General features: G+C 39.2%; 1 protein-coding gene across 1 annotated transcript; it reads right to left on the bottom strand.

Moving 5' to 3' along the window:
- Nucleotides 1-2514: 2514 nt before the first annotated feature.
- Nucleotides 2515-32138, bottom strand: LOC124110410 (antiviral innate immune response receptor RIG-I-like). The gene is made up of 16 exons (XM_046469762.2): nt 31898-32138; nt 28673-28816; nt 28065-28217; nt 27585-27764; nt 27299-27382; nt 26578-26760; nt 23025-23257; nt 22631-22809; nt 21364-21553; nt 18378-18552; nt 16737-16832; nt 14458-14633; nt 6965-7100; nt 5834-6073; nt 5028-5195; nt 2515-4602 (listed from the first exon to the last, which is right to left on the bottom strand). The coding sequence occupies exons 1-16, from the start codon at nt 32043-32045 to the stop codon at nt 3986-3988; spliced, it is 3102 nt and encodes a 1033-aa protein (XP_046325718.2). The 5' UTR covers nt 32046-32138; the 3' UTR covers nt 2515-3985.
- Nucleotides 32139-60948: the final 28810 nt, after the last annotated feature.

The raw sequence follows: 60948 nt of genomic DNA, 5'->3' as shown, positions 1-60948 counted from the left end.
ATGTAGCTATTCGATTGTGTTGTGATACACAAGCAAGTGTTGCTTGAGTTGGGTAAGCCAGTCTGACTGCAGCCCCTTAAGCTGTTTAATAAACACTTGGTATTTTCATCTTACTGCTTCATATTCTCATTTTCATCTTTAATCAACACTAATATCCAATTTCTTTGTTTCACAATATTCATTACAAACAATAATTACGATATCTTCCGCACATAACACCATGCGTTTCTTACATACTTGAGATGGAGATATTAGATCATTATGAATATATGTTATTTGTGTCCTGCAATCAAGATGTCTGTGTTAACATACTTACACTGTAACAGTGGCTGTAACTATAGAGTTCCGTAGCCAGTGACAATGGTTTACACTACCGATTCTTCGTTTGCCAATCATCCTAGCAATAACTCACTGTGGTGTTTGCCCTTCTCTCTACAATGCTTATTGTGGTGCCTTCTGAAGCAGTCGGTTGCACATTGCAGGAACATTCGGGGTATATACATGTATACAGGCAGGTAGTGCTTTCAGCAGATATTTTCTACGTTTATGGACATTAATATCCAAATAATTTTTTTCTATATTCATTATAAACAGTACTTACGATAACATCCGAACACAACAACACTATGATATTGTTATCTCCAGTTCCTTATCCAGTTCAACATACACGTAGGAACAGACCAATATCTCAGCGAAATATTTAAGGTATATTAATGTTTGACGGAAAAATACAACATGTATTTGTCATCCCCCGAGTGTCAGAATAAAGGGAACTAACCTCTCCAGTCTCGTGTGAGGTCACTTCAACTATAGATCTAGACGTAATAACTGCTTTGTATGAAACGGAGACAATGTCATATCAGTAACTTACGCCTTGGGAGTAAACATGTTCTTCAACAGTTAATTAGTCAACATGCTCAGGCCTATTGACGCTTTTTGATATATGTTCATGTTAGACACCCTACATACCTAAATAATCCCTTCTAATAATGACGCTGTGTATACATTTAAGTGACAATCTTTCCATAATCATACGAAATCTCTGCTAAAACCAGAAATTGTACTGCTCTTGATACACATTTCCTTGAACCAGAGAGGTAAAAATATAAATTACAGATAGCTCCAAAGCACCATTTGTGAAGAATTATTCGTCAAGCACAAATGTCGACAAACGAGCATAATGGCATGGTCATGATATGTCGTAATTGCGATAGGTGGCATGGGTGGTCCAGTGGTCTGAGGCGACATAATTCGCTGTACACTTCTTGTGATGCTATGTAAGGTTGCTAACAATAAGATTCACAAATGGCTCAAATTGCCTCGGCTACAGGGTCTCTATATTATTCTTCAATAAACCCTTCGTGTAATTATTCATTACGGACAAATACTGAGATAATAAAGTATCTTAGCAGAATAATAGCGAAAACTTAATGTTTCGCAAATCTTGCTCCATTTTGTTGGCCGATTTCTAGGTCTTCTTTTCTTTAATGCATTTCTATCTTCCTTTTGTGTCGAATCATTACTTTTTCCTGTGAATATCAAAGTGCTGACTATCAAAGGGAAGCAACTCATTTGAGGCTATTGGAATTCTGAACTGTTTTAAAACCTCGTTCCATGAATATTTGCCCTTCTGATGTTTTGCTAAATTTGCGAGTGTTTGTGTGCCAGATGTTTCACAGATTTAACCAAGGAGTACAGGGAGCACGAAAAAAATACGGAACATGTAATCTTTCGTTTTTCAACGTAACGGCGTTGTGGCTTTTATCTTTGAAAAAAATATTCCTCGGAGCTTGAATGCTCGATGGAGCACATTCGTCTCTGTCACGTTGTTAAGCAATGATGGACGTTGAACGATTACGTATTCCGATATAGAACATTTATCTTGTATCTTGACGGATTTTACAACTGATAGGATATAGTCCATGGTCATGTCTATCACTGATTTACATATCAAAAAAGAAGAACAGGGACTGTATCAATCCTGGACGCTGTATTCATATCTCAAGATGACCTGATGTACTACCAGGGTTTCACTGTATCAATCCTGGACGCTGTATTCCTATCTCAAGATCACCTGATGTACTACCAGGGTTTCACTGAATCAATCCTGGACGCTGTATTCCATTCCCAAGATGACCTGATTTACTACCAGGGTGTCACTGAATCAATCCTGGACGCGGTATTCCATTCCCAAGATGACCTGATGTACTACCAGGGTTTCACTGTATCAATCCTGGACGCTGTATTCCATTCCCAAGATGACCTGATGTACTACCAGGGTTTCACTGTATCAATCCTGGACGCTATATTCCATTCCCAAGATGACCTGATGTACTACCAGGGTTTCACTGTATCAATCCTGGACGCTGTATTCCATTCTCAAGATGGCACCACCAGAATTTCACTGGATCAATCCCTGACCCCATAGATCCTCAAATATGTTACTATGCTTGCGATGTTGAAACTGAAACGGCCCTTTTTTGATATTTTACAGAATTAAATGAGAAAAGTGTCAACATTCTATAATTTCATTTATTGGTTAATGTTCCGTTCCGTACCGGAATTCCTAAAAATGATCATAAATCGTTCTCGTTGAGTGTCGTGGTGACAAATTCTTAGTTGTCTTGAAATAGGATGAAATGCAGCCATGAAATATAGTAACCTGCCATCATAACGGTACATTATCACAGCGCTCAGTAAGCAGTACCAGGTATGTTTATTTCAGTGAGTGAGTGAATATGGTTTTACGCCGCTTTTAGCAATATTCCAGCAATATCACGGCGGGGGACACCAGAAATGGGCTTCCACATTGTATATGTTTATTTCAATTCTTTGGTGTTAGATAAGAGAATGAGTATGACGCAATTGGCTGAATCAATTTATTTAGTCGGTTACCAGTCTGATTACAGAAAATGCCTAAAATCGCATTGAAACAAACTTATATATTGTTCCTAGATTGGTCAATAGCACTCTCATACATAAGAGGTATTGAAAATGTTCATGTGTACCACAGTTTCTTCGAGGCAAGCAAAGTGGATATCCCCAGACAAAATGACACGATAAATTCGTGTGTGTTGTCGCTAAAAAATGTGGTGTATCATGATTTCTATCCTGTTTACTGGCAACAATGTGTGGCTACGCTCACTTAACATATTGCAGCCCGTGTGTATTATGTAACCAGTATGTATCGTGGCAAATCAGTAACAACACAACATGTCATTGTCACAACATTACATTTACAAGTACGTAAATAAATAATTGAACATACTTTTCAGTTTATCGAACTGTCCATCAGGTTTGCAATATCTAAAATTGCTAATTGCCATCTACAGTCACTGTGTATAACAATATCACAATGCAATTTCCACTGCCAATATTACTCGGTATTCTGGTAACTATTCACTATTTTATGCAGCCATTTTTGATCATATCCACTTTCGTGCGGGCGGTTGGGTAGCCCGGAGGTTAAAGCATCAGCTCGTCAACTCGAAAACATTGGTACGATTTCTCACATGGGTGCGATCTGTGAAGCCCATTGGCTAAACGCGATGTCAAATCGTTATCACTCGTACATTTCGAGGTGTTCCCCTAACTGAAAGTAGTGATAATTGTGGGACGCTTCTTTTGATTGGTCGCCAAAACGCAAAGGACAGCTTTAATACTGAAGTCCTTTCACAAGCCTTTCTAAATTGTACCAAAACGTAGAATTAATGCAGAAAGAATCATTTGAAAACATGTACAAGACAAAATATATATCAGACAACAGATTATACGTTATCTAATTACACATCAACAATATTTTACAACTCCATCTACAATCCCTATTTTATGTAAGTTTAAGATTCAGAAATGCCTATTAATTGGAAGCTTAAAGTTTATGTGCGCCCTGCCGTTTTCGTCTTGAGCCCTGCCTTTTTCACGGGTGTGTACTGTTCTTATTTGCAATTCCCAAAGCATAGCATAATTTCTGCAAATATGGTATCACTCAAAAGGATTCCGTATAATTCAACATATCCCTTTCCGTCATTGCTGAACAGTCAAACGGCGCATCCTTCCAAGATTTGCGATGATGTTGGTTACCACGTCTGTCGTAAGCCATAACGCCTTTCATTGATAACACAACCAACTTGACATCCTTGTACACCATGCCAACACCCCAGTCGAGGTCACACTTTTTGCAGTGGATTTTGCAGTACTTCTTCAAGCCATCAAACTCAACAGGTTTCTTATTGTCTTTCACTGTAATTAACTTGCCAATGCTGGGGGCCATCACCATGTGATGTGCCGAGTTGACAACTCTAATATCAGAAGATTCACATATGTATACAGTGCATTTGTAGCAATGTAGTCGAAATGTCGCAAGGTTTTTCGGACGCTTTTTGGAACTTTGTTCATTTTGCTCTCTTTCCAGTTTTTGCTTCCTTTGAATCTCCTCAATCGACTGTCGGAAAGTGATGGGATCTTGGTCGAACTCGTTCTGTAATGCATCAACAGCTTCGTTCATGACGATCTCTAACTGGGCGTTGGTTTCTTCCCTAGTCGCCAATGTAGAGTTCCCGGTAATGAGACAATAGGTGCCGTCCTCGACTCGCGATGCTCGACCTTGACAACACAGAAGTTGTAATACGGTACCTACAAATGTGTCGCAGACAGCAGTCGAAGCGATATAATAAATGAATAAGTTGGATTTAACACCTGTCTTAGATACTGATATAATAGTGAGACGAGAAGTGAGTGCCACTTTGAACATAATTTCAGTTATATCATGGCGTGTCAGCTTGACGTGATGATGGTCTAAGACGTTTACCATTTTGGTGAAACCCCAAGCAAGGGTGTGGTGCTGACAAACCTAGATACCTAATTTGGGGGAAGCTTGGATTCGAACCCATTGTCATTACAAACGCAGCATAGTGAATTGCGGCACCTATGCAGACTGAGCTACTGGTTTAATAATGAAGATATTGTTGCCAGAAGTATCCATATTTATATAAACTACATATATTACACATATCAAGATCACATCTTACCTCTTGCTTGGATCATGCCTATCTCATTGGACACATACTCATATCTGATGACCAAGCTGCACGTGGTGATATCTATCCCCTCCTCTGCCACAGAAGTCGCAACTGCCACACGACTCGGGCCCCACTTGAAACTTTTAACAGCTTCAATCTGCCGAGGCCGGGTCATACCTGAAACAATTGCAATTCTTACAATTGCTTAACTGTTTAATAATATAAGGGGGAATCGAAAAACGATGGGATGTACGATTATTTTGGCCAAAAGGAGGTGCACATAGTATTTTTCAGAACATCAAGCAGTGAACAGCTAATGAAGCATGGAGACCTAGGTCTCCATCACGTTTTCACAGCAGTTTCGGGTACAGAATATTAATTTTCTTTAAGAAAATGAAATATTGCTGAATGCGCTGTTAAACAATAAACAACAAAGAAATAACAGGATATATATATGTATTGAGCATGTGGCGCAGGGACAAATCCAATAGCCTCCATCCTCTACCCCGTCACCCGGAACACATGTTTAATATTTAGTATTTAATTCTGAACAGACAGAACAATTTTTGTATTCTCTATAAATTAGGCTTGCATCTATCCTCATGATGACACGCTGTGATGTGATTGAAAGTATGTTGGAAGAAGGAAGCGTAAGGATAAATGTTTCAAAGAAATTGTAATGTCCTTTTCAAAGAATGATTGCAAGGTTATTAAGAATTGGAGATATATGAAACCTAATGACTTATTAGTGCTCCTGTATCTAATTCACTTGCCGACCCATCCCATTAAGTAGTACCTCACTCTTTCTCACCAACCTCCTTTATCACCCGGTGCTCCACACCCGGTCACAATCACTGGGTTCAGGTGTTTGGTCTCCGCCATCTCAGTCAACACTCGACAGAGGGCTCTAGCGAGAGTACGCAATTTCACAAGAATCAAAATCCTGGAAGTGGGTTTTTTACAGACTTGATTCAACACTTCCAACTTCAGTAAGATGAGTCGTGGGTTCAGGATGACATGGGTTCTCGATTCTGCTTCAAGCTTCTGCCAATTTTCTGCAATTATAAAAATGCAACCCAGAATGTCGCCAATATTTCCAGTTTGTGCATACACCACTTTCCCTCCATCATCCGCGAATTTACATGACCACTGGTCAGTGTCGTCGCTATTTTTATCCAACGAATCAAGCCGCTACCTGGTCGAAGCCAGAAGGAAAGCAGCAAATGCTCAGGAAAATGCTCAGGAACATTAGCGTTCAGATTACATGATGGTTACATCTCATGCAACAAGGGCCATATGCTTGCAGTTATAGCAACTGTAAGGTTCGCACACAATTTTGCTTGTTCGTTTGTTTAACGCCGCACGCAGCAATATTCCTGCTATCTGACGGCGGTCTGGAAATAATCGAGTCTGGATCAGACAATCCAGTGATTGACATCATAAGCATCGATCCGTGCAATTGGGAAGCGATGACATGCATCAACCACGTCCGCGAGCCTGACCACCCGATCCGGTAAGCCGCTTTAATTTCACTTCAGTGAGTAAAAACGGTCTCATTTAATCAGCTGACCAAATATAACATGGAACGTCAACGTCAGAGAATAGCCAATCTCGATTATCTGACAAAACCAATTCCTTCAGGCGTCAAAGGCAAGACAGGTGAGAATTATATGAAAAGCTACGCCTCATCGCTACACCACCAAGTGGTCGGGTGATGCGGGATCGCAGTGTACACAAACCCATGAAGGATTATGTTACTATTTTGCATTATTTATTTCGCACGTGATATTGCAGCAAAAGGTATTGTGATACAGGTCAGTTTGTTTGCAAGTTCTTGCCACTGTATCTTGTAATATAAAAATTACAATTACGACTGCTTCTACCTCATAGGAAATCGGTAAATATCAACGGGCAAATGAAAACTCTTAAAACTCTTATATCCGTACCAGTATAAAGTCTGTTAAGCCAAATCTCTGTGTTGCATCCGACATTTGGTAGAGGGTCACGAAAGGCCTTCTCAATGACAAGCATTCCATCGAGGGCTCGGCAATGTTCGTTGATGAATAACGCATTGTTATAGATCTGAGAATGGCAACAATACATATATTTATTAGCCAATAACAACATCTTCAGAAACCGAGGCAAGTTAGGATACGTGCCAAAAGACAGGAACTATTGGTAATTGTGCATCTTTAAAACTCATCAGTCGTATATTTTGTATACGCAGTCAAGTAAGACGCAGTACTATTCGTGTACCACGAAAGCTAAGAACATGGGCAGGGTTGTGAAATATATAGCAACATGCAATGTCGCGTGTGTGTCACATGATCAATTTACCAATCAGTAAGGAACACAAATAAAGCGTCCGGTCTTGGAACATCCATGACTTTTGTCAAAGATGAAGTGTATGAGATAAGCCGATATTTTTCAAGGCATTATGTATCGGTTCAAAATACCAGACCCTCTTTCCTTCGAATGAAATTTCATGGAGATTCTGGATACAGAAACCTCGGACGCATAGACGAGCCGACGAATGTCGCCATGTTGCTTCATTGTAGCGGTGACGAATCCATCGACGTTTATGACATCATCAAGTTCGACACCCTAGGGGATTAGGTAAGCTAGGGCCTTTCATTACGAATTTCGAACAGTATTGCAACCCCCCCAAAAACACTTATGAAGCGCTATCGATTATGGCTTGTGCAAGCAAAACCCAGAACTAAACACAGAACTAAAAAAAACCTGGTAAACATTGAATAATGTGATCGATCAGATTTTATGATTCGAGACAGGATAAGTTTAGTCAGATGAGAGGTCAAAGGAACGTTTATTATGGGAAGCTACGGCAGCTCAGATCACGTAGATTCAAAATGATCAAAGGGAAGCAACTCTTCATGCACACCAGAGAGGACGACGTCGTAAAACCTGTCGCTGGAAACTAACGAGCGGATATGAAAGCTCCGATTGCAAGCGTTGTGGAACCAAGCATCTGTTCAGACAGAGCCCAGCTCATGGCCCTATGTGTACTAAATCTGGGTATAGAGGACATAATATACTCCTCTGTTTTTCGAGTCAGGCACGCCCAAAGTGGCACATCAAAAACAATCCAAGTGTCATAGTGCAAACACTTGCTTAATAATTCATATCAAAATATAAACAAATATATTCAAATCATGTTGCAGAAATGTTTATTTGATCTGTTTGAGTTTACATTTGTGAGACATCATGGCATAAGTGTTCAAGACAAAGATATCAAGTTAACACTTGACACGGGAGCTGAAGCAAAGGTACTACTGCGTCAGTATTTTATGTGCTGCACAGTAAACAACTCATCAGACCAACAATTGTGATTTTAACATATTATGGAAATAACACTGAGAAACCGGATGGCAAATTATCACTTCAGTGACTACGCGATCAAGAGAACGTGACACTGGATGAGGAGGACAGCAACCGGCAAGTTTTCACAATGTGTATTTGTAACGCTCCATTTTGGCTCTTCCGCTTTAAGCGATTGCCATGGAGGATCATTTAGGCAGGTGTAATTTTTCAAAAGAAGAATGAAGAACTACAAAAAAGAGTCCTCGAAAGCCTTAAGAAGAGATAAGCAGTAGGGTCACTTTACGTCATCAGAAATATATATTAAATGTGAAATTAATACACACAAAACGACTCTTCTCTGGAATTTTTTTTAATGCACCAATTTAGTTTTGATAAGTATCTCTTAGATAAGCTTGCAAAGTTTCATTCAAATACACCACCACAGTAGGTTCTGGGAAAACGCGCCCCCATTTCTTGCAGTATGCACTATGTTGAAAAACATGGAACAAGGGCCACTTCTGTGTCAAAGATTAATCTAAGACACCAATTTTAACTCATTTGAAATCGGGACCAGTAACAAATCAGTGTGTATCATTGTCTAAAATTTCATTTTTCTTACTTAAATAGTTTTTGAGACAAATTTGTCTCCATTGAGAAGCGGACGGATGGACGAACTCCTCTATCCTCCGCCACACTTCGTGGCGGGGATAACGATACAACGTTCAACTGAAGGTCAAAGAAGTTAATTACCTTGGGAACATTATCACAGAAAATGACTTGAAACCGGAGACAACTGGGAACTATCAGTTTCTTATCTCAGTATATATCCCAAACATGTCAGACATTCTCAAAAAAGAAATCCTACCTAAACTGAAATCGGTTCTGACCAACAACCCAGTTCTCAAGTTCTTTGACGAAGAGAGTACGTACAAGCTGATGCTTCACAAAATGGCTTGGGAGTCATGCATCAGCGTATTCATCAAGAGCTCTCACAAAAGCGGTAAGAAATTATGCACAAAGTGAAAAAGAGCTTTTGGCTATTGTGTGCGCTTGTGAAAAGTTTAACCAGTACATTTATAACAAAATTGTTAAAGTTGAGAGCGAGCATAAACCACTCGAAACTTTTTTACGAAAGGACCTGTGCAAAGCATCACTGAGGCTGCAATGAATGATTATAAGGTTGCAGAAATATCAACTCGATGTGGCTTACGTACCAGGAAAGTACATGTTTGCTGCAGACACTCTGTCAAGGGCAAAGCTCCCAAAGTGTCTTACTGACGGCGCAGAATCAGGACTTATGATTCACTCATTGAAAACAAACTGGCGACCAAGGTCACCTAACAGAATGGACAGTACAATCAACAATACAACATAGGATATTGGCAGTGGTCCCAATTACAGAAAAGCACAAAATGACTCTTACAATGTTAACGATGGTAAATTCATAAATTTAGTGTACACAATATGTTCTTGGAATATCCATGGACTTTTATCAAAGTTGATGTATCCTGATTTTATTTCATTTTGTTCACAATTTGATGTGCTCTGCTTCACTGAAACTTGGTGTGTTGATGAAAATAAGCTATACTCATTATTTGATTCTCATGATTGTTTTGTAAGTCCCCCATCAAGATTATCGAGGTATGGGCGTTACTCAGGAGGTATAGCTGTATACATAAGTCATAACATCACTTCCCAATTTAGTAGGATATACACATACTGGACAAATTGTGTTTTCTTTAATATGCTTGATTCTGAGAGAAATTCCCCACTTATACTTGGTTTTGTGTATGTTCATCCAAATAAGTCACAATTGTATACTGACTCAGATGATAATGGCATTGATATAATCGAGAAACAATTATTACATATAAATTATGATTATGGTGATGAGTGTAAATACATATTATGTGGGGACTTCAATGCGAGAGTAGGACATGGAGAGGATTTTATTCGAGATGACAGTATAAATTACCTCCCTCTTCCTGAAGATTATACTAGCGACTCATTTAACCTTTCAAGGGATGTTTGTGATAAAGATGTAAATGCTTATGGAATCTGTCTACTTGAATTATGCAAGTTATTTGGTATTCATATTGTTAATGGTAGAATGAAGTCTGACATTCCAAGCAATTTCACGTTTGTCTCGCATCTAGGCACAAGTGTTGTAGACTATTTCCTTGTGTCAACAGACATATTCCCCAAACTAGTAGATCTCAAAGTGTGTTCAAGAACAGAATCAGACCACATGCCTCTGATCTGTACTATATCTCACATGTTTGATAATGTGATTACTAATACTGACCATATAACAACAGTATCACCCATTCCTAGATATGAATTAACCGATCAACATGCTCTGAAATATAAACAATTACTACAGTCTACTGATATATTTAAAGAATTTTACACAGCTTTACAAACAGATGTAAATACTGCAGTCAAGACTTTGGGAGATATACTGATCCACATTGCTTGTTCTTCTGGAGGTTTTTGTACACTATTCAACAATAAATCCAGAAATCAACCAATTTGGTTTGACCATGAATGTACTCAACTGAAAAAGGAAAAATATAGGTATCTTAATTTATTTAAGCAGTTCAAATGTAATGAAAATTTGCAAAAATATGTTGCAGCCAAAAGAAAATTCAAAATATGCTGTGGTCAGAAAAAGAAACAATTTGATGGTAAAATAGTTGAAGATTTGAAAGATGCTGCAAAACATGGTAATTGTAAAACATTTTGGAACACCCTTAAACGGGTTTTATGTAGCAAACACTCTAAATGTGCAATATCTCCTGATGCTCTTCAGTTATATTTTAAAGATTGGTTAAACTCTAACAAAACAGAAGTGAATGAAGATTTTAATGTACTTGTAAATGAATTCATTGACAGTCACTCTTGTGATAATTGTGATAGCTTACCCCTTACAGATGAGTTGTTATCAGATATTATTACTGATGAAGAAGTAGCTGAAGCGTTAAAAAGATTAAAACTCGGGAAATCTCCTGGTGAAGATGGAATCCCTCCAGAATTTTTTAAACTTTCAGAAACAATTCTTATTAAATACTTGAGACCTTTATTTAATAAGATATAAGATACCGGTATATTCCCTGAAGCATGGAACATTGGACTTATAATACCTATACATAAATCTGGTGTTACCTCTGACCCAAACAATTATAGAGGAATATCCCTGCTAAATGCAACTGGGAAATTATTCACGTCAATACTTGAAAAAAGACTACGATCATGGATGGATATAAACGATTTAATACATGAAGCACAAGCTGGATTCAGATCCAACTATTCAGTAACAGACAACATTTTCACACTCCAGGCTCTTTGTACTAAATATTTATCAAAGCGAGGGGGGCGATTTTATTGTGCTTTCATTGATTTCAAGAAAGCCTTTGACTTTGTGGAAAGGAAAAAAATATTATATATGCTCTTACAAAAAGGTTGCCATGGCAAGTTGTAAAATGTCTTAGCTAGTATGTATTCTGCTGTTAAGGCTTGTGTAAAAACAGACAAAGGCAGAACAGATTTGTTTACAACTAGCTCCGGTGTAAGACAAGGCTGTATCTTAAGCCCGCTTCTGTTTATCTTCTTTATTAATGAGCTTGTAACTGACATTTATAAAACGTGCTCTCATGGTGTGTTTGTTTCAGAAAGTATTGAAGATATTATGCTACTACTTTTTGCCGACGATGTGACTATGTTCTCATATACAGTTATTGGTCTACAAAGACAATTAGATATCTTAAGAAAAGTTTGCATTACCTGGGGCCTAAGTGTGAATCTTGATAAAACAAAAACAATTGTTTTCCGAAACGGTGGCATTATACGAAAAAATGAAAAATGGTTCTATGGTTCTATAAATGTAAAACTTGTCACTTACTACAAGTATCTTGGAGTATTTTTCTCCTCAAGGCTAATCTGGTCAATGGCCTGTAAAAGCCTAGCATCACAGGCTTCTAAAGCCACTAGAGCCATTTATCATGTTTTCAAAAGAAATAGCTATATAACATTCGAAACAGCTTGTACAATGTTTGATTGTAAGATTGCTCCTATATTACTTTATGGGGCTGAAATCTGGGGGGCAAAATATTATGAATGTATAGAAAAAGTACATACGTCCTATTTTAAAAATTATCTTTGTATCGGAAAATATGCCTCTAATAAAGCTATTCTTGGTGAAACTGGACGATTAAATATGTTCGTGTTTAGCAAAATAAGGGTACTTAAATACTGGTTGAGATTGCTACGTATGAATCAATGTCGATATCCAAAACAATGTTACAATCTACTTAAACAGTTAGATGATAATGATAAACACACCTGGGTGTCTGATGTAAGATATATTTTGTTTTCTTCAGGCTTTTCATTTGTATGGATCTCTCAACATATTTGCGATGAAAATCTCTTTTTGCTAAAAATAAAACAAAGGCTGAGGGATATGTATACTCAAGAGTGGCATGACTCTATTTCTTCATCAAAATATCTGTCACATTATGCAAATTTGAAATCACTTTTACAGCCAGAATTTTACATCAGTAATCTCACGAATAAATCACTCAGGAGAGCATATTGTAAATTCAGAATATCGCTACACGGTTTTAAGATTAACATGCTACGAAAGTCAAAACATACAAATGAAGACTTGAGTTTATATCTATGTACCCACTGTACAGGGAGACAATTAGAGGATGAATTTCATGTTTTGTTTATATGTTCAAAATATTCTTCTGTCAGAAACCACTATTTGCCTTGGTTATCCAATGTCCATCATGATAATCACAGTTTATGTAATCTACTCAACTCCAAAAATATCAACATTGTAAAGGCTTTGGCCTTATACTTAAATCGTGTATTTAATGTGAAATAAGACTACATGTATTTATTTTCCTGACATCACGTGACGCAGCAATTATTGTTATTGTAATTGTACTCTAGGCCACATGGCCCAAAATACTGAATAAAGAATCTTGAATCTTGAATCTTGAATCATTGAAAACAAACTTTCTTATGAGTGCCGAGAAACTCAACCAGTTTGAAAACGCTTCAAAAGAAGACAAGGGATTCAGGTGCATTTTGAGTTTAATCAGAAGTGGATGGTCAGTTCAGAAATGGGAAGGTCCCACACCATTTCGTCCAATTTTCGGGATACAGCCATACAAACCCGCACATGCACGTAGCCATATAAGTACAAAAATCTTGGACGCGACGTTAAACCCAATTTCACCTCACCTCACCTATGATCGATGTTCTAGCGAATTACCTCCCCTTGCACTGAATTCCCCTGTCAGTGTACGGCTCAATATGCCATCTGATCCAACATTGCCATCTCCAGTACCAGTTCATCGTCAGAGCAGGAGCCAAAGGGGCTCCTGATATTGAACAAGACGGGCCAACAATATGCACACGTATAGCAGGCCTGGTAGACTGAACAACTATGACTGTGATAAATTTCATCGGTGAATCATGTGCTAGCAACCACCGGCTCCATCAGTGATTGTTATCTCTAATTTTAGCTGTGTTCTCAAACAATCTGTAGATTACAGTGTTCTAAGGATATGTTAGAATTACAGTTGATGTAAGTTAAACTTTAACAATACTGAACTATTTGACCAGTGGGACCTGGAAGTGAAATAAATCAACCAGAACCTTCACTAACAACACCAACATGTCACTCATCGATACTGTCTAGCAAACGTATATAACTTTGTACGTGTTTGATATTTCACCCATGTGAAGCAACTCAGTAAAGACAGATGTGACATACAGGGTATAATGCTATATCGCGTGTGTCACTTGACCAACTGACTAATAACGAATAAAGCATGTGGTCTTGGAACATTTATGAGTTTTGTTATGTTACACGGGTGCTGTCAAACTAGGTATAATACTGAATGTTAACATATATCTTTTATACGAACGGACAATCAGCAGTTATCAGTACGAATCGCAGCACCTAAATTTGTCAACTAGGCCATCCATGAATTTCATGAAGTTAAATTCTTCATGAACATGAAAGCCCTAGTCTTGTGTGTCGTTATGTACATATGATTTTAAAGTCAATTAATATTGACCTTATTTATTGTGATTATATACTCACGACCAGATGCTGCACACACGTGATATACGAGCGACGGAAGTCGATATTTCTTATGCTGGGAATAACTGTGTAGTACAGCTTATAGAGCCACTGGTGATACTGCATTGTCCCTCTGACTGCGTATGGCTTGAACTTGCCACCAAGAGGTTCATCCTCTGTTTCAATTCCAAGCTCGGCTGGGAACAAAACACAGAAAAAGGCTGAGAGGGCATATTGGAACACGTGCCATTCAGGATGGGACATTAAAGTCTGTCCGATATACAGTGTGTAATATAAGTTATTTATTAGGGCCTGACTTCCAACCTGCACAGCAGATCAGTATTGCTACACATATTTAATAAGTAGATCTCATTTCCCTGGTGAGTATACAACACAAGCTGCAAGATTCATGCGTTGTTCGAAAACGACGATCACCAAGCTGATGCAGCATTACAGGGTGACTGGTAGAACTGCAGACAGGCTACGATATGGAAGACCAAAACAGTTGGGCAAATTCGGAATTGGTAATGTGTGCTATTTTCTGATGAGAGCAGGTTCCAGCTGCTCAAAGCCGACGGGAGAACCCTGATGTACCGACCTTCTGGTTGTCAGTGATGGAAGTAATTGCCTAATTGCCTTCTATTGCCTTTAATGGCTAGAGACTAACAAGAGTCATCAGAAAGATGACATATCCCCCGGCAGCTGTCTGTCAAGAAACCACAAGTAAATGTGCAGTTCTGTATGTAATGAGTCAAGAGTTGAATGTTCTTGAAGAAGCATACATTGTTTACCCACAAAAGATCCACCATGGTCGCATCCATATGAAATAGAAAGTAAAACGTGTGTTTCTGTGTTTTTTTTTATGCAAACAACTGACAAATTACAAGAAACAATAACTAAACAAGCGTATAGTCAACGAAGTTATCGATATACCCCGCCCATTTTAACACGTTATGGGACCAAACCAGGTAACTGACCCAACATTTCTCTCAGCCCATATCAAAATAGCTGCAATGGAAATTATAAAATAAACATTTCTAAAACTCCTTAATATCAAATGGCATCAGTTCAGTATGTGCTTTATATCTAGACATACAATGTTTGGCAAGGAAATATTTAACAGTTTATTTGTTATACTCCATAAGTGGACCCACCCTATATTATAACTTAAATCCAACTTGTTGCCATGGAAACGTAAAAAATAAAAAATTCTAAAATTCCTAAATAGCAAAAGGCACCAGTTCAGTATGTGCCTGGGTTTTTGAGTTACGCTCCGGAAATGAACACCACCCTTACAGAACCAAAGTCCAAATTGTTGCCATCGAAACGTAAAAAATAAAGATTTCTAAAATTCTTAATATCAAAAGGCACCACTTCAGTATGTGACTGATAGATTTGCCAAGTTTCGATCAAATACACTGAATTGTTTTCGAGTTCTGCCCCGGAAAAGGAAATGATTACGGACGGACAGACGGACGGACCGACCGACAGACAGACTGGCTGGTCGCTATATCTCCCCGCTTTGTATGCCAGGGGGATAATAAACCTCTAGACTAAAACCTTAAACATGCGCAATCCGATCGACATAAACAGCAGCAGGGGTTGAAAGGTTTTCCTAATTTAGCTTTGACACTTCTATTATATCCGATGATGATTCCTGTGGGACAAACACATCTACGATTAATATTTAAGCAGTTGCAGACCTTTGCAATCACTTCAAATCACTAAAATCAACAGCTACTACGGTGCATGTGTCCACGTGCCGCGCGTCACACTCCAATACAGTGTCCTGTTTAGTGGCAATAGAGTCTTCTGTTCCAAAACACGTATTTGGTTGTGCAATTAGGCAGCAAGGTCTTAAACAACCCTTTTCAAACAGAGGTGAAGTGAAATGTGTTTAACGTCACATTCAAGGTGGTTGCACTTATGAGATGCCGCAGTTTAACATGTATACCCCACCCAGACACATATGCTGACTTCTAGCCGACCAATCCTTGTGTTAATCCCTTGATACCGAGCGCCAGACAGTGTAACAACAAGTACCATCAATTAACCTATTTTTGTATGACGCGGCCGGGGATCGAACCCACGGCCTTCCGTTCTCCGGGCAGACGCTCTATCCACTAAACCACGGAGCCATCAGAGTTGATTAGTGTGGTTCATAGTGAAACTATACTTAATTGTTATATACTGCTGCCTCGTCATCTAGAAGGGGCAACGATATATATAAGGTTACAATGATTTGTACATTTTGCATTATTGAGCAATAAATATGGAGCGTTTTATTAAACTTTACTTACACTCATGACTTGACATTCTTTCTTCAATCTTCATCATGATGCCAACTACGCATTGCTTAAAGGGGTCGGATGATCGTTCATTTGTTTTCTTGATAGCTAAATTACAAGAAACATAATGGGATAAACATGTATGAGTGAGTGAGTGAGTTGGGTTTAACGCCGCTTTTAACAGTATTCCAGTTATATCGCGGCGTCAGCTAAATGTGGGAGGAAAGCCCGAAGTGATGCAGGTCTCAGACGTTTACCACTTCGGTGAAACCCACGAGCACGGGTATGGTGCTGACAAACCTAGAAACATAATCGGGGCGAACCGAGATTCGAACCCACATTCATGGGTTTCTGGCGTGACCAAGGGACGCAACTCTGCACAGCGAATCGCGGTGCCTTAGACAACTGGGCCCCCCGTGCCCCCCGTAAACATATAGTCTTGCCAGTGCAAGACCTCGTACCATGTCGAAACGTCTGGCATTTGCAATACTAGAGTGGATTTGGAACATATATCTTCCACTTTCTAACGTGAAAAGGTAAGTGTTTGTTTATATAATGGTTGAATCATGTTTCCTGGTGTAACGCTTTACATATGTAACATCGAGTGTCAACAACCACGAAGTTACAGTGGAACCCAGGGCTATAAGGATGTTATACTTCAGAAATACAGACATAAATAGTTCAGAATTCTAAAAGAAATGCCAGGCTGGTTCGCCCCATGACATGTTTCTAAAGAAACCCAGAATTCAGATCTCCATATCACGGGAGTCGCCTTCTTCACAAAACTCTAGGCAAAAAATTATACTAATTTTGGTAATATGTTCATGGCATTTGGCATCACTTCAATTATAGAAGTTATCCATTCACAGGGCATGCCATGGCCAGACGTTTGCAAGAATCGGGACTGATCTACCTGGTCTCAGACGTTTACCACTTCGGTGAAACCAACGAGCACGGGTATTGTGCTGACAAACCTAGAAACATAATCGGGGCGAACCGAGATTCGAACCCACAATCATAGGTTTCTGGCGTGCCCAAGGGACGCAACTCTGCACAGCGAATCGCGGCGCAGCGAATCGCGGCGCCTTAGACGACTGGGCCACCCGTGCCCCCTAAACATGTATGAATAATTCTCTGTATAACTACTATTTCACATACAGGTTAATTATGTAAATAAATGAGTAAAACATGTTTTATGTTCACCTTTAAGTCTTAAATGTAATTCATTTGCACAACCTTCTAAAACACTATTGATATTTCATTTTTGGGGGGGACAATAGAAGGATGAATGTTGCCCAATTTTAAACATGCATATACCATGGTGAGTTAAGTATCATCATCTAAGTACCCTGGCCAGACCTATACTCGTTTTACAGATGGCCAAGCTCTGTATACCGTTGGGAGAGACACAACTTCCTGGGTTTCCTGGTTCAATAATACTGACACAGTTCTTTGAAAAGGTGCCTTTTTGCTATTTATTACCCTATTTTGAAAACAAATCGTGTAAAATCGAACATGTGATATTAATAATTAATTTGTGACATCATAAAATAAGGAATGAATAGTAAGAAGTCGGCTTATATAACCTTTAACAATGCAGAAAGGACATATCATTACTACTGTGGTTCAGGATAAGTGTTTTGTACGAATTACCTGTCTCCACGAAATAGGTGTGTTCATCAAGATTCTCCTTGTTCTTCCTGACTGTCACCAAGCCTCCTGTCGCATCCATGGTAGAACATAAGGTTTTGATGTGAGTAGTAGCCCCTCTCTTTAAGGTGGCTTCTTTCTTCTTCCCTACTCCGACGGATGCTGTCAGTCCCACCACCTGTAAAGTTGGTCAATGTTGTTTAACGCCGCAAATTTCAATATTCACACTTCCTCGAGATTGTTACATTTTGGTTGTGTGTTCTACATGTGACGACAACTACGCGACGATGTCCCTTCTTGGAGTCCATACATTCCAGCGAAATCACGTCGGTCTGTAAATAATCGAATCTGGCATCGAAACAGAGCAATGTCCTACCTACGATGACACGCAATCAAGCCACCGAGGCTGACTATCCGATCCCATTAAGTCGCCTTTTAGGACTAGCATAGCAATCCTAGGGTCCATAAGATAAGTTTAGCTCGACAAAAGAATATCGAGATATAAATGTATTCAAATATTGTGAACTGGTTTGTTGATCCTAAAGATTAATATAATAAATAGATAAAACTTTGTTCCATATATGGAAAAAACGTTAGTTATCAGAGCAACAGTAAAATTATTGATAGATTTAGTGATCTACATGTATATAAAATTCGGGTTTGTTTTGTTTTTCGCTTTTTTTGGTTATAGCTTCCGTGCGTTATGCCCGAGTCCCGGATTCGGTTTGTTGATGTGGGGGCAATATGTGAATATTATAGAATAGAAATATACTTGCCCTTAAAATAAATGCATCTGTGGTATTTGACAAATTATTCTCTGACTTAAACAAGGCTTACAAGCGATGCATGGGACATGTGTGTTTGGCAGATTACACAGTGAAACATAATTCACCAAACGTTAATGGAGACGTCTTTACACGTAGCGGTTAAGCCACAATCTCAAGCACGACAGTCATAAGGCCAAGTACCGCGTGTGCCCACCACTGGCCTGAATAACTGCAGGGCACCTCCTGTCCATGGAACCAAAAATCCTGCGGATCACATCTTGTAGAATGTCATCACATTCTTCCCGAAGAGTCCTGCTTATCGCTGCAGATACAGTGGCCCTGTTTAACGTTGACGTCGTTCTAGCTCATTCCACATATGCTCATTGTGGGTGACGTTGACGGCCACGGTATTACGTGTATGTTCTGAGCTCAAAGGAAATCATTTGTGTGTGTGGACGATCATTGTCATACTGAAAAACGACCTTCTTGTCTACATCCAGTTTAAAGCTCCTCCCATAGCGGATACACATACATACTCTCTCTTTTGAAGAAGGAAACAGGATTCGTTACTTTATCTAACATTGGGGAAGCCACTGCAGCCTCTGAAGTCAATGTCCTTGAGAAAAAATAATGCACACAAAGGGCCTTCTTGCACGGATTCCGCAGGTCGTAAACGGTTATTGTGCAGATATATATTTATGGGGCGTCAAACAATCATTTGTTTTGCTGTGTTCGTCGCAGGCTAGGGTGTGTCCTGTTTCGAACTATTGGCTGCTTTGGTGATGTGTGGTCTCCCTGAGTGTCCACGATCTGTGGTAGTTGTCAGGTTGCCGACATCGTGCCCAAAGGCAGAAAATTGTATTCTTGGCATTGTTGAAATTGACTTGCATTGACACCGATGCTTGTGATGTGCCAACTTCAGGTTTACCAATGGAGTTATTTCTCGCATAAGCCATGGCAATGCTGGGTCTTAAATCAAAGCTGACACTGGCAATTTAAACTGAACATACAACTCGAATGCCTTGCTTGATCTTGTCAAGTGTTTTGATGAAACTGTAGTTGTTGCCATGGAAACAAATTGGATATTGACATTTATTTCTAAGCTAGAGACCCGACCCTATCTTCACTACATACACACCCAACACACGCACTACATCCATGCCACACACACACACACGCACGCGCGCACACACACACACACCACGCCCAACAGATACACATATCTGCCACAACATGCACTGCACACCAAACTTACACCCAAAACCCAACACACACACATACCATCCTAAAACACACAGCCCCACTCCCAACACACACACACACACCACCCCCAAACACCTACAAAACACAAACACCCACCCCATTATACACACATACACACCACTCACAACACACAGTGCAAACACACACAAAACCACTACCTCAACACCCACACCAGCCTCAACACACCCTACCCTAAATACACACGCAACCACCAGGACATACGCACAACACCAACACACGCAATCCCCAACGCACACAGACACACACTCATATAAACACTCCACCCCAAACACACACACTACCCTCAATACGCATACCCAACCCTCAACATACACACAACACCAACATATGCAATCCACAACCCATCCCAAACCCGAACACACAGATACACATGCACACTCCAATCCCAACGCAACCCCAACCACTCAAACACACAAGCCCCGACATACACATCCTATCCCCAACACACACACACACCCTATCCCCAACACACAACCCTCAATACAAACACACACACTACCCCAAAATACAAACATACACACACGACCCCCAATACTCATACCTACACATCACCCTAACAACACTCACACACCACTCCCAACAACACACATACAGACACACCGACCCCTAAACACACACATCGCACATCACAGAAGTGTGTGAAGATAGGCGTCTTTCCAGGATACTTAATGTCAAAGAAGATTTACAGTTGGAGATGACAAGACACACAACCCCACTCCCAACACGCACGCACGCAGGCACGCACGCACGCAAACAACACACTCACAACCACTACCTCCCCCCACATCACACAAGTGTTTGAAATCTTGTTCATAAATGAAATCGAGATGCTGGTGATGTTGAACTGGCTCAAAGTAAACCCGAGAAACTCTGAAGATTGTGATGTCTTTCTAGAATACTTAATGTCAACGGGCTTTACCGTTTCAGGTGTCACATACCTGAGGCAGACGTGTCACTCCTTCCAGTTTCCGGTCGATGTAGATAGCCATGATCTTGCTGGTAGGGTGTTTGGACAGCACGTGGTGACATTCGTCAAACACAAGCAATGTGAATATCGACAAGGAGTCGATGGCTTTGTCTGCTATGGCATCTACAATGATCTGAGGCGTCATGAACAGGATGTCAGTTCTGAAGAGTGGAAGACAGGGTGAGTGAAGGCATTTGATGTTTTCTTCACTTTCAATGAGGCCTAGGTAATGCATTTAGTACAATGAGACAGGGTAATTAGGAAAATCATATACTAGTAGATTAAAATACGTTTGTTTGTTCGTTCGTCGTTTTACGCCGCACTATTTCAGCTATATGACAACGGTCTGTAAATAATCGAATCACGTCCAGACAAACTAGTGACAGGCTTCATTAGCATCTATCTACGCAATTGGGATACGATGGCATGCTTCAACCAAGTCACTGAGACTGAAGGGGCGGTCGGGTAGCCTAGTGGTTAAAGCGTTCGCTCGTCACGCATAAGACCAGGGTTTGATTCCCGAGGCGGGTACAATGTGTGAAGCCCATTTCTGGTGTCTCCCACTGTGATATTGCTGGCATAGTTTGTATCATAAACTGATATAGATTGATAATAAATTGACTTAACACTACAAATCTTTCAGTTATATCACGGCGTGTCAGCTTGATTTTGTGGAGTGAGTGAGTGAGTATGGTTTACGCCGCTTTTTTAGCAATATTCCAGCAATATAACAACTTCTCACATTGTACCTATGTGGGGATTTTGGAGGAGAGCTCAAAGTGAGGCAGACGTTTAGTAATACCCTTTTGCTTAACCAACGAGCACGGGTTGAGGCTGATCGATAAGCACTGTGATCTACACTTTGATGGTTTGTGTGGTATATACAATTTGTGTCTTTCAGGATAATGGACCATAAAGATACAGATAATGCAAATTAAGCACACATCTCCATATTGGTTTGAATTTTCAGCTTGATTAAGCAGGGTTCCGCCACATATAATATTGGTACATTAAGAAGATCCAGCCTTTTCTCTCTAAATTAAATCACGGTTTTTTTTATTCCTGAGATGCATGTTCCTGGTTTTGTATTTCCCTTTACGAATTCCACTCACTCTTTTAGATACTTCCATGACAACCAGTACTGCTATCGTCAATAGAAATGATGACACTGATCTTCAAAGACCTACTGGTATAGGTCTAGTGTTTACAAACTGCGATAAAACTCTGTCTGCACTCACTGTCTGATTAAATCCCCAAGGGGTATTTTGCTCTTATCCTTCGTCTCTCCAACAATCATCCCTGTCTTGACTGACTCTTCAATGTGTCCCTTACACATGTCATGCTGTTGGTCTACCAGTGTCACCTCATTGGCAAAAAAAGCAACTTTCCCGCGACCTTGCATCTTCTGAAGGTGCTCCTGTTCAGAGAGAATACGGTTATCATTTTCAGATTACCAATCATGAGCGCACTGTATTGTCTATATGGTGACCTTTCATCATATGTATACGCCGCCACCTCAGTAACGACTGAATATTATAATGATATTCGACCATTCTTCCACGCGAGTCTGCGCACATCATTGTGTACAGATAACTTAAAATTGTAAAATATTTGCTTTCATTGTGTAACTACCTGCATGATTCTGAGAGCCACCACTGTCTTTCCGCATCCTGTAGGCGCTATAATGATGGCATTGCTCCCGTCAGCGACCGCATTGACCAACTCGTCTTGGTATGGTCGGTTTTCGAGAGGTTTGAAGACGTTAGCTCGTGTCTCCATTAGTTCATGTGAAACAAAGTCATGATCATTAAGGTCTTGTAGTGCGTTTTCCTCAATACTTGATACCAAACTCACATCGTCAATGTCTGAAAGAACATGTATCAACACCTAGTCATTACATTAAGAAATAAACCAAATTTTATATCTAAGTAAAATGTCACAAATAATCATATTTTTTACCAGTGAGTGAGTGAGTGAGTTAAGTTTTAAGTCACATCGGCAATATTTCAGCCATATCGTGACTATCAAGATTAAAGATTATAAATACTTTGAAACGTATAAAAACCTGCCAACGACGGGCAGTAAAACTACTAGACATATCACAGAGAAATATTTAAAACTAGTATTGAATCATAAAATGGATACTACGATACATAACAATACATTATAAAATCAGGCTATTGATCTCCAACAACTGAAGGAAGATCACCATACTGGGGTCCATGGGGACTTACAGTACTTTTGCTACCTGCATGGACCCCAGCCGGATTTACATCAGCCCTTCAGCTGTTGGCGATTATTGGGAAATTTAGCCAAATTAAAAGAACACATATGCTACGATTAAAACTATAGTAGGAATAACATACTTTGAATATTTTGGACTTACGATACCCTCTCAGGGGGACAATAATATTACACTACGTTAACCACCTTCGAGGATACAGCCACAAACATTCATAGATATCAATGTATTCTACTTATGGTAAAATATCATTTATTTTTATACAAAACAAATTATCATTTGTGTAACGAGAATGGCCAATACGACATCGTCTTAATACGACCTCTTCAATTCTGGACTGACAACCCAAGTAGGTGTAACCGATTTTTGGCTTAATGTCATGTAATTTATTTATACCTACCTGGGTGTCCCACTTCTTTTGCATCAAGTCTCGTATGTAACATCTAATTACAGATTTGATATCGCTATAAGAGACAAGAAGTGGCGTCACAGATTTGTTGAGTGCTGCCTTCGCAGCAGCATTGGCCATTGTGTTCTCAGTGATTCCGACATGGCTGGGCAACCAACAGAAAACGATGTCGTATTGGCCAGTAGCAAGATGATTAAACAATTCAATAATTTCTTTTAAAATTGGATGTGTGGAAGACATGTTTTTTATAGCCTGAAGGCAAGAAAGAGAGTCTGAAAAAATGATGAATTCTTTATGTTTAGTTTGATTGTTGATATAATTTAGTGCTGTTAGAATAGCATTTGCTTCTGCTGTGAAAATAGAACAGTTATCTGGTAACCGGGAATAGATAGTCCTGGATCCAATGACGGTGGCGCTGGCAACAGCGTCACCATCCTTGGATCCATCTGTAAATATAGATTTATAAGTATCATATGTGCCTCGTAATTCATTATATTGCTGTTGATAAATTAGTTGATTCGTGTCGGATTTCATGAGATGAGATAATGTTAAGTCCACCTCTGGCTTCACTAACTGCCATGGTGGAGAAGAGAAAAGCTGAGTTTGGGCAATGTTTCCCAGATTGATTTGCGCAGCAGAAATATCAGATTGTAATCTTATTCCAAGTGGTGGAATAAGAGAAGATTTTTTATTACAGAGATTTTCGTAAAGTGGATTAAATCCCCAGTCATACGCTGGATTAGATTTAGTAGAACGTTATTTAGAGATATACTGTAAAGATAATTTAATGCGTCGGTGTTTAAGGGATGGCTCATCAGCCTCCACATACAAACTGTGAATAGGTGAAGTTCGGAAGGCTCCAAGACAAAGCCTCAGGCCTTGGTGATGAATAGTGTCTAATAATCTTAAATTGCTCTTACAAGCCCCACCATAGATGATGGAGCCTTAATCAAGTTTAGAGCGTATAAGAGCTCTGTATAGTTGGAGTAGGGTTTTCTGATCCCCTCCCCACTTGGTATTAGAGACAACTTTTAACAAGTCTAGGGCTTTCAGACATTTATTCTTTAAGTATTTTATATATGTGGTAAAAAGGTTAAATGATGATCAAAAATTATACCCAAAAATTTCGCTTCTTTTACAACTTTAATGGGGGAGTTATCTAATATTAGTTCTGGGTCTTTGTGAGGTTTATATTTTCTGCAAAAATGAATACAGTTAGTTTTAGATTTGGAAAATTTAAAGCCATTTTCTAAACACCATTTTTGGATTTTATTTAAACACAATTGCATTTGCCTCTCAATTGTATGCATGTTCCTACAACGGCAAGAAACATTAAAGTCATCCACAAACAACGATCCATCAATTGAATCGTTTAAAACCTTTGCTAAACTGTTGATTTTGATGCTAAACAAAGTGACAGACAAAATACTGCCTTGTGGGACACCCTGATCCTGATTATAATGATCAGACAGGGTTGAACCCACGCGGACTTGAAATTGCCTGTCAGTTAAAAACTTGGATATAAATTGAGGCAAACGGCCTCGCAATCCAAAGTCATGTAAATCTTTTAAAATTCCGTGCTTCCATGTAGTGTCATATGCTTTTTCTAGATCGAAAAAGATAGACACTGCATGTTGCTTATTTACAATGGCATTCTTAACGAATGACTCCAGTCGAACTAAGTGGTCAATGGTACTGCGATTTTTACGGAATCCACATTGGATATTTGTGATTAAGTTATTGGATTCTAAGTACCAGGTTTATCTGTTACTGACCATGCGTTCCATGGTTTTGCAAACGCAACTAGTCAATGAAATTGGTCGATAATTGGAAAGATCAGTATGATCACGTCCAGGTTTAGGTACGGGAACAATGATAGCTTCACGCCATGAAGAAGGAAATTCTCCTGACGTCCATATTTTATCAAATATCATCAAGAGGGTTTCTAAACAGGATTGCGGTAAATGTTTTAAGAGTTGATAATGCATATTATCAGACCCTGCAGCAATGTCATGAGCTTGCCCAAGGGCAGTATTGAGTTCATGAATGGAAAAGATTTCATTGTAATCCTCCCCATTATCTGAATTAAAATTTATAGGTTTCTTTTCTTGCTGCTTTTGATATTTTTGAAATTTATTTTTGACCAGAGCAGGGATGAATTTCTCATGCCACAATCAACACGGATACGTTTCATATCTATTATTCCTGAGATGACATCACAGGTAAGTTGAGGTGAAATGGGGTTTAACGTTGTGTTCAATATTATTGCACTTGTAAAACCGTTTGTGTGTGTTTGTACTACTCTGGACTAACGGCAAATTTATTGTGCTAGCCCACTGAGATACCATGCCACGGTTTAACATGAATACCCCACTCAGACACAGTGAACTGACTCCGAGCCGATTAGTCCTTGTTTCAGCCCCTTAATACTGAGCGCCATGCATTTAACGTTTTTTTCGTATGACGCGGCCGGGGATCGAACCCACGACCCTCCCCTCTCCGGGCAGGCGGTCTGATGGCATCATAACACATACCTCTTGGAATGTCTAAAGTCTTCTCCACCCACTTGTCAACCATGCGTAGGTCCTTAAGAGGCAGTCCTAAAACGTCACCACGTCTAGGCCCTGTCTTTTCAAGATATGTAAATGGACGTTTTGTTTCATCTTCATCTGGGATTAGATCCAAATTATTTTTCAAGCTGTAAGCGGCACCTGAAGCTTAACAAACACACATCGGTAAAGCACAGTGTAAATCAAGTATGTATTTGCGGGCTGTTTAAAATACAGTAAGCTTTAAGATTTAACTGAGGGAAGTGTAAAATAAAAAGCACCAGTTAAAAATAAACATATGTTTCCACTGTTTTAGAAGATGACATTGCACATGACATGGACCTGTTAAATGAAAAAAAACTGTATACAATTTGTTTACAATTATCAGGCATTAAGATACGACGTTCTAGTGTATCCTTGTAATAATAAAACTATGCTGATGGTTGGTGATGTTTCTCGATTGAGAAAAGTGAGTGAATGTTAATTTCATTACGTACGTTGACACACATGTAGCCATGTTATATATTAAGACCATCTGATTCTCATTCTAGTCGTTTGTATTGCAACCATGGGCACCGAGGAACTATTATGACCCGAAAATTAAAAAAATCCGAATTTAAGGAGATCATATAAATGATGATGAGTGTAAACATTTGGAGATTTGGTCAGAATTAATAAACATGATATCATTTATGTTGTTACAAACCTGACAAGTTATTCATTGACACTGTGTCATCACTTCTTGTTTCGTATTCAGATGAATCGCAACCGTCAGCGGAACCTGGATAACCTGGTACGAAGTTATATAGATAACAACATTCAAGACACATTCTTATATGCTTACGACAAGTACCTGAATACAAAAAGGAATGGTTTGAATTCATTATCCTTTAAGGATTTGGAGCTATACATTATGGTTCCTGCTGTCTCCACTGACATGAAGTGGTTAAGTGACCACTAGCACGTTCTATGCAGAAGTAGCATCCACTCACTGACATCTCCTTCGATCCATTCAACCAGTTCGTCAAAACCATTATCCCGAAGAAGCTGCAGAAATTGCTTGAGCCAGTTCTTCTTCCGGCGAGGAAGAATCATCAGAACCAGCCACCTGGCAGCAGGGATCCTGCCTGTTGTTGTCGCTATGTTTCTCAGGCGCTGTCCGTCTTCTTTATCTGGTACAATAAAGGACATAGTAAGGACTCATTTTGACCCACACGACTTTGATGATGTGATACGTTGGCATACCCTCCATCAGTTGTGTTCACATATTTTCAACACGTGCATATTTTGGAAATGAAGAACAAGGAATTAACCATTGTAAATGCGAACTTGCAATAAAAAAACATTTTACGTTGTCAATTGATTAAGATATAAGTGTATCTTTCAACCTATTGCAACTTGTTCCTAAAAAGTGAAAAGCGAAGATAATTAGTCATCACTAGAAGCGGTCTTCGGAAGTGATGAGAACCTACCCAACCAGTTGCCCTGAACGAGACATGGATAGAGAGCTTCTACATCAATTCTATTACTGATGTCCTCAACAAAGAATTTCATCAGTCTCATGTGTTCTCCGTCTTTATGAAGATCCGTTTCCCCCTTCAGGAATTCTGCTAAAGCATCATAACCTGAAATCATAAGTATCAAATATGCTTGTCTTCTTTAGTTATGTAAAATTCGGCGAAATATATGAAAATTTATATTTTATTGAAACCCAATCTAATATGATGAATCCACATGTTTTGAGTAAGAATATATACTTATATCCACAATTGTGTTCTAAACTAGATTTGATCATGTTCAAGCTGTTGTGACCAAGTTCTTGTGCAGTCTGATAATGTTCTAATATCGAACGTAGACAGTTCTAATCGGCAAATACAAATATGCATCGATATGTAGACTATCGATATGTCAATGCATTCACGCGCAAGTATTCCTGTTTAAAGGGTTGTTTATTTTGCGGTATCTAATGGTATTTTGACCAATCAGAATCAAGCATTCGTCAGTGTCATTGTAGAATTACTACTCGACTAATGATAAACAGAAATGCATTAAAAACATTTAAATGTGGACGGGTTCCTACCATTCTGTTCCAGCAGTTGCATGAACAGCACATAGTCCCGGGGATCTCTCCGTTCCTTGAGGTAGTCCAGGAATATTGTCGTAGCTTTCATCTGTTGATCCTGATTTTCATTTTCCAGTATGTCTCGGATTGTCTTCTGAAAACCTGTGGTGAGTCATTAGTCATCAATAGACGATTTATTAAAGAAAAGCTAAATAAAAGCGACAAAAGCCTTTCCATAATTATAAGACATATCTGCCAATGCATCGTACAATTATGACTATATCATAAACATGTGTACATGAATCAATATCACACAGAGATGATCCCTTGGGGTTCGCGAACAGGTGAGCGTTTCCTGCTCCAACGGGATCCCGTCACAAAAACACGCAAAGGCAAGTCACTTGTTTATCAGAAAACACGTCGGTTGTACACCTGAATAAAAAAAGCTAATTAGAACCTATCAAGTTTGTTGCAATTGTACTAGCTTAGTTACACATTGAGTCGGAATCCTATTTTTCAATTTTGCATGGATTTACAATGGCAGGCAAAAACGTCCTAAGCCTGACCACCTTACAACCATGGGCCATAATTAAGTGAACTAGTCATGTAGTACATTGTTTGAGTACTTCAAGTGTATTTGGTCTGTTGAGGCCGTTTGTATATTTTTGTGACAGCCAGTTGAACGCGATAGGGGTCCAAATGGACACAGAAATGGAAAAGAACGAGAACCAAGCAGTCAAAGTTTTTGTATGGGGATGAGTGCCTTAGCTATTCCACTTTCAATCGTTGGGCAGCTATGTTTAAGGCTGGGAGAACAAGCCTTGATGATGACCCTAGGTCTGGACGTCCCTCAACGTCCATCGATGAAGATTCAATCAGGTAGATAGAAAAAACTCCTATTTTCAGATAGACGTATTACCATTGCTGAAACTTGAGGAAGACACAGGTCTAAGCCACTGAAACAGTTATTCGTGAACATTTACAGATGAATAAGATACTGCTCGTTGGGTGACAAAGTTTCTAAATTCTGATCTTAATGAAAAAAAGAACTGACATTGCCAGATAGAGTTTAGTGCTAATTAAGAAAGATTTCGTCAAATTCAAAAAGAGACTTGTAACGGATGATGAAAAATGGGTCTACCACTATGATCTCGAGTCAAAACGTCGATCCATGGAATGGCATGTCTTCAAGTTCAGTGAAGAAGGTTATGGCCACTGTATTCTGTGATGCAAAGGGTGTGATCCTTGGTGATTACTTAGAAAGTCTGAAGACGATTAGGTGGCACCCTTTGATTGTGGGTTCGAATCCTGGTTCGCCCCGATTATGTTTCTAGGTTTGTCAGCAACATACGTGGGTTTCACCGAAGTGGTAAACGTCTGAGACCTGCATCACTTTGGGCTTTCCTCCCACATTAAGCTGACACACCGTGATATAACTGGAATACTGTTAAAAGCGGCGTTAAACCCAACTCACTCACTCAGATGCCTACAATGCTGATTTGCTCCATCGCCTGAGAGATTCTATCAAGGAAAAGCGGCGAGGAATGCTGACTGCCGCTACTTTTTCGTGATAATGCCTCTTCTCACACCTCTCGACTTGCAAAGGCTGTTGTGCGACAATGTTGGTACGAGGAGCTTCTTCACCCTTCGTACTCGCCAGGCCTGGCACCAAATAATTTCCTAAACTGAAAGAAGATCTCCGTGGAAAGCGCTATGACGACTACGATGACATCAAAGCTGCCGTGAAACGTTTTCAAAGAAATTTTACTTTGGAATACTGTTTGTGTTCATTATTTCGTGTCCGAGAAAATAACATAACAACTAATTTGTGAACTGCTGCGTTGGTGCCCATTTCTTCCATTCCCTCTGAATGTCTGTGCTTCCAAAAGCAAAAAAAAACGTGTAATGAGCGTCATTACTTGTATTCATTACAGTTGGGAATGGGGGTTTGGGGGTTTACGAAATCAAAATATAACGACTATATATTATTCTACATACCTATCGATTTTTGGTTTAATTGATACGAAACAATGATATGTCGATGTGGCCATATTATTTGAACTATCGTGTACTCTGGGCCACGATACCATCAACAATGAATAAACTCTTTTATCATACCTCCATGTTAGAGTGATGATATCTGATTGGTCCATGTGATCTTGATAAAATACTGTGTAACACGCCTTGGAGGGTTATACATTTCTCACCGGGGAATTAAATCTCTTATACCCCGCCACGAGCAATACAGGCTTAACGTTGATTTCTCAGATTCAGAATAAATCCCTTATACCCCGCTTCAAAGCAAAAAGCCGCTTTTTTCAGAATCAGTGGACGTCACGTGACACAGCACAAGTTAACTTCAGCTAAATCTAACAGCTGTTTCCTATCAATTTTGAATTCGTGTTAATTCTTTTACAATGTCACATTTAAACGTGTCGGTAAAATGAAATTCGTTGTAGCAGGATTACTCGGGGTACATGGGGTTTTATGCGTCCCGCGTTGGGTTTTATACCACGATCCGGAGGAGGCTCGTGGTAAAGAACCTAACGCGGGACGCATGAAACCCCATGTACCCCTAGTAATCCTGCTAGAACTTATAATGTTGCAATTTAGATGGGAGGCCTACGTCTGACAGCAACAGCCATAGGCTCACTTGGACCTTTATGGGATGACAAAGGGGTTTGAACACTAACAAGTGTTTGTTCAAGCCTTAGGCCTTACATGCACAGTAAGAACCCGAATCGATTAGCTGCTTGCTGACATTGAAAACGAACTGCATTTCTATGAAACGAAACCGAAATTAGGCCCAACGTTGCCAAAGTTGTCAACTGTCAGATCCAGCAATGTCGTAGATCGATAGCTACGAGTCACGCGTTCATAAACAACCTACAAAAGTCCTATCCTGGCTATGCACCGGCCTTGAGTAGCTCCGTCAGAGTGTCAATTAAGAGATATTGTTGACATCTTATACCCTTTTTCTCCAAACTATGGTACAACTTTATGAAGGCGTGTATCGTAAAGCTATGTATTAGCGATCAGTGGGTGTCAAATAGTAAACGAATTCGCATCTTGCCACGTCGGCGAGAACAATACGTACATTGTTAGACCAAAAGGGGAGCAACCATTTGATTTCAGGAGGGGCGGGCGGGATTTTGGTTTTAGATCAGCATTAAAATAGGGTCTTTATTATTATTTCACACACCTCCTACTGAAAATCAAATGGCTGCACCTGAAGGCACTTACTTGCAGGAAAACACATATGTCCGATGAATGAACCACATCGAACCTTCCTTATGATCATTTCCCGATATATATCAACACTCTCCACCAGAAAGGCTGTGTTGTTTACACTGGCACTACGTACAGGGACCTCCAATGCCGCTTCTGCCATAATGGCAGGGTGTTTAGAAGGTGAGCTGCGGTCCAAAAAGGTCTGGTCACAAGCAGGGGTATGTGCCTCGGCCCTTGGCCTTTCACGACTGTCGATCGAAAACGACTATCTAATTTTAGCATACTGGGAAATCCACTACATTTCCCGGCCTATGGTTGGATAGTGATTGGTTGTTGTCGCATGTCAAAGTGACATAGTGGTACACAGCGCGAGTAATGGGCGAGGTGTAGTGTTTAAAATGTTGGATTTTAATGAAAGGAGGTATTCATTACGTTTTTGCCAGTGTACATCGCTGATTGTCAAACGTATCTTTTGAACAGTGCCTGAACCATTACGTAAAACATTTCTACAAATTATGTTGAAATTAAATGAATTTTAAAATGCTGGAGGTCCCTTTGCAGAGTCCCTAAGCTGCGTCTGGTTATATGGGTTTGAATATAGACGATTATGATCTCGGACTAATCCTAATCTCTACCCGATGACTTGTGCTTGGTGGGCTGGGTGAGCTGGGATTTAAACAAAATATAAATATTTTGTTCGCTCGTAGTATCTTTTTTCCATCTGGGCCCATTTTTATTCTAATTCGGTATAAAGGCCATAGCCCCCGCACTCAGTAGGATTCATTTTACAGTGACAAACAGGTACAGTAATTTTACACATGGACATTGGCGCTTGTTGTTTAACGCCGCACTCAACATTATTCCAGCCATATGACGGCGGTCTGTAAATAATCGAGTCACGACCAGTCAATCCAGTGATTGACACCATGAGCATCGAACTACACAATTTGGATACCATGATATGTGTCAACCAAGTCAGCCAGTCCGTTAGTCGCCTCTTTCGACAAGCTTGGGTTATTGAAGACCAATTTCAACACGGATCTTCACGGGCCACATTGCAAATTACTTAATAGGAACATTCATTAAAATATTCTTCCCGTTACAAGATATTAACATTTTGAACTTACCCAAGTAAGGGGCATTCCATTAAAACTTCAGTATTTCTTGAAGCAGTGAAATATGGGCGTTCCAAAAAATATGGTTCCCTTCTTCAATTATTTCCAGCGTAGACAATTTACAGAGTTGATTACAACGAGCAATACTACGCCATCCAACATATATCATTAGTGAGTGAGTGAGTGAATATGGTTTTACGCCGCTTTTAGCAATATTCCAGCAATATCACGGCGGGAAACGCCAGAAATGGGCTTCACACATTATACCCATGTCGGGCATCGAACCCGGGTCTTCGGCGTGACGAGCGAACGCTTTAACTACAAGGCTACCCGACCGCCCCACATTTATCATTAATGTAATGTCCCCAATTCTTAATGTGACATAAAACGCGTCTTTATTCACGAACCGTGAATGTACTTAAATAAACCCAACTGCAACAAGTGATACTTATTCTTGATGCAGACCAAATTTACTCGATTCACAAATACCAATTTTGGTATTCAGGAATAAATTCCTATCAACAAATTCTTGTGTGATTCATACAAGACCAAACCGTCAGTGAATAATAATGCTTGTACAGTTTATGCTCATATTACACGATTACATTAATCTAAAGACTGACATAAATGATGACATTGGTTATGATATAAAACATATTTATTTCCATAAAGTGGAGGTATTGGCAAACAAGAAGATTTTGCTCATTTGAATGTCTCTCCCAAACATGATACACATACAAAATACAATGTATTGAAAATGACAGGAGAATAGCATACATTATATAACTGACATTAAAGCTAATTAGTGAGTGAGTGAGTTAAGATTTATAGTCACGTCGGCAGTATTTCAACCAAATCGTGCCTAAATCAAGCTGTACAAGAATAATATATCAATATAGACTATAAAATCTGTCGACAAAGGACAGTAAAATCACTAGACTATCACAGATATAGGTTAAAAACTAGCATGTTTCCATAAAAATGTGATTATTCTCAACAATACAATATAATATATATACTTGGGACCATGGGGACTTTCTTCACGGTTCCCCAGCAGGGTTTAAACCATCGCTTCAGCTGCTGGTGATTGTAGTCATTTTTAGCCACTAATTAAATTATTCTACGATTAAAAATTACGGTAGGAATTACAAACTGAATGATTTGGTCTTATTGTACCCTCTCAGGAGGACAATTTTACGGTACTTCAACCTCCTTCGAGGGCACAGCCTCAAACAATCTAGGTTAATAATTAAACACTACCATTTCATAAAAAGCAACTATATACATCAACATTTATCAATTAATTCTACTTCTTTAAAACTTATTGTTAAATGAGAACTGAGATTAAAAATATCCTTTATGGATGAAACTTTGAAATATTGATCACTTGTAATGGCAAAATCAATACAGTCAAGCAGAACGTGCTTGACTGTGATTCTCGGAGGATCCTCAGCTTTTAATAAATACTCGTGTGTATATCTTGAATGGCAAATACGACAGACAGACATACAGACTGTTTTTGAATGTATACCAAGGCTGTGAGGATAGATTTGACCTCAGCAGTGAATATAGAGCTGTTGTCTGGTATTCTAGAGGATAAATGTTTTGATCCAATGACGGTTGCAGATGCTACTTTTCCACCATCCTTGGATCTATCAGTAAAGATTGAACGGTGACTTAACTGTAAATATTCTTGTTGATATATGGGTGGATTAGTCTCAGATGTTATAAAACGTGTGAGGGAAATGTCTACTTCTGTCCTCACCAACCTCCAGGGAGGAGAAGACAAAAGGCGGTAAGGAGAGATGAGATCTAAATCTATATCAGCAGCAATAACATGTGATTTAATCGGAATTCCCAGCGGGGGAACCAGCTTTGGTTTTCTCTGAAACACTTCTTCATATAGGGGATGAAAAACGGAGTCATATGCAGGATTATAAGGGTCGGAGTGTAATTTAGTGATATATTGAAGAGACAATTTACGCAATGCACGAGCGATGGCATTCAAATGAGAGATATATGAAGTCGGTAAAATCACCATTCACACATGTGACACTTCGCCGTACTGCCATACACCAGGTGTGCGTATGGCTTAAAGTATGCTAAAGAGTGACAGTGTCCAAGAGAAAATTGTTTCCAAGAAGGCATTCCTGCTGGACCTTTTGCATCATGGAAAATGTGACGTAACTTGAAAGAAAATTAAACACTTAATAAATAATTAATTCGATGGTCAAGTGTTTGGACCTTAAGTTTGCAGTGTTTCGTAGACCAGTTTTCAGCTTGTAACATTCGTTTGTATACTTTCTTTTGTCCGGCAGTTTATATAAAAACTAACTTCATGTTAACTTTGAAGAATATTTGATTGTCACTGGACAGGCGAAATTGTTTCAAATTGCATTCATATTCATTAACATGACTGGTCGTTACTTTGTGCAGAGACCCGTGGGGAACATGGTTTGTATAGGTATGCAGTGCTCTATTCTGGAAAAAGGCGATTAAAATAGTCCATCCCACACCTACAGGAACATCGATGTATCTGCAGACTTCACGCAGTCATCAACAGCTGATTTTAGAGTTTATTTGTTTTCAAAGGAACAATTAAACCTACTTAGTATTCATAGCCATCAAGTCAGTACCTTTAAATTTGTGATGCTCCATTATTCGTTGGACGCAAAATACTGATATAAGCTGATAGAGTTAAATAATAATAATTCATTTTGGTAACAGATACATGGTGGCAGTGATGATATATGCGAGATACCCCTTGTTCTCAACATGAAATTGATGATCAAATTCTCGCAACGTATGTCCGGTGATGTAGATGTATTCCACCATGCCATTGATTAAAGACGAGTTTAAATATAATCAGGTTTTCAGAAACAATTAAGCAAGATCAGGGTGGTGCATCCGCCTCGATCTATATTGTAGCAAACCATGTACTTTTATACGCTGCATGCTCTACTTTCAGAGTTAAAGATAGCAACACACGCTTGAGAGGTAGCAAACTGGACAACCGTGCAAAAAGCCCTGGTTCGGAAAAAATGTACAACTATGAGAAAACATTTTAGAAAAACAAAATATTTCTAAAATCTGAAAGATTTGCGAATAAAGATAAAAACACTGCGGGTACAAAACTCAAAAGCAATTGTTGCTTGACGTTATTTTTAAATTATATGTCCAACGCTCCATTGTGACAGCCTCAATTATCTGTCGAAACAGATTCCATTGGGCGTAAAAGGCAAAATTGTAACGAAAATTTGTTGATATGAGTGGATCATTAAAAATTAGTGATGACACCAGCAAGAAGTTTTCATTAAAGGTTTAAATCCCTCATGACGTCATCAATTGTTGTTGGGAGTGATATATTCGCATACTGATGGGTTGGTGGTTCCATTATGCCCCTTGCCCTTCCTGGGTTTATTCCTCCGCGAAATATAATAATCGTTGTCTTCTTTTTGCAAACCATGGATTGACTCTCGATTCTGGGATTCGAACCCGTATACTGAATGGCACTTCGTCATTGATTGCAAACTCGATGAGGCCCGTGTATGGAAGGACAGGGTTTTGAACTTTAAGAAATATTAGAACTAGAGCTAGAGAGTATGTATTAAAATATGTTGTGTTTTTTTTAATTGTTTGTTCTTGTAAACTGGGGGGCGCTCGGGTAGCCTAGTGGTTAAAGCGTTCGCTCGTCACGCCGAAGACCCGCGTTCGATTCCCGACATGGGTACAATGTGTGAAGCCCATTTCTGGTGTCCCCCGCCGTGATATTGCTGGAATAATGCTAAAAGCGGCGTAAAATCAAACTCACTCACTCACTCACTCTTGTTAACTGATCATAAAGTGAAATGTGACATGGTTTCATTAACATACATACATGCTAAGACAGTCAATTAGCTGGGGCTTAATCCATTGTTAAGCATGTCATATTTATACAAAAGTAACAAACCCCTTTCCATATTCATAAGAAATCTCTCCTAAAAGCAGAGCCGGTTGTACGATTCCGACTATATCGTGAGCATGTGTTTAGGAATCACTATCAAATAGCGATGATATCGAGTGTTCGCGAGAAGGTGAGCTATGGTATACAATAACAATGTTTCCCTACGTTCAAAGGCTGACACGTGGACTTTAGTGAGTTACGAGATTGAAGTCTGGATATTATGATGCGTCATGTTGCCAAATATTTCTCAGTTCACAATCAGCTGTTGACAGCTGTTCTGAACATTAATTATTTCACTTTTTGAAAGTACTTTTGTAATTCTGTGAAAAATATATTTTTGAAAGGAACTTTTGTGCGCAGGAACCTTCGTTTTCGCAACATGTGACTGTTACCTTGGATATAATTCAAGCGTGTATATATCACGTAGATATCAGCATATTATTTTATTTGCGTTAAATAAAATCAGTAATGCAACATATTCTCTGAATAGCCTGCCACGTAACCACTCACTAGATTCAATATTCAAGTTATTTGTTGGCTCACTGCAACAGAGTGAAGGCAGTGGTGCATAACTAATAGTAATAGTAATGAACCTTGGAGTTTATAAACATGTAGTTATGGTTATCAAAATGTCGATACAGAAGGATATTTTACAATGCGGCAATTTTACACATTGACAGGTAACAGAACCACTAAATTAAGTTGTCGTTCCGTCCAAATTTGAATCTGTTGATGCTTGTCATTCAAACTTTTGAAATTTCCTATTACAATCTGATCGATGTCTTTCAGAACTCAATGCAAAACATGTTAACTCTGTCCTTGTAAAATCGGAGTCCTTCACCTGTCACAGTTTGGGACTGTAACGATTAATTGAAATGCATGTACATATAAACTGCGCAACATTTACTAGCGGGCATCGTCGGGTCGCCTGTTAATCATGAGGTAAGTTGACATCGAATACTCTTGTACGTCTTCGCTAAGAATCTTTTCATTTCACTTACGTTTGTTACTTTGGAAATTTGTCATTCACATTTAGAGTTATCTTAACTAACATAGCAGCATTAAGTTTAGGTTCGTCATATGAGGTTATTCGTTACATCTGATTTCTATATATCCGGTGTTTGCTGGCTTCTTCTCGTGATGTACTTTACGTTGATTACGTTATTGTGTGGTAACACGGAAATAAACATGTTGTATGCTTTCTATGGTATACTGTATGAGACATTCTCGCGTTCTCTTGGTCTCGACCTTTGGACACATTCTTAGAATTTCAAAAGTCCGAAAAGGCGAGATCGAAAGAACGCGATACTTGTCCAAAGGTTCGCGTTCTCCCGATATTTGGCCAAATACTCGCGTTCTCGCGATCTCGCTGAATCTTTATGTACTCCCCCAATCATTTCGTTATTAAGCCAAGGCTATTGAAAGTTGTCTCATTATTCAAAACGCAAAAAGATCTATTTTCAGAAATCAATTTTGCCTGGTCAAAGACCAATGTTTAAACGTAGCGTTATAACATCATGACGTAGTGGCGGCTATCTTAAGTGTGCTCATTTTCGTCGGCTGTTCGTGGTAATTATATGGACCTATTTTGCGTCAGATTCCCAATGAGGGAGATAAAGTATGGCCTGTTGTCATCTCTCCGTGTGTGTGCATGCTAATCTTTTGTACAAACAAGAAACTACTGGCAATAGGGTCCCATATGACGTTTGTCTCATACAGTTAAAAAGTTGCGATACAGCATCAATGATTTGTCGTTTAGTTAGAGATATTATATCCCACAGTTTTGATTGAAACCCTTCGGGGATGCTGTAGATGTTCTGCTGGCGTCTTCTAGTCTACAGAATTACCGTGCAAAGAAATAAACAATTTTTAGAATTACAAGTCATATATTTCTTTTTAGGATTTGGCAGCTGACCGTCGTCTTGGGGCTTTTCCACCTCGGGAAGGCCTCCACCAAGCTGGGTATGTTGACACTTCTCACTACTTCAATTCACTCACAACTTCAGTTTAATCCTTGTTTTGAAAGGCTAAGATTATGATCGTTGGTCTGTCAACAGCATACAGTTCCTAGAATTCACCAAAATGGTGAACGTCTCCTACATTGTACCTACCTCATTTTGACCCTTTCTGGTACCTTAAGTTGACAAGCCGTGATGTATTTCAATTACTGAAAACTCAATGACGTGGTTTTGAGAAATGACGAAAAGGTAGCGTTGGCTTGGCAAATATTTGTTTCTTATTTTATTCATGTGAACCTTGGCAATTAAATTACATGGTATGATAGTTACGTAGTAGATAAAATGATAACGACGGACAGACGTCCCAAACCCGTATGTCCCGCCACGTTTCTGCTTCTGGTTGAGGAATATATTTAGTTTACACCTTTGGCAAGTGAGGTGTTACTTTCCATATTTCTTTAAGGCAAGTAAAGTATAAAAAAAAATTGCGATTTTTGGGGAATATCAATTATCCTTGTATATGTATTAAGTCAATTGCCGAGGAGAGATAATCATTCCATTAGTAGAAAGTATATAAATGGTCAAGTGAAAGTGCTGAAATCACACGCTCCGAAATCGACTTTCAAAGCAAAACTCTTCGGTAGGCGTGGCCTAAATTTAGCGGTGCGTGACAAAGCTTTTCATTGGCTGATGTGTGATTCTTAGCAACTATAGAGAAGAAGTAGTAGTAGTAGTAGTAGTAGTAGTAGTTATAGTAAACTGTGTATCAAAGTATCACACGCACAACATGTGCAATATAAAATTGATCCACATGAAACAAAAGGTGTATGAAGTGCGCCTAGCCAGAAATAGGCTTATGAGTCACGGTATACAATAAAAAAACAATAGATACACTATTTCTCATATTTATGTTAATCCTACACAAATAACAACACTGTATACATTGTTTAATGTGTGCAACGTCTCATCTGATCTTGATATTGTGAATAATTAAAATATCAAGTAACAATCTGTAACTAGCATTTTATTAATAGAATCCTATTGGGTACCATGAACGGTGACATCTTGCTTGTCCAGAAGCTGGCCAAGTGATAATCCCTATAGCTGTGGCATCATATCAAACACTGCACGGGACCGGCAGATGCTTATTACGCATTGATAACTATTTGTGACACAAAAGTACACAATACATGTAGATACGTTGTTCCTTCACATCTCAAATTTACATTTTTCACAGTCCAACTAAAAGTAAAACGTCATTGTAATAATCGTCAATTGGCGCTTGGTTGGCGGAAAGATGTTCTTCTCCCTCCTGGAGGAATTATCTCGTGTGGCGTCATACTAACTCTTGTGATAGAAGCATCACCCTCCTGAACCTGCAGTATCTCAATGAATTTGTACAGATTTGGATACCAGCCCTTGAGGTGACTTGTTTGCGATGACCCACTGCTCAGTGACATATTATTTTGCTTCCTGACAAAGTCATCTCAGGTGTTAATGGTGGTCGGGCATCCTCCTTGGGAACATTTCCAGTGATTGGAAGTTTGACGTCCAGTCTAAATCAAGAACTTGTATTCGAATATATGACATTTTATTATGGAAAGCAACTTCTTATATTCTTTACACAACGTTTCAGAGCTACTTCTTGTTCCTTCATCAGGTGGTTGCTTAGTAAGTTGTTGTTTGCTTTAGGGGTTGAAGAAGTCGCATTCTGTCTTAGCAATTTCGGCTGACCTGTCCCTCTTTGGAAGAAGGGTACACATATCTAATGCGAGTTTTAGTTTTCATTGAATTTGTTTTTGTATTGATATGATTTCTTTATTATGTTTGGCTGCTCTGTTTATGCGTTCGAGTAGCTCTTCATCTCTCAGAAATAGAGTTCGTTTGGCATTCGCTATTGCATCTGTTGGCTTCAGGAGATCTACGACAGATTGCGGATCTAACTGCAATTCTTGTTTTAACCGACCCCAGGCTGGGGCATGGTCTGTGCAGAGAGTATGCTTAGTAAGTGCATAGAGTACTATATATGTATATCATGGTGGGATGAATGTACAAAGATAACAATATAATGACGAAGCCGATGGGATAGGATTAAGATAGCATATAATGACGAAGCCAATGAGATTAACAGGAGAGTATTAATTAAGTACGCTGGAGGTGTAGCGGTAACAAGGAATAAGGTGATCAAGATGTCCATTGTGGTAGATGATGTGGTTATAGCACAGTGGAGTCCACACTGGGTAGGTAGATACCCTGGTCTCTGTTCATGGCTGACGTCTTTCTATTGATTTCGATGCTTTCTTGAAGTTTCCTCTTTTTCCAATGACTGATGCTGGTATGAGGTGTCTTTGTTTAGTGGCCAGGATATTTGATGGTCAGGAGTTTTGATAAGATGTTTCGAAAGGGCAGATTTCATGTCAGATTTTGTCTTGTGTTCTTTTATTCTGGTGGCTATGTGGCGTGAAGTCTCTCCACTGACTTGTGTCCACAGTTGTAAGATATCTCATATATCACATCCTCTGGGGTATGGGTTGGACTGGGTGGGACCTTCACTGTTGGCGAGTAACATGTTTTTCAGTGTCCTGTCGGAAGTGAAGGTAACGTCTATGTTGGCTGTTTTGGTGAGCAGTCTGCCGATCTGGTGACTTGTAGGGCATTGGCATGGGATGCTGACGAGGATTGGTGATGGGGCTGGTTTGGACTTGGAAATGGGATCGTTTTGCTTGGTTTCTTGGGCTTGCCGTATGTTTGTTTTCACCAGATGTTTGGGATATCCATTGAGGGCGATGAAAGTGTTTTTTTATATGCTGAATTTCTTTGCTGAGACTGTCCGGATTTCAGATGGCTATGACTCGTCAGGTGAGGTTAGCAATTACGGTGTGTTTGATCTGAGGTTTGACATGTAGTGATGAATGTACTGTTCCGTGTGAGTGGGGTAGACAGCAGTGTGGATATGGCCATGACTGTTGTCGAGTTGTACATCGAAGAATAATTGGTGGTGGGTTTCTATTTCCATTGGCGGAATATTTCGTTTGGGGGACGATTTCATCTGTCTTTTCTTTATCGTCTGTTTTACGCTATTTCCGATTTTCTAATTTAATTTTGGTGAAGCATTTGTGATTAATATATGGCCTAACGAATTAAAATCTGCAATGTTGCTAAGTTGACATTACTTGCCCTTTAAAAATTCACATCAAGGCAATCCATGTCCATCAGATACCGTCTTCTGTCGTGCGGATCTGGGGTAGAATATGCCCCCATCACCCCATTGCTTGTCGTTAAAGGGCAACTGGTGGTTGAGGGCACTGGCGCCAGCAACAGGTGATCCTTTCGCCCCAAACACCACTTCGAACCTTACTTCACCTAGACGGGTGGTAGATCAGTCCCGATTCTTGCAAACGTCTGGCCATGGCATGCCCTGTGAATGGATAACTTCTATTATTGAAGTGATGCCAAATGCCATGAACATATTACCAAAATTAGTATAATTTTTTGCCTAGAGTTTTGTGAAGAAGGCGACTCCCGTGATATGGAGATCTGAATTCTGGGTTTCTTTAGAAACATGTCATGGGGCGAACCAGCCTGGCATTTCTTTTAGAATTCTGAACTATTTATGTCTGTATTTCTGAAGTATAACATCCTTATAGCCCTGGGTTCCACTGTAACTTCGTGGTTGTTGACACTCGATGTTACATATGTAAAGCGTTACACCAGGAAACATGATTCAACCATTATATAAACAAACACTTACCTTTTCACGTTAGAAAGTGGAAGATATATGTTCCAAATCCACTCTAGTATTGCAAATGCCAGACGTTTCGACATGGTACGAGGTCTTGCACTGGCAAGACTATATGTTTACGGGGGGCACGGGGGGCACGGGGGGCACGGGGGGGCCCAGTTGTCTAAGGCACCGCGATTCGCTGTGCATAGTTGCGTCCCTTGGTCACGCCAGAAACCCATGAATGTGGGTTCGAATCCCGGTTCGCCCCGATTATGTTTCTAGGTTTGTCAGCACCATAACCCGTGCTCGTGGGTTTCACCGAAGTGGTAAACGTCTGAGACCTACAGGGTCCACTTTCACAGAACAATGCTAGTCACAGTCGATGTTAGGCGGCTACAATCAACTTTACAATCACCATGCAATTCAATTGAACTGAATTGAAGATCGCGATCTTAGCTAAGATTAAAATCTTCAACGATGGAGGTACGGATATCTTTAATTCGACTCCAGTCTACACCTGTCTGCAAACGCACAAAGCTTGCTGCGCATAAAATAAGTGGAACTTTGCACAGTTTTAAGAAAGGTTCCAATTATTTGAAGGAAGCGATTACTGGCATATATATGTTCGGGATTGATACTGTCGTGATTTATTGAATTGTTTCATATTGCAACGAGAGAAATATTTAAACAAATTTGGCTGAAGGTTTAGTGGCATAATTATTATGAAAATAATAATAATGATGATAATAATAATAATAATAATAATAATAATAATAATAATAATAATAGACAAGATTGAGGAAAAACATGGCAAATATGTGGACCAAGGGAAAAGTTCTGGATGGGTTGGACTAGGCAGCGCTTCCTGGGAGAAGTCCCATTCGCTGTCTGGGCTGCGTGTAGAGGGGGCATGGGCCCTGAGCTGATGATGAGCCTAACCAGTCTGACTGTGCCAGGATCACCCAAACCCTCTTTGCTGCATTTTTTATTTTAAAATAATAATTAATGATAATAAATGTACGATCGTCATCTATTTGGGGGAGCTTTTAATAAAATCCTTAACATATCCTTCATGTTTTCGTTTCTCAGCTATAAAAAACGATGTTATGAATACTTTTTCAAAACAGAAATACGGGGGATTTCAAGAATGCATGAATGGAAAATAAGAATTTATAAATAATGTTTCGACTGTTTAATATATGTTTACTGGGTATTAATTATATTGATAATTATTTTTAAAAAGTTACTTTTGCTATTTATGGGCTATTTTACACAAATTTCAAATGTCTCATCATGTGTATTTGCTTGTTTGATGAATGCTGATGTTTGTTTTCTTTTAAATTCATATCTTAAAACCGCCCGTCTCTGCCCAAATCGATTATATATTTAAACAGGTATGAATTTGCATTTGTATGTATTTATAGATTGAATTAATGATAAACTCAAGACAAAATAACTGACACGAATGTGACCAAAAAGAAATACAGGTGGAGCTCAGCGATTCTACACCATTAAAACACTGGGCGAAGTTGATTCTACGCTACGGGCTTGTACAAAGGGAAACCACTCCCATCTAAAGTATAAACTAAGATTATCCTCTTGAGTTATTCCACGGGCATTACTAATCATGTGCAGAAAACTTAGGTTTTTCTCCTGCCTGGGTTTTGTTCTTTCACACTTCTGTCAGCATTGAGTCGTGTGAGAATAGTACTTTTGCTATCAACTCGATAGTAATGTGGTTCACTTTACCAATAAACGATATTTCTGACGTTAAATCTGTGGTGCATTCTTCGTGTTGTTGAAGTGTCGATTCGATTAATTAAGTTAACAATATAAATGGTCAATGTTTGAACGTACAACAGATTGTTTATGTGAAACATACCCTGTCTTGCAGTTATTTCACGGACGATTTTAGCTACTTAAGATTGGTCCAGACCAATTGTAAGTTTCGATTGTAGCTTACAATGATCTTAGCCTTCCATCACTTTGTGTATTGTGCAAGTGGATGGCGATTGTAGCCGAAGCCTAAGATCGCGATCTTAAGGATTTTCAATAATTAGTAGCGCTGAGATTGTTCTTTGCAAGTGGATCCAGGTGATGAAGCCTCTGACGGCGCTTCTATTTTGTCCCTTTAAAATGCAACCTCCCAGCTGTTGCAGTTCGACTTTCTTTTATACATAACCTTCACAATTTGCTCTTTGTACATTTCCACGTCTTTCACATATTTACATCCTGCTACGGGAACGTATGCTGCACTTGGTCTATCACTCACAGATGCAAGTATTTATAACGACTTCGAATTAATGGTCGGTCTACTGTGACGTATGTGGAAGTGACCAATTTCCCCACAATACTTGCAGCTTTTAACCTGACTAAAGTAGAATTGTAACACTTCGTACTGACAAATTGAAATCTGACAGATTTGTCAATGTCCCTGGCCCTATTCAGTTGTCAGCCGAATAATATAGATGATGACACTATTCCTAAGTCCTCTGCTTTCCCCCAAATTCGTAAACTAATGATTGCAAATAGGCTAGGAAATGTAGAACGAAGGCAGAAAAATAATTATACAGTTCATCATTTAAATTGAGTGTAAATATATTGTGCCAATCCTTGGCGTACAATTAAACAAGATTGATGACAGTTTGGAAGACATTTGTATTAAAGATACATTTACGTACACCCATGACAAAGAAGTGGAACATGATGCCAACAATCAAGGTTAAAGGTTCACATTCTGGTGGTTTATCATCTTGAAGATGGCCATGATATATTAACTGATAAATATGACATTGCAAAGACTCTTGATGAAACTTCAGTCTCATTAAAATCAGATCTTAGTTCTGGCTATCGCTAAACAAAGATCTGAGGACATCCCTTTACGGGTCACGTCAGAACGACCTTTATCTGACTAATCAAACCGTCGCTTAAATGAGTTTAGAAATGTGGTCAGTAGAAACGCCGTAGGGTCGTCGTAGCAGCGCAGTAAGGTCTCCTACAGCTCCGTATGAGCTCTGTGGGCGCGCACCAAGGACGCACATGATCGCAGTACGGACGCATTGGTAGTCGGCGTCGCTTGCACGGAGACCTCAAGGAGTCCTTAGCGATGTCACTAATGGTCCTTATGGCGCGTCTATGGCGCTTACATGGAGTGTTATTTATTTTACTGCGCTCTCAGAGCGACTACATGGAGCTGCCACGGCTATTTCACTATGACTAATGGTCCTTATGGCGCGTCTATGGCGCTTACATGGAGTGTTATTTATTTTACTGCGCTCTCAGAGCGACTACATGGAGCTGCCACGGCTATTTCACTATGACTGATGTACGCCAGCAAGTCGGGCTACTCCTTGCACGCAATGCGAACATTTTTTGGCACGCCGTCAGCGCAGTGTACGCGCCGTGGAAGCGCAGTGACAACACCTAGCACTCCGTGAGCACTCTTTGACAGCGCAGTCAATCGCCAAGTATAACTCAGTGGGAACGCGGTAGCAGGCCATGGGCGCTGCGTAGAAACGCCTCAGTCGACGTAAGGACGCCGTGACATCTCCATCTTATGAAAAACATTAAATAAAAGTGCAACGTTTTTAAGAATATTCCTCCGATCCCACGGCGCTCTGAGAAATTACACAACGCCGTGCCAACTCCGTGGAAACACGATAGTGTGTGACAGAGGTTAAAGGGGGCACGGGTGGCCCAGTCGTCTAAGGCGACACGATTCGCTGTGCAGAGTTGCGTCCCTTGGGCACGCCAGAAACCTATTATTGTGTGTTCGAATCCCGGTTCGCACCGATTATGGTTCTAGGTTTGTCAGCACCATACCCGTGCTCGTGGGTTTCTTTGAAATGGTAAACGTCTGACACCTGCATCACTTCGGGCTTTCCTCCCACATTAAGCTGACACGCCGCGATACAACTGGAATACAATTAAAGCGGCGTTAAACCCAACTCACTCACTCACTCACTAATATTGCTTTATGCATTTTACACGAATGTCCTATATGAAGTTACGAACTTTTCAGTAAGAGTGAGTGAGTGAGTGAGTTAAGATTTATAGTCACATCGGCAATATTTCAGCCATATCGTGACTAAATCAAGTTGTACAGTATTAATACATAACTATAAACTATAAACTATAAAATCTGTCGGCAAAGGACAGTAAAATAACTAGAATATCACAGCTATAAATATAAAACTAGTAAGTAACTATAAAATTTGGACTAATCAATACAATACAATATAAGAGTTGGCTAGAGATCACCAGCAACCAAAGTTAGGCCACCACACAAGGGACCATGGGGACTTACGGTGAATCTGCTTCCTGCATGGTACCCCTGCAGGATTTACACCATCCCTCTGGTCACTGGTGATTAGTAGTAAGTTTAAGCCAAAGCATTTAAAAACAAACAAGTATTCTGCGATTAAAACCAAGGAAAATGAAAAATACTTTGAATGAAATAGGACTTATGTACCCTCTCAGGGGGACAATTACGATGTCGCATTGGCCAGTAGCAAGGTCATTATATAATTCTAAAATATCTAAAATAAATGGATGATGTGAAGAGCCAGACTTGATCGCCTGTAGACATGACAATGAATCTGAAAAGATGATGAACCGTCTACAACTGGACTGTTGTTGGATATATTCCAAAGCAGTTAATATGGCTTTGGCTTCAGCGGTGAAAATTGAGCTATGGTCTGGTAAGCGGGATGATACGGTTTTTGATCCAATGACAGCAGCACTGGAGACTGTGCTACCGTCCTTGGATCCATCTGTAAAAATGGAACGGTGGGTTTCATATCTGGTTCTAACCTGAATATACTCTTGCTGATATATTAATTGATTTGTGTCTTGTTTTTTAAATTGTGTGAGAGTCAAGTCCACCTCTGGTCTGATAAGTTGCCAAGGAGGAGAAGACAGAAGCCTGAAAGGAGAAATGTTATCTAACTCAATATGTGCAGCTGTAATGTGAGGTTTAATCCGAATGCCTAGTGGTGGGACTAACTTAGACTTACGGGGAAAAAGCTGTTCGTAAAGTGGTTGAAAAACACATTTGTATGCGGGGTTTAATGGACTAGAATGTAATTTAGTAATATATTGTAGTGATAATTTGATACGACGTTGCTTCAACGATGGTTCATCAGCTTCTACATATAGGCTGTCAACAGGAGATGTTCGAAAAGCGCCTAGACAAAGTCGTAGGCCCTGATGGTGAATGGAATCTAACTTTTGTAAATTGCTCTTACAGGCTCCACCATAAACGATGGAGCCATAATCTAATTTAGAGCGGATCAGAGACCTATACAAGTGTAGGAGGGTTGTCTGATCACCTCCCCACTTTGTATTAGCAACTACTTTCAACAAATCTAGAGCCTTCAGACATTTAGTTTTAAGATAATTAATATGGGGCTTAAAAGTCAAATGATGATCGAAAATGAGACCCAGGAACTTGGCTTCTTCTACAACCTTGATAGGAGTGCCATGTAAAAATAGCTCTGGATCTTTGTGGTGTTTGTATTTCCGACAAAAGTGTATACAATTGGTCTTAGCTTTTGAAAACCTAAAACCATTTTCAAGACACCATTTTTCGATTTTATTGAGACATAGCTGCAACTGTCTCTCAATGGTACGCATATTTTTACCACGACATGAAACATTAAAATCGTCCACAAAAAGTGAACCATCAATGGAATCATTTAAAACCTTTGACAAACTATCAATCTTTACACTAAACAGAGTTACAGACAAAATACTGCCTTGTGGGACACCCTGATCCTGATTATAATGGTCAGACAGGGTGGAACCAACACGAACCTGAAATTGTCGGTCTGTTAAAAATTGAGATATAAATTGAGGCAAACGGCCTCTTAACCCCAAATTATGTAGATCTTTTAAAATACCATACTTCCAAGTGGTATCGTACGCTTTTTCTAAATCAAAAAAGATTGAAACTGCATGCTGATTATTGACAATTGCATTTTTGACAAAGGATTCTAAACGTACCAGATGGTCAATGGTACTTCTATTCTTACGGAAACCACATTGTATGTTACTAATAAGATTATTAGTTTCTAAGTACCACACCAGTCGATTGTTTACCATTCGCTCCATGGTTTTGCACACACAGCTGGTTAGTGATATTGGCCGATAATTGGATGCCTCAGTATGGTCCCTACCAGGTTTAGGTATAGGAACAACTATTGCATTACGCCATGAAGGCGGAAAATTTCCTGACGTCCAGATCTGATCAAATATATTAAGAAGTGTCTCTAAACATGAATCAGGCAAATGCTTCAAGAGCTGATAGTGAATATTATCAGCTCCCGTTGCAGTATCACGCGCTTGACCTAGGGCAGTATTTAGCTCATGGAGTGAAAATACCTCATTATAATCTTCTCCATTTTGAGAAGTAAAATCAACCCTCTTCTTTTCCTGTTGTTTCTGATATGTTTGAAACTTGGGATCATAATTTGTCGATGAAGAGTGTTGGGCCAGCGTCTCGCCCAATTTATTGGCAATGTCCACTTTATCAGTTAATAAATGGTCACCTTCCTTTAGATGGTGGACAGTCGATTTAGAGCCTTTACCTTTAATTTTGGCAATCATGTTCCACACCTTGGATATCGGCGTGCGAGAATTAATTTTAGAGACATAATGTCTCCAAGACTTACGCTTATTCTGTTTGAATGTACGGCGTGCCTTGGCATTTGTGATTTTAACACGATCCAAATTATGTACAGTTGGATGTCGGCGGAAATATTTCTCCGCTTTTTTCCTGCACTTCCTAGCCTGTTTGCATTCTTTATCAAACCATGGTTTTCGAATGTGTGGATTTGCAGAGGACCTTGGAATAGTTATGTTGGCAATTTCTTTTAAAATATCAGAAAACAGCTGAATAGGATCAGTGATATTCCTGAACACATCAGGCTTCAACCTATCAGTACAGAGTTCCTGAAAGGAAGGCCAGTTGGCTTTGGTAAAGTTCCACCTTGATGTGGGTGGAACATCAGATGGATTATTTGCTGTTAGGATGGAAGGGAAATGATCGCTTCCACACAAGTCATTGTGAACCGACCACGTAAATTCGTTCAAGAGATTGGAATCTGTAAGTGACAAATCTAAAGCAGAATAGGTACCAGTAGCAGGATGCAAGTATGTACTTGATCCATCATTGAAAATGCATAAGTTGTTATCGGAAATAAAATCTTCAAGGACCTTACCTTTAGGATTAACGGTAACACTTCCCCATAATGGGTTATGGCCGTTTAAATCACCCATGATCACGCATGGCTTAGGGAGCTTGTCATATAAAGATTGAAGATCCGAACGCTGAAGCACAGAAGAAGGTGAAATGTATATAGAACACAGTGTAAACGTTATGTGCAAAGTCAGTCGGACTGCAACAGCTTGTAGATTGGTTTGAAGCGCTACAGGGCTGTGGATCACTCCCTGCTTCACCAAAACAGAAGATCCCCCAGTAGCCTTAACACCTGGAGGAGAAAATGAGTTGTAGGAGCTATACCGACGTAAATCAAAGTTGTCAGTCTGTTTGAGATATGTCTCTTGGAGACAGATTGCCGATGGGTTAAAATCTTGTATTAATAAATGTAATTCATTAAAATTGGTCCTAAGACCTCTGCAATTCCATTGAATCAGTGGATTCATAATATTCAAGTTACCGGTGGATGAACAGGAGATCTACGTCTCCCATTTCTAGGCGACTTACTTCTGTTGCGCCCATTAGGATGAGGAGAAACATCCATGTCCTCCAAGTTTTGAAACCTATTGTAAATTTGGATAGGGTCACGTTGACCCTTTGACACACGATCAGAATTTCTGGAGTAGTCTACTTTTTTACTGGCATTTGTCACGGTCGGTGATGGATTTGGTGTTGATGCCAGTGATAATGTCGGCGCTGCTGTCATAGGTGATGACAAACATGGTGATGGAGATGTAGATGTATCTTCTGTTTGAGAAGAAGAGCTTGACTGGACCAAAGAAAAGTTGTCGGAGTTAACCCAAGTAACATCCGTCTGGCATTCAACAGAGGCAAATGATTTAGAAGATTTTGGAGGTGTACGAGTGACAACTGCAGAATATGACAGAGCTGCAGTAGGAGTGGTGGACGTCATTACTAAACGTTTGGCATCAGAAAAAGAAACATTCTTGTCATGCTTCATTTTTATTATCTGGTGTTGGAGTTGCCAGACAGGACAAGATTTGGATGATGCAACGTGATTCCCAGAACAGTTTGCACATTTTGGATCATTAGAGCATTCTATGGTCTCATGAGCAGGTTCTCCACAGCGATGGCATTTCTTTCTGTTTCTACACGATTGGGCTCCATGCCCAAACTGTTGACAGGAGTAGCACCGTAGTGGATTCGGTATGTACTTATCCACACCAATATTACAGTAGCCTGCTTTGATAGAATGTGGTGGAGCAGGAAGAGAAAATGTGAAAAGGTAGGTATTCAGCTTTTCAATTTGACCATTCTGTCGCTTTGTAAAACGTTTTACACCTGTAACACCTTGGTCTTTCAGTTCAGACGTTATGTCATCTTCAGACATGTCTGAAAGACAACGTTCCCGATCTCTGACAATGCCTTTTGAACTATTTAGTGATTTGTGCGGGGAGACAATGACTGGCACAGAAACGAGATGTTTGACAGCCAACAACGTAGCTGATTGTGATGCTGATTTGCATTCAATCAAGATACAGCCGGAACGAATCCTTTTCATTGTCACAACATCTCCAGCAATACCGTAAATAGCTTTAGAAAGCGCAAAAGGATTCAATTTCAGAGGTCCATCATCAGACGAAGAGATGACCAAAAAACGGGACCAAAATTCAGATTTATTTCTTGTAACAGAGTCATCATCAGATGAACTGTCATCTAAAGTACGTTTGAGTTGTTTTGGTGGAATCATGGTAAGTTTATAGTGGTTCGCCATCCCAGGTCCCCACCCACCACGGAGTATCATAAAGACAATGCTATGTGTTAGTGGTGCTCCAACTAACAGCACCAAGGATACTGGGATGGTATACTCAAGCAGAAATATCAATGCAAGATCAATAGATCCACCAGATTGGCCCATGAGCCACCGCCTTCTGGGCATTTTTTGACTCTAGGCAATAATTTTTATTCATTAACAGCCAAAAGGTACTGAAAAACAATTAACAGTTTGACCAAGACCCAAAATATAAACAATTGAATACAACAACTTTGTGCAAAATGAAAATAGAATGCACAGGGCCTGGCATGACCAGCCGATTGATAGAACCGGGCCAATTCTACCACCCGTCTAGGTGAAGTCAGGGTCAAAGTGGTGTATTGGGCAAAGGAACGCTAATCCTGGAACCAGTGCCCTCAACCACCAGACTACCTTCCTCCACCGACACAGGGGCGCAACCCACGGCAAACAGGTTGCCCATTTTAGTCGCCTCATACGACCAGCAATGGGAGGCTGTGGAAATATTCTGCCCCGGTTCCACACGGGGGAAGAGCTATTAGCGCTACCCAGCACTCACCACGAGGAGGTTGCTCTTCACGAGTGCCTTCAGTAAGATATCAATGGAACATTTACGCATGTTATCAATCTCCCCTGTACAGCCTGGGAATACAACAGTATGACGTGATTGGTAAACGTGTTTTTCAAAACATGGGGAAAACACGAATGACAACCTAGCTGCTATATTCATACTGAAGATGTAATTATCAAACTAAAGTGATGAACAGAAGCTATCCGACGGTACCATTAAATATTTACAACTAGCTGTGTACAGTTACTGCGGGGGAAAATGATCATAAATACATGAGAAATATCTGAGTGTACTTATAAATTCCCCTAATGTTTGAAAATCATAATTTCAAAAACATTTTCAATACATGAGTGAGTGAGTATTGTTTTACGCCGCTTTTTGCAATATTCCAAGACTATCACGGCGGGAGGCACCAAAAATGGGCTTAACACATTGTACCCATGTGGGGAATCGAACCCGGGTCTTCTGCGTGACGAGCGAACGCTTTAACCACTAGGCTATTCCATCGCCCCTTCAATACATGACAAAGGTTGCGAACATATAGGAGATAACAAACATCAAGTCCATACATGATATGAGTGTGCCCTCAAACCACAAGAGAATGAAATATTCGGGTTATTAATTATTCAAAACACAGACTGCAATGACACTGTACACCGAGCAGTGTCGGAAATAAAGCAAGGGACCCGAGCGACACCGCACAAGGATTCATTTCACAATGAAATCTAGTTAAGGGGTAAATGCACACACTGCAACCAATAAGAAACACCAGAAAAGGTACTACTACACTGCATGCACTACAAACAACACAGAACAACACTCCAAAAACGAACAAGACACCAACCCTTAGCTACCACTGCAGACACTCCCAAATCCGCTAAACGATGCACAATTCTTCAAAGAATTCGGTTTCTTCTTAATAAAAAAGACCCGCTGGGTCGCATATAATTACCTACAAAATCAATATGACCGCTAATCTAAAAATCTAAAAACATAAAACAAAAATACACACAACCACACACTCCATTAGTCCCCCTACCTTTGGCAAAACTTCCAAATTCCAAATTTCTCAAAACTTAAATAAGCAACCTTGAGCCCCCCCCCAGGTTATAACTTATGATCTCACAATAACAATAGTTAATAGTAACCAGCTCCTTTTCAATACGAGGAACAAATGTACATTTGCAACAAATTTACTGTCGTAGCAATCGTTATATTCAACTCCTGAAAGAGACCAGGACATTTCAGGGCAATGAAATCAAGCATTGGCCAGATGAGAAATGTTTAGTTCAATGTTAAGGGATTAGATAGAAAGTACTTGATTCTCCGGATTATGAATTATTAGTTTGCTTTAATAAATGCAGCAGCATTCAAGAGTCATGGATTGTAGAGACGTATTGTATGTGAACCGACACGTTTTAACTTGGATGCTCTTGGTGTTGATGTTGTTGGTTGCAGAGCAAGATACAACTGGTAATCTTCGTTTTTGGGTTATGGACATATTTAGAATCTTAAACGTTTAAATTCTAACAATTTCTAAATAAGGTTTGGATGCAAACAGATAAAGAGATCAAAACATGTTTAAATTATCAGGAATCACATTTTTGAATAGCATGGTTGCCTGTATGTCTTCTAAGGAAGATGAAGTGCCCACAACTGATATAACGACATAAATCGTATTAGATGACTAATTATTAACTAACATAGCGATAAGAGCCACAGTCCTGCATTACTAAAAGATGGACTGCCTGGGAGCCTAGCGTTAATGACCGCGCTATGCCTTTACTCACTTTTAGCGTTATCTTCGAACGTTCGTCTTTACATGCATTTCGTAGTTTCCTTAAGGGACTCAATGTACGCTCTCATGCATGAAACGGAGGATAAGAGTAGAAACGTTTTCAGCGATGAGTTGAGCAAGACAATAAGACATGAATCATAGAATCTCAAAGCGTGTCCTCTTATGGCAACATACATGTTATGATTTCCTTAAACATCCATACATATCTATTTGTTCTTTAGAAACGTAACTGTGATGTCATTTGATTATGAAAAGGTGTACAGCTTAAGAAACATTCACAACATGATCCCCATGTACTTGAACATCTGGGACCTCCGTTGTGTAATATCAAAGTTTCACATTATATTCACAACCCTTTTGAGTAAATTGTACTCCATTTATGCAATTATTAAAACCTGATAGATATTCAGTATCGTGCGTCACTAAAATCATGGGAACATGGAACACTTGGTAACGGCCATGCTCAGCAATATGTATCCAATTACTTCACACTCATGCTGGCTACTAACATGTGTTTCTGACTGCGAAGATGATTTGAAATGTGCAAACTGTTCTGGCCCACATGTTGCTTCATCTAAATCTTGCCCTGTATGGCAAATTGAATCTAAAATAATGAAACTGAAATGTGAAAGGAACATACCCTACCTGGATGCAAAGAAACTATTGAAAGATCAGACCACAACTACATCAACTATTTCTTACTCCGCTGCAGCCTCACGCCCCGTAACAACATCATCTATTTCGTGTCAGACTGACTTGACATGGGTCAAGTCAGATCAACCTGTTGCTACAATTCCAAATTCCTCTATTTCCACACCTATTCCTGTCATCAGTCAATCAAGTTCAGGATCTCAGACTGAGATTCAGTCTGAGACACAATCCCAAACGTCTGGGAAACAACCAGCAAATCTGAAAAAAAAGAGAAAAAGAAATTGAGTAGAAAACAGCCACCTATTGTCCCTTCACCTTCAGAGGTTCCTTTACAGAACTCCTTTGGGCCTCTGGACATGCAAGTTACTCTGTCCTCACAGGACAGGCGGGGGAGTAGTTCCTCCTCACATTCACGCGAGCGATCTCCAATTGAGCCACCATGACTCAATTGTCTAATATAATGCAATGGAATTGCAGAGGACTTAGGCATAATTTTCATGAACTGCAGTTATTAACAAGTGATTTAAATACATCAGCAATTTGTTTACAAGAGACGTACCTTAAAAATACAGATAAGTTTGATTTAAAGCAATATAGTTCATATCATTCCTTCTCTCCTCCAGGAGATAAAGCTACTGGAGGTGCTTCTATTTTAGTGCGGCGGGGCGTTGTTCACTGTCCTGTTCCGCTTGACTCGACTCTGCAAGCAGTTGCAGTTAGACTTACACTGCATATTGCCTTCACACTTTGCTCCTTATACATTCCTCCTTCTTCAAGTCTTCAGCGAAATGATCTACAAAAACTATATGACCAACTCCCAAAGCCCTGTGTCATCATGGGTGATCTAAATGGGCATAATCCTTTATGGGGAAGTTCTATACTTAATCAAAAGGGTAAAGTGATCGAGGATTTTGTTTCCGATAATGATTTATGCATCTTTAATGATGACTCGGACACTTACTTACATCCTGCAACTGGTACGTATTCATCATTAGATCTATCTTTGACGGATTCAGTTTTGTTAAATGAATTCTCATGGTCCGTCCATGATGACCTATGTGGGAGTGACCATTTCCCCACGGTGCTTAAGCCAATTAATCCCACTGTTGATCCACCTTCCCCTCGATATTTGGGGAAGGCTGATTGGCTTTTATTTCAATCTTTATGCAAAGATAAATTACAACCTACTTCTTTTCAGAATGTTACTGACCCAATTCAGTTGTTTTCAGATCAACTGAATGAAATTGCTAATGAATCCATACCTAAGTCCTCTGTCAACCCACGTGTTCGTAAACCATGGTTTGATGCTAATTGCAAACAAGCTAGGAAATGTCGTAAGAAGGCGGAGAAGTACTTCCGTAAACATCCCACTGTCCATAATTTAAATACTGTTAAAATTTCAAATGCCAAGGCAAGACGTCTATTTAAGCAAAATAAACGTCAATCCTGGCAGACTTATGTCTCCAAAATTAACTCCCGTACCCCTATGTCCAAGGTATGGAACATGATCAAAAAGATCAAAGGCAAGGGATCAAATTCTACAGTTAACCATCTGAAGGATGGCGATACTTTGTTAACTGATAAATCTGCCATTGCCAATAGCATTGGTGAAACTTTATCTCATCATTCTTCTTCATCTAATTACGCTCCTGATTTTCAAAAATATCAGCTCCAACAGGAGAAGAAAAAAGTAAATTTTACATCTGATAATGGTGAAGATTACAATGAGGTATTTTCACTACATGAGCTATATACTGCCTTGGGGCAAGCTCATGATACAGCAGCAGGCGCTGATAATATTCATTATCAGCTGCTGAAACACTTGCCCGAATCATGCCTTGAAACTATGTTAAATATCTTCGATGATATTTGGACATCTGGGATGTTTCCAGCTTCATGGCATAATGCCATTGTTATCCCCATTCCCAAACCTGGGCGGGATCATTCTGATCCATCAAATTACCGACCTGTATCTCTCACTAGCTGCGTTTGTAAAACTATGGAACGCATGGTAAATAATCGATTAGTGTGGTACTTGGAAACAAATAATCTTCTTACCAATATACAATGTGGTTTCCGGAAGAACAGAAGTACTATCGATCACTTAGTGCGTTTAGAATCATTCGTTAAAAATTCCATTGTAAATAGACAACATGCTGTATCGATCTTTTTCGATTTAGAAAAAGCATACGATACAACATGGAAACATGGTATTTTAAAAGATCTTCATGATTTTGGATTACGAGGCCGTCTGCCTCATTTTATATCCCAGTTTTTAACAGACAGGCAATTTCAAGTCCGAGTGGGTACAACCCTGTCTGATCATTATAATCAGGATCAGGGTGTCCCACAAGGCAGTATTTTGTCTGTCACTTTATTCAGTATAAAAATTAACAGTTTGTCAAAAGTTTTAAATGATTCAGTTGATGAATCACTTTTTGTGGATGATTTTAATCTATCTTGTCGTGGTAAAAATATGCACACAATAGAAAGGCAATTACAATTATGTCTTAATAAAATTAACAAGTGGTGTCTAGAAAACGGGTTTAAATTTTCCAAAACAAAAACTAATTGTATACATTTCTGCAGAAAATATAAGCCACATAAGGACCCTGAACTATTTCTAAATGGCACTCCTATCAAAGTTGTTAAGGAGGCCAAGTTCTTGGGACTTATTTTTGATAACCACTTAACTTTCCTTCCACATATTAAATACCTAAAAGCTAAATGCCTGAAGGCACTCAATCTATTGAAAGTTGTTTCTAATTCAAAGTGGGGAGGGGATCAAACAACCCTCTTACACTTGTACAGGTCACTAATTCGTTCCAAACTTGATTATGGCTCCATCATCTATGGTGGAGCCTGCAAAAGTAATTTACAAAAACTAGATACGATACATCATCAGGGTCTGAGGCTTTGTCTTGGAGCCTTCAGAACGTCTCCCATTCACAGTCTCTATATAGAAGCAGACGAGCCTTCTCTTAAACAACGCCGACTAAAATTATCTTTACAATACATCACTAAATTATATTCTAATCAGTCCAATCCAGCTTTTGATTGCATATTCAATCCTCTCTACGAAGATCTTTACAATAAGAAATCAACACTTACTCCACCACTCGGAATCAGAATAAAATCTGCAATATCAGCTTCTAATATTCAACTCCAAGATATAGCTCCTACTAAACTTTTCTCATCTCCTCCTTGGCAAATGGTGAAGCCAGAGGTAGATCTTACATTAACAATACTAAAGAAATCAGACACTAACGACTTAATTTATCAACAAGAATACAGTCAATTAAGAAACAATTATGACACTTATAAATCTATATTTACAGATGGATCCAAGGATGGTGGCGCAGTTGCTAGTGCCACCGTCATTGGATCCAGAACAATCTCTTCACGTTTACCTGATAACAGTTCAATATTCACTGCAGAAGCAAACGCCATTTTTACAGCACTTAAATATATCAGTAATCAATCTAAACATAAACAATTCATACTGTTTTCAGATTCTCTTTCATGCCTTCAAGCAATTAAAAATATGTCATCAAAACATCCACTTTTAATCCAAATTCTTGAGTTATTAAATGATCTTGCTACTGGCCAATATGACATCGTCTTTTGTTGGTTACCAAGCCATGTTGGTATCATTGGTAACACAATGGCTGATGCTGCTGCAAAGGCAGCACTCAACAAATCTGTGACACCACTTCTGATCCCATACACTGATTTTAAACCTGTCATTCGATCTTACATCCGTGATCTGATGCAAAAGAAGTGGGACACCCAAGTAGGTATCAATAAATTACATGAAATTAAACCAAATATCGGTTACACCTACTTGGGCTGTCAGTCCAGATTTGAAGAGGTCATTATGCGACGATGCCGTATTGGCCATTCAAGATATACACATGAGTATCTTTTGAATGGTGAGGATCCTCCGTTTTGCATCCCTTGTGATGAAAGAATCACAGTCAAGCATGTCCTGCTTGATTGTATTGATTTTTCCATCACAAGGGATAAATATTATCATGTAAAAACAGTAAAGGACCTTTTTAATCACGTACATTCTCATTTAATATTGTGTTTTTTAAAAGAAATTGAATTAATTCATAAATTTTGATGTCCATAATAAGTTTTTAGACACTGGTAGTGCTAATTAATAACTTAGATTGTTAGTGGCTGTACCCTCGAGGGGGGTTGAAGTAGCGTAAAATTATTGTCCCCCTAAGAGGGTATGTAAGTCCTAAATCATTCGAAGTATTTTTCTGCATGCCAGGCTTTTAAACGTAGTATTTTTGTCATTTTAATCTTCGGCTTAACTGGTCAATTATCGTCAGTGACTGTAGTGTGATATAAATCCTGCCAGGGCCCATGCAGGAAGCAAAGGTACTGTTGTTCCTTAATACTTAATGCTTTTAAATGTTCCACAACTAGTTTTAAATCTAATCTGTGATATTCTAGTTATCATACTGTCCTTCGATGACAGATTTTTATAAAGTTTAAATATATGAATATTTCATGTCTAACTTCTCGTCACGATATGGCTAAAATATTGCCGATGTGACGTAAAGCATTAACTCACTCACTCACTCACTAACGAGTGTTCTCACCGAAGCATCGAAATAAATGTTATTTCTTTGTCAATATGACAATCTACCATCTACCTATGACCGAACATTTAGGAGTGTATGAAACATTATATATCATCCAGAGTATGTATAATGATGTAAAAACAACTGTAACATACGATTATGGTAAGGAAATTACTGAGTATTTTGATAGTTCATATGGGGTAAGACAAGGTTGTACTCTTAGTCCAGTACTGTTTTCTTTGTTTATCAACGAATTAGTTATATGTTTGGAAAGTAGCTTCCAGGATGGTCATTTTATCTCATTTTAAATGTGAAATATAATGACTCTATTGTTTGCCGACGATTTAATGCGTGTTACTGACGGTGTATTAAAATTACAAAAACGTCTTGATGAATTATATTTATACTCTTATCAAATGGGTATGGATAATAATACTGAGAAGGGTAAAATTATTGTGTTTAAAATGGGAGGACCCTTGTCAAAAAATGAGAGATGGTATTATAACGGTAAGTATATGAAAACAGTTAATGCCTATAAACATTTCGGACTAATTTTCACTCCCAAATTAATTTGGACTAAAGCATGTAAAACATTATGTGAGCAAGTAAGCGAAGCACTTTGGTCAGCTAAATGGTTATAAGACGTTATGATATTTCGGTTATGGAAGCATTTTTTTATAATTGATAAAAGAAATTGTTCCGATATTAATGTATGGTGCTGAGATTTGGGGATACCAAAAATGGAACACGATTGAATTTGTCAACCGCAAATTTTATAATTTTGTACTTCACACAGGCTACATAACTGCATATGCAGTGGCCTATGGTGAATGTGGCAGGTATCCACTTCATACTATTTATTATGTAAAATGCATTAAATAGCGACTTAAGATAATGCAAATGAGTCCAAACGGATATCCATGGCAGTATGTTGGGGATGTATGGGTTGCCCAATGCGTTGGCAATACAGAATTATCTGTACAGCGAAAGAGTTAAAGATTGTTCGGTTCAAGATTATCATGCATCTCTTAGCAGCAAGACCCTCTTATTCTATAAACTACATAAATCGTATATCGTTTGCGCAAAATATTTATCAAATATTAAGCATTGTAAATATATAAGGCTAATAACTAAATTTAGATGTGGACAAAATACTCTTGGTGTTCAACTTGTTCGTAGGGGTGTTGCTAATATTGAGGATGATGCCGTCTCATGTAAACACTATCATGTAATTGCGGATGAACTTCATGTTACATACAATTGTCCTCTTTATGCAAGTCGGCGGGAAATGTATAGCTCAAAGACAGTTAATCATTATTTTTGTCAAGAAAGATTCTGTCAATTATCCAACAATGATACAATGATAAATATTGCAAAATTTCTAATGTTCGTGTTCTCAACAACAACAAAAAATATCAGTTAAGTAACTCTCAGATTAATATAATGTGAATGTATTTTGTACGATAGATTAATTGGCCTTTAAACAGATAAATCTGTTTGTATGAAACATACACTAAATCTAGACCCGGTCATACCAGATTTCAAGGTACTGAAATATGTGTCACAAATGCACAGCAGGTGCAATTATTGCACAAGATAATAATAATAATAATAAGTAACACTTAATAATTAGTAACACTGTGCCCAAACCTCCATGTTCGAATCCTCAAAGGGTTTCTTTGTACCAAATCTGTCAAATGTAGGCACCACTTGCAGGGTATCACCGCGACGAA

Source organism: Haliotis rufescens, unplaced genomic scaffold (assembly GCF_023055435.1).
Source record: "Haliotis rufescens isolate VD_foot unplaced genomic scaffold, xgHalRufe1.0.p SCAF_15, whole genome shotgun sequence".
Taxonomy (NCBI): Eukaryota; Metazoa; Mollusca; class Gastropoda; order Lepetellida; family Haliotidae; genus Haliotis; species Haliotis rufescens.
Note: the sequence above shows the minus strand (reverse complement) of the source record. Positions and strands in the feature narration are given on the sequence as shown.

What these genes read in the sequence shown, in the direction of transcription:
- LOC124110410 (XM_046469762.2), bottom strand. Translation starts at nt 32,045, where the DNA reads ATGGCAGAAGCGGCATTGGAGGTCCCTGTACGTAGTGCCAGTGTAAAC. An exon ending in ATGGATCGAAGGAGATGTCA is followed by an intron (nt 27,383 to 27,584) that starts GTGAGTGGATGC and finishes ACTTCGTACCAG; the next exon opens with GTTATCCAGGTTCCGCTGAC. An exon ending in GAGTGACACGTCTGCCTCAG is followed by an intron (nt 18,553 to 21,363) that starts GTATGTGACACC and finishes CCAACTTTACAG; the next exon opens with GTGGTGGGACTGACAGCATC.